Raw genomic sequence first — 72,089 nt, 5'->3', positions numbered from 1 at the left:
GGTTAAGGTAGAATATCAAAAGCCCTCGGGACTACTTCAACTGCCAGAGATACCCGAGTGGAAGTGGGAGCGGGTTATGATGGATTTCATTACCAAGTTACCTAAGACCTCGGGTGGGCTTGACACCATTTGGGTAATCGTTGACAGATTAACCAAATCCGCACACTTCCTACCGATAAAAGAGACAGACAAAATGGAGAAGCTGACAAGGATGTACATTAAAGAAATAGTACGCCTTCACGGAATACCGATATCCATTATCTCCGATCGAGATAGTAGGTTCACGTCACAATTATGACAGTCACTGCAGAAAGCTATGGGAACTAGGCTGGACATGAGTACAACCTACCACCCACAAACAGACAGGCAGAGTGAAAGAACCATTCAAACGTTAAAGGACATGCTAAGAGCTTGTGTGATAGACTTTGGTAAAGCTTGGGATACTCATTTACCTCTTATTGAGTTTTCCTACAATAATAGTTATCACACTAGCATCAAAGTTGCTCCGTTCGAAGCCCTCTATGGCCGTAAGTGCAGATCACCCCTGTGCTGGGCTGAGGTGGGCGATACGCAACTAGCAAGATGGAAAGTCCCTAACAGCGCACTCACTGGCCCGGAGATCATAAGGGAAACAACCGAGAAGATCGTTCAAATTCGAGAGCGAATGAAGGCTTCGCAAGACCGACAAAAGAGCTACGCGGATAAGAGATGAAAACCTTTGGAGTTCCAAGTTGGGGATCGAGTACTTCTGAAAGTATCACCTTGGAAGGGATTAATACGATTTGGGAAATGTGGGAAATTAAATCCAAGGTATATCGGACCATTCGAAATCCTCGTCAGGATTGGCCCGGTGGCATACAAGCTACGATTACCACAGGAACTCAACCACGTTCATCATACCTTTCATGTGTCAAACCTGAAGAAATGTTTGTCTGATGAGACCCTCGTCATTCCATTGGAAGAAATTGAGATCAACGAGAACCTCCACTTTGTAGAGGAACCTGTTGAAATCATGGACCGAGAGGTCAAATTGACGAAACAAAGCCGCATTCCCATCGTAAAGGTCCGGTGGAATGTCAAGCGAGGACCCGAATTTACTTGGGAACGTGAGGACCAAATGAAACAAAAATACCCACATCTATTTCCCAACCCTTGAAGTCCCACTCAAAATGCAAATTTCGGGACGGAATTCCTTCTAACGGGGGGATAATGTGACAACCGTCAAAGTCAAAGTCAACAAGTCAAAGTCAAAGTCAACAAGTCAAACCGGTCAAACTTAACCAATACTTGTATGTGAAAAGTTATTCTATAAAATGTGTATTGGTATGCCAAGAATTCAAGTGTTTCAAATATTCTATGTGTTTAGCAATGTAAAACCCTAAAAAGGGAGTTAAACGCTTCAAAACACGACTAAGGACCCTTTCGGGGACTTAAAACAATCATAAACGAAGCATAACGAGGTTCACGAACCTTGCATTACGAGATTATACAATAATAATGGCTAAAAACAAATCTCTCCCGAATCTCTCCCAAAATCTCTCTCAAAATCTCTCTCAACTTTTTATAGTCATCTGGGTCATCCCGACCCTTAACTTGGCCAAAAACCGCTCAAAACGGGAAGTTATATGGAAAAACAGCTAAATAGGACCGAAACCCCTCTTAGGAACCGAACCTCTGAGGAACCGAACCTCTTAGGAACCGAACCTCTTAGAGCCGAAGCCTCTCGGAACCGAAGCTGTCAGAACCGAACTTGTCAGAAGCGAACTGCCCTCCTCGGACCGAACCTCAGCAGGATCGAACCTTGATACAGCCGAAATAGACCGAGGGCTCGGTCTATTTCGCTTCCCTCACATTTCGGACCGAGACCCCCACCTTCGGTCCCTTCTCCCTTCTCTCGGTTCCTTCACTACCTTCGTTCCTCAGCACTTCCAAGAGCCGAACCTCGCAGGTTCGCTCCTTAATGCCCGGTTTTCGACTACTTTCGCTTCTTAAGCCCGTTTTTGACATTTTTGACGGGGATTTTTCACCAAATTCATATTTTTACCATTTTAAACCCCCAAAAATCATATTTTATTCATTTATCAAGGATTTATTAATTATAAATCAATATTTTATATTAAAAGAAATATCTAAGAATGTTTACACCACAAGTGGGTCAAGTGTGCCCACTTGCCTTCCATGTGTCATCTCCTTATTAGCCAACCTTATCCACATCACACAAACCAAGGTAAACATCACTTCAAACTTACAAGTTGCTCCAACAACCTTCAATATATATAGAAATCCTTGGAGAACTTCTTGGCTTACTTGATCATTCCAAACACTTATACTTCTCAAAACACCAAGAGAGCCTCATTTTCTCTCTACTTCTCACCACTTTGTGAAAGTGTTCTTGAGCTACTACTGAACTTTTTGGTAAACATTCCATCTAAACTCAAGTATTATTCCATAATTTCATAACACTCTTGGATCATCGACTCATATCTTAATACCAAAAATCGTTCTTAGGATCATCCAAGCTTCCGTGTGTTCATCAAGTGCTCTTAACTTGATACTCCTCGACTTCAACTTTCCACTCCTTTAGAAATCACTCAATGTGAGTTCATACCCCTACATTTTCTAGTTTTCTTCAGTTTTCAGGGGGGGGATACAAGTTAAAACACCAAAACATATTCAAAACTTAACTTGACAGCTTACAACAGAAAAGTTGTGACCTGTTCACAAACTGTTTTACCCAACTTAAACTTAATATTTTTCAAAACTGTTTAATATGAAAATAGTTCAGGTTTATACCTTTAAAATGACTACTTGCACATCTCCATACGATTTTTATAAAATTTATGGTGATTTTTACAAAACTGCCTATCACTGCAACAACAAAATCGGACCAGGTTGTGAAGATGAACATTTTCACACTGGTTTGAGACCACCAAAAATTATGGGAAAATTTATGAACACAATACACTCTTTTTCCAAACTCTCCGAGTTTACGGATGCAGTTTTCGACTTACGATGATTTTTCTATAAATACTCTAAAATAGTGACAGTTAAGGATAAAACTGTCAAAACAAACAAAAAAGGGGTTATTCACACCTTGTAACATGTTGAGCAAGGTGTGTAAGATTTATACTTAGTATTTTTAATGTCATTTTATTGAAATACATAGACATGCATAACAAGGTTTCATACTATCATACAACACTTTTGATAAACTATAATAGGTATAGTTTTGAACACTACATTTAACAAAGAAAACAGTAACACTATCGTTACAAACGAGTATTTCACTACACACTATGTGAACTTGTTAATGAATAAATTTGTGAGACATTCTCCTTCGGGGTACTCTAGGTACCACAGAAAAGTCCTTTAATTATAATCAGAATCTCCTGGAGGGAGAACGTGATAGTTATGTATAGATCTATACTGTGTCTGACAAACCCGCACCTAAGCTGCTTGCAACAGCTAGACCGGCAGGTGTGGAGTGACAAGTGTCATAACATTCCGACGCCTGAAGAACGTCGCATACAAGGCCTTCTAGTCTTTAGTATGGTTATAACATCTCACATGGGGTATTAACAAAACATACAATTCACGAAAATTCTAAGGCTTTATACAAAGGAGTTTTATTTAAATATTAAACACACACATAAGTATGACGATTTACTTACATACTAAGCCTTGTTTCAGTTAAGACTACAACAAACCTTTTAGAAAATATTGGATTTTCTGGAAACAAACTTGTAACAAACTTTAAGGAAACAACATCCATTTTTCATAAAATATTTATGAACTCACCAGCTTTATGCTGATACTCTTTCAAAATAACTTGAACTGTTAATAATTTAGACCAGAAAATGTAGTTTGTTTATGTATATATATTGATGAATGTTCCCACATTGGTGTGTGAAGGATTCCAAGATGATTTTATAGATTTATCTTGTAGAGAGTTGGTCACCGGGCCTGGTAACGTTTGCCTGTAACCCAAGTGGGGGTATCAAAGTGGGTTGGATTATGATTTGGTCAAGTTTGGTTGGATCTGGTGGTGCGTAATTTGACTTGCCCGTTCCAAGTCGAGAGTTGGTTCAAGTGGCTTGAGCGAAGGCTTTGGGTCCCTTGGAACCTAGAGAAGGGGGCAATGCGTTAGGCTGGCTTCACAGAGCTGCGACAACTCCTCGCTTCCGACAGTGGTAGGATAACAAGTCTTGGCTCTTCTGGCCTATATTGCCGACTAGTCCGACTCAAATGGACACCCACTTTTTAAATTTTTTACCTCAAAACATTTCTTGTTTGTCCATTTTGTCACAGTGATGAGTCATACATAATAACCGTATCTTGTTCTGTTTCATCTCCTGATGAAAATATATCATTGAAACCAACTGATTTTTGAGTCTCTTGTTTCATCTCCGGATGAAAATATATCATTAAAACCAACTGATTTTTGAGTCTCTTGGAACTTCCCATATTGTTAACATGAATAAAACCCTTCAAAGGTCCTTATAGTATAAAAAGCTAGGTCCATGGTTGGAACTATGGGAGTGGGTTCACATGAAAACATCAGACAGCAAAGACTTTCAAAACTCAAAACAAGCTTCTAAAATAAAAGAGTAACTCAACTGAGTGCTGGGATGTAATTCATGATGTAACTTGACTACTATCAACCTCCTTTGCTTCAAACTCCAAATGTCATCCATTAGTTCAATCTTCTCCTATCATTCTATCTATATCTTGTTCTTTAATAAACAATAAGGCTAATCTTAAGTGCTTACATCATCATAAGAATTCCTCTTACTCATAACTTGTTCCCCTAACATTGCTTTTCATCTCATATTAGTATTACCCAGGTCAGACTTAATTTCACATATGAGGTCTTTAGTTACTTTACCTTTATATCCCTACGGCCACATAGTTATCAATATAAGACATCATAAGAGGAGTTTAAATAGGTACAAGACACATACTTTAAGTTCCACTTATTGGAAAAAATCTATTTAACTTATAATCGTGAAATAAACTTGAGTCTCAGATAACGTCAACGCCCAAATAGGCACAACACTTATCTTCGCCGAAAATCTGAAGTAGCAATATACTTCAAACATCCTCGTTCATTAACTTTTACCTTTGAATGATTTCATCTTAAATCATCAATTAGCCAACCAATTAGCAATGATTTTGTATTTTAACCCACTAAAACTAATTGGTGGATAATGTATTACTATTAAAGAGCTCCTCACATTTGGAATCAGAGTGAAGAACTACTACAGCCATGGGGAATATTAGCCGAAAGAAAGAATTCCGTGACACAATCACAAATATCATTTTTTAGTAAAAACCATGATTTTTTTTACAAACCTAAAGGAAAAACCATCCGGACCCGGAACTCTATCCCTCTACATGAATAAACAACACTGTTAATTTCCTAGATCGTGCACGGAACTTCCAAACAATTGTCTTCATCTGAAGCAAGAGTTGTACACTGTGTGCTACGTTTTTGAACTCTCCCACCTTCGAACCTGCTGAATTTAATTTATTACGAAAAAAAAATATTCTCACCAATTTGCGGATCCTCCTGGTAATCACAAACTGCTTTTATGCCACAAATAACTAGTTGCATGGCCTTTCAATTAAGAATACCATTAACGTACTTTGTGTTTCCGTCCCTTTCAATGCTCTATTAAATCTTAGCTTTTGAATAACATCTAAAGTTTCCAATTTCTCATAATCATGAATTTTTCTCAAAATATTCAAACGGTCCCCGTGACTCTTGGAGTGGCATCTCCTTGATCAATCTCACAAAGTCTTCCTGTAACACATTCTTTTCACCATCCTTTTCCATTCTTTTTGTCTTTTTTCCCCTAAATTTTGATAAATTCATTCATTTTTGGGTTATTGTCATAAAAACCCAACAAGGTTTTGTGTTTGGTTTTAAAAGGTCCTTAAACTAGTTTTTGTGCCTTTTAAAGGTATAAACTCACAATTGACCTGTTATTAAGGGGAATATCACCTTTTGTTCTGCGTTAACATATAAATTCAGCTAAAACGTAGACGACATGGCATATTTTATGCCACTTAGACGTTGACCTTTGACTCTTATAATCAATTCCACTTGTATTACATAATCTCTATTTCTTTTTCAACCCTCCTGCCGCCGCCTCCTCTTCTTCTGCACGCCACCCTTTTCCCTCACGCCACCCTTCTCCTCCATTGCACTGACTCTCTACTCCTCTCTGTTCCTCTAATTCTAAATCTGGCCCTTGTTCTTTGATCTTTAAGCTACATCTGCAAATCAATTCTGACCTGCTCATCATCTTATTTTCTTTTACTCACACATGATGTTTAAAGAGAGGGGGAACTGAAGTTTCCATGTTCTTCAATTTTTACCGGACACGAAAATATGAAGCCTGTTCATCGTCTTTACGCTCCAACCCCCTGTTTTTTTCTTCTATTTCCTTTCATTGAATCCTTGGTAATCAACTGATGGAGGGAAATGTAGAGATAAGCAGAAGGAAATGGCAAACTCCCAGCCCGATCATTTTAACCACTAAATCGATTTGAGAGAACATTCCATCGCAAATCATCCAAGCACATAATCAAATGAAATCGGAAACTTGAATGCATTTTAATGGCGGTGGAAGTGGGAAGAGGTGGACGGTGGTGATTTTCGATTGATGCAAACCTTGGAAGATTGTGAGAGGAAATTAGGGCCCCTTTACCGCAGAAAAGAGAGAAAGGGGAAAATAGAAGGGTGGACACGGTGGTGGAAGGGGAGGCTTTAAGTATCAGAAGTCAATGTATATTCAACAATTATGACCGAGAAACTGGTAATTTTAAGCAAAATAGTGTTTTATACGGGTAAAATTTCGAGTTGGATGGTCTAAGGGGTACAAAATAAAAAAGGGTAAATGGTCATTTAAAACCAAAACTGAAATTTTAATGTCTTTTTATGTCGGTAACCCTTCATTTTTTTTTCAAACAACACATGTTTGCTTGTGATAACCAAATCTAAGGGATGATTCTAAGTCTTTATAACAACATCGTCAAAATTATCCCATTTCATCCAATAATTATACAACTTGAAAGGAATGGTATGTAATCTGGCACCACATGTTTGAAAAGAACGGGTCTATATAATCTGAAGTTGATCTCTCGATATAAAACCTGAAACATCTACAAGATTCTCGAACACTAAAAATATTTCCAATTTGCTCACTTTCATCATTATCACTAATTTGGGTAAAATTATATCCACTCATAGGAACATTAAGTGACCTGTATTATGAATTATGAATGAACTCATTAAATGAATTATCATAGCTTAAGAAAAAACCAAACCTACCCTCTCGAATGGGTGTAACATCCGGGATTTATCAGGTATTATATTTGTTTTTATTCAAGTCTTAATTATGAAATGTGAGATTTTGGGGTGGAGCGTACGTTGGGCGTACAGGGTGTACGCACGGCGTACGCATATGAATATACTATGTATGAATATATAATATAAACAACAAATATCACATAATATCCACATATGCTTATACATTCATATATGAATATATCATGTGATAAAATGCTATTATGATAAACTAACAATATATTTTTATTAACATTTTTTATGTGTATTCACATGTTTGTCAGGATTGGTTATAACTCAATAGATGAATTACATTTCAATCAATGGTTGGTTCATATCCCAATGGTTGACGATTGGTTAATGTAAATGAGAAGATATCATTGACGAAGACAATATATTTTTATATTAATGTGTAAATGTTATACAATGTAATATATTCTTCATTTTGATCGTGTTAAATTCAAATGTAAATAATATTATTAACCAATACAATGTTGTTTGTCTAAGTATAATGTAAAATTTACATATAAAATAATATTGTTACAATATACAAAAAAACTTATTCACAAACCAATTCTTATAGTGTATTATTTATTTTTATATATAAAGGTTATATTCACAAATGAATAAATCAACATGTATAGTTTATTCACATAAATAAAAATAATAGATTATAATGATGTTTTTAGTAGTAGGATTGAAGTTAGTGACATTATCAGTAAATATGTCGTAATGATTTCTAAATTTTATTAATATATGAATAGAATAACCTGTCATAATGATGTCATCACTAGTAGGAATGAAAATTTAGTGACATCATCAAAAAAATTGCCGCAATGAATTTTAGTCTCGGAATTGGACGAAATTCACATATTTGATGTAAAATGGTGTGATTTACAAAACTCACAGCTTTGCCGTGACGTACGCTGTTTTTCGGTTATTCAGGACTGTTTAGGGCCTCAAAATGACGTTTTTCTGTTTTTATAATTTTCTGAAAAAAAAAAGTTATCATTTATTCACAAATGAATATAACAGTAATAAAAAAATATGCTTATATGATTATTTTATTAACCATAAAAAGCTTAATTATATGTGAATAAATATATATTCTGATCGAATACTTTTTTTATCTTTAATTTTATATATTTTGTACTTCTTGGTTTTATTAACAGTTTTATTCATTTGTGAATAATACATATATATTCACATTTGATTATTACATATATTCATTTGTGAATATTACATATATTCACATGTGGATATAGTTTATATATGTTATTCACATATGAATTACAAACTTGCTTTATACCTCAAAACGAAGTATTTTCATTTTTTTAATTTTACAAAAAAAATGCGTTATCATTTATAAATATTACATGTATTCATTTGTGAATATTACATATATTCACATGTGAATATAATTTTTGTATGTTATTCACACATGAATTACATACTTAGTTTGTGTTTTTAAAAGACATACATTGGTTCTCGTGTAAAGACATATTCACTTGTGAATATTACGTGATATATCTAGTTTAAGCATTTCATCGAACAGTTTGTGTGCAAATAAATTATCTTATATAATTATGGTAAAAAAATCAATAATTGAAGCCAATAATTACAACACAAATCAAATTCTATCAAAATCGATCAATAATCAATACGTTGAGATCAAAAATTGTGAAAAAATGTATGAAAATCGAATTTTTTCAAACCTGGAAAATGATTTTTTTTAAAATTCTTCAAATATATGGTTATGTTGATGAAGTTTCGATTGCTATCTGTTGTTTGATATTGGTGATGTTCGATTGATGAAATTTCGATGACTGGTGTTCGCTAAATGACGTGACATTAATAAATATGGATTATGTTTAACGATTTTGCTTGACATCAACGAAACTGGACAAGATTAAATCACGACTTACATTTAATAGTATGAATAAATGTTTTTGATGATGAATCACAACGTTTTGATGAATAAACGAAGAATTTTGATGAAGAATTAATGTTTTTATGAAGTGTCGATGTTTTTCTATGAAGAACATGTGACGTTGATGACAAACAAGTAGTAGAACATATGATGTTGATGAAGACGTTGATGACAAACAAGTAGTAGAACATATGATGTTGATGAAGAACAAATGATATTGATGAAGAACACAGGAACGATCCAGATGAATGAAAAACAGATGATGTTGATGAAGAACATATGAACGATCCATAAGAACATCATACGTTAATGACTTAATCTAAATGTATTTTACATATATAAAAATGATTGGCTGAGATTTGATTCCTCCATTCTCAACTTTTTATTTTTTCTCAATTGAACTTACCTAGAAAAACATCGACACTTCATAAAGTAATTAATATTTATGTTTAGACCTTATACTTATATTGTATTTTATATAGTTAATATAAAGTAATTAATATTGGTGTCTTTTTTTTTTAAACAGTAAAAAAATACCTGGAGATCATAAAACTTTTTTTTGAAAAAATCGCAGCTTTCTATACAAATTCGCTGAAAAAAATTTTGAATTTTTTTTTTATAAAAAAAATTTTGATTTTTTATTTTTTTTTCAGCGAATTTTAAGAAAAAGCAGCGATTATTTATAAAAAAATTCAAAAAAAAATTTTGTGATCTCTAAGTATTTTTTTTATGCATTTTTATGATGTTTAGGGTTTTTTGTTTTCCATAGAACCTAAACATATATATATATATATATATATATATATATATATATATATATATATATATATATATATATATATATATATACTCTATTATAAAACATATTAATCATATTTTCAATTTTAAGAGGTATAAATTAGAAAGTTTTTTGTATAAATCAATTATGCATATTTGAAGACTTGAATTAAGGAAAGTTATTAAGAAATTTAATTTCGAACAAACTGATAATATTAAAATATTAAATTCATTTATATAAATTAATTTAAATTTTTTAAAATACACACCAGTATTAATTTTTTACTGTTGAAAAAAAGACACCAATATTAGTTACTTTACATTAACTATATAAAATACAATATAAGTATAAGGTCTAAACATAAATATTTTATTTAAAACTGGTAACTTTTTTACATAATAACTAATAATAAAATTTAGACAAAACTGCAAATTTAGTCCCTGTGGTTTTCAAAAACCTTTGGATGGGGTCCAAAAAGTTTCCAACTTGCATCGAAGATCCAAAATCAAAGTTTTTCTGGGGTTTTGGTCTCCGATACACTTGAAAAGACGTATTTACCCTTTTCATTTTACTTTTCTATTTTCTTTATTTATTTTGGTATGTAAATAATTAAAAAAAACTAAAATCTCTCTCTCTCTCTCTCTCTCTCTCTCTCTCTCTCTCTCTCTCTGATACCATCTCTTCCCCCTCTGGTTTGCATCTTACCATAAAAATACTACCCCTCCTCCTTCTTCTTCATTCACGGCCAAGAAAATCCACCGAAGGTGGAGCCGTTTTCCGACCACCAAGACAACAACAATCCAAACACCCCCTCCTTTGTATCTCCTGCCCTACTCCGACCCCCTGTCACCTTCCCATATACGCCTCTTGTCATTCTCGTCAAGCAGAAACCCGGACACAACAGCAGGAGGCTGTCAGAGCAACCTCTGCCACCCACGGCCGCCACTGCTTGCGGTCGTCATTACCCTCCTACCACCATAATTTTTGACCACCACCAAACTCTCCCCTCCTCCCTCGTCTTCCCCGTCGTGTGCTGCCAGACGCAAAGGGAACGAGGCAGCGGAGCTGCTATCGCTAGCCACCCGTCACCGACCACCACCTCGTTGCTGCCACTGCTGTGAACCATCGCCACCTCCTAATGTTGCTTCCGTCGACCCTCTCTGTCCATCCACCACTCTAATTTGAAGGTGATTGCCTTCCCCCTTTTATTTGCTTCGTCTGATCGAGACAAGAGACTCACTGTGATGAGATTGTTTCCAATCGATGTGGGTGCTTTGCGTTAGAATGTGTGTGTCTGTGTGTTTGGGTTTCAATTTCTTTCTATTGCTTGATTTTGGCTTTTGTTCATCAATTTGGGGATATCAAAGATGAAGTCCATGAGATTTTTGAGAAGATGAAGAGAGAGAGAGAGAGAGAGAGAGAGAGAGAGAGAGAACAGTAGGTGGGGGATACTTTTTTTCTTTTTTCTTTATTTTTTAATTAAAACAGTGTTAGAATAATTATAAAAAATACAAAAAAGAAAATAAAAGGGCATAATCGTCTTTTTAAGTTTTTTTGGACCAAAAACCCAGAAAAACCTTGATTTTGGACCTTTTATGCAAGCTGGAAACTTTTTGGACCCCATCCAAAAGTTTTTGAAAACCACAAGGACCAAATTTGCAGTTTTGTCTAAAATTTAATAATTATTTCCCCGTAAGAAATCTATTCGCCAAAAAATATATTTTTCGCTGCCGCTTTGCGCGGGAACACATCTAGTATATATATATATATATATATATATATATATATATATATATATATATATATATATATATATATATATATATATATTTGTTTTGGAAAAGATAAATTTAAAAAATGGAGCATTTGGTGACGTATTTTTTTTTCAACATGAAAAAAATAATTTGGCTTGTTAAGTAAAATATGGCATCGTCATACAAGACGCATAAGATTGTTTTGTTTTGTTTTGTTGTTTTTCTAATTGCCATGAATTACTTTTTTTTTGCTATTATTTGTGTACAATATGGTGTTATCATAAACTAATATCTTATTTGTTTAAGTCTCACTTACCATATGTAAGGGTTTAAAATTGTATGGTTTTTAATGTTACTTCTCAGGAACTAGATAATTTAGTTGGCATATGATATTATAATTATGATTTTATAAGTGTTTATCAAACTAGCTCACTATCTATAAAATTGGATAAACCTTTAATTTTAAAATTATAAATGATGAGTGGTAAGTTTGATGTAATGTTTAAGTGGTTGTACTAAAGAAAGGTTGCTTAGCCTTTACATTGTAGTTAAGCAATTGTTTGAGTTGTTATTCAAGGAACCCAAGGGCTAATTGGATAACGATTCATATAATGAATTTTAAGCATAACATGCAAAAATATTGTATTTATGCCCAAAGGTTATTGCAATATTTATGTAGCATAGTATAATTTTTGGACCCCATAATATTTAATTGTGGGTATAGCCAAAGTGAAACTAACAGTTGAATAAGAGCCTTTAGCCCTATTATTTTGGTGTTAATTAGGTTATACCGATGTGCTTTAATTATTTTTAAGAACAAATTACTGAAATCGTCCCTGTGGTTTGGGTAAAATTGCGTGTTGGGTCCCTAACTTTTTTTTTTGCACTCGGACCATCCCTATTGATTATATTTGTTGCACGTTCAGTCCCTATCACACCTGAAATGACTAAGATACCCTTTCTTTTATTTTTTATTTGTTTTTCTATTTTTCTATAATTGATTTTAAATTCTTATTAATATTATCTTATTAACAAAAAAGTTTAACAAAAAATATTTATGGGCCCACATCTCAAACCCACGGACACTATCAATTATCTTGCTTCTTGTTGCCCCAAATCAGCCACCGTTGGGTCATCTTCTCCGACTGCCACATTCTTCGGGGGCCTTCCTTCTCTTATACCGTCGGCAACCATTGAACCCCTCACCATCAAAATTCTTCCTCTCCCTAGATCCACTCTCTACCCCATTATTTCTTTCTACATCATTCTCCACCTACCGAAATCAAATCAAAATCAACTAAAATCAAATCAAAACCAAATCAAGAAACAAAACCAGCAAAAAAAAAAACAACTGAAATCCAAATCACCACCGAAAAGCAACAATGGAATGCAGATTAAAGAAGAAATTATTGAACACATATGGGTGGAGACAGATGACAACCCCGATATCCTTTTTCACGGAAACCCAAAAATCGAACCAGAAGAAGAATGTGAAAGCATGTTTCCCCTGGTTCATCAACAGACAGTCGAGAAAGAAGACAATCGAAAGATAGAGCGTAAGTGTTCTGTTCTTTTACCGATTTGGGAGGGGAATGAGATAATCGAGCAGAAGAAAACCATCATTTCCAATTTGATTGGTTGTTGAATCGATGAAAACCTACAATCATTGAAATTGGTTGCGGTAGAAGGAAATGTTTCTTGAATTCAGTGGGTGAAGAAGACGTGGTAGATGGAAGAAGATGAGTTACAAAGGTTTAGGGCTGAAGACGGAAGGATATCTGGTTAATTAGTCTGTTTTCTTATCGTCTCCCCCATCTGATCCATCGAGAGGTCTGACCATCGATTATATCTGCTCCCTCCTCGCTCCTCCCTCTTCACCATTGTTTCTCTCGTTTCCCTACGCCGGTGACCTCACCTGTCTACGTCGCCATCCACCGGAGCTAACACTACCGCAACTAACCCCCCTACACACACACCCTTTTCCATTTTTTTTCTTTCCTTACAGTTTCACGTCTCTATATACACTTTATGAAATCGATTTCTTCTATCAGTATATGGATTCTCTTTCTTGATAAATGGATTCCAAAAGAGTTGTAGGTTTTGGTTATGATCGGAAAGAAGAGGTGGTTAGAGATTGTGTCCGGCGATTGGAGTTGTTCATCTTCATGTATGGTGGGTGAGGGTGGGAATGATGGTGATGATCGGAAAGAAGAGGTAGTCGGAGATGGTGTCCGGCAATTGGAGGTCGTCGGCAATGGTTGCCGGTGATGAAAGAAGTGGGTGGGGGCAAAAATATGGTGGGGTTAACTGGTTATGGTGGGGGGGGAGTTGTAAAGTGGGCCTAATTATTGTTTTTATTATTAATAAACATACAATCAATAATAATAATAAGGGAAAATATATTAGAAAGGGCAAAAGAGTCTTTTCACCTTGGTCAGGGACGAAGAACGCAACAAACTAAAATGGTAGGGATCGTCAGAGTGCAAAAAAAAAAGTTAGGACCAAACACGTAATTTTCGTAAAACCACAGGGACGATTTCAGTAATTTGTTCTATTTTTAATCCCATTAGATCATATTATTCTCTTCTTTGCATATATTTAATTAAGATACTTGAATAACTTTAGCTCAAGTGGTTAAGTCGATGGGCAATATAGAAGGGTGGGGGTCACGAGTTCGAGCCTCGGGGAGGAAACAATTATATTATCCTTTTGTACGATGATAATTAAATGAGCAATGAATATGCAAAAACATATTTAAAAAGGAATGAAAATGCTCATGTAATTGAGAAATAAATTTGAGTAAAGGTCCTAAATTCAAATGAACATACCAGTAAGCCTAACAATACATTATTGTGAATTATGTCATAAGAAACGACATATTCAACAGAAACCGTCTTATATTAATGAAATTGCTTGCGATGAAATGTAACATGCATATTTTATGATTTATAAGTCCTTTAATTTTAATGCCCCTACAAATACATGATGGATTGATTGTGACTCCTTGGTGCATGTGTCTTTTCATTACACACATTCCATACAATCCCAAACCTGGATTGAAACAATAACATACAAGGAAGCCCTCCTCACAACCCTCAACCTGGGCTTCTATCCTCCAAGAATCCCTAACACTACAAGGTCATGTTCCTGTATGTTTGTTATATTTGGTGGGGTTAACACAAATAAGTCATCTTACATGGATGTCCATATAATGTAGCCTTTCAAAAATCCATTTCGAATAAGCTATTTGTAATCCGATAATGGTCATAGGATGTTACGTAGGGTTTCTTTTGATATGTTGATACATGCCCATAATTATCGAAGAAAAATCTAAAAAAAGGCATCGTTTAGAAAGAGATTTCTACACAAGTCATCATGTCAATGGTGTGTTTTCATTCCCTTGTACCTTAGACCTAGTGCGCTTACCAAGGACCATAAGGTAGACATTAGGGTTTGGTGTTAAACATGCTCATTGCTTATACATTTTCGGCCGATCGGTCCATAAATGTTCCATTGGGTATGTTGCAGTCTATGAGATTTTAGGCTTGATGTTTACTGAGTGTTGTGTTTTGTTCTACATAAATTGAATACTCAGTTAGTTGTATCATATTATGTATTATTATGATGTGTGAAGTATGATCATTTTCAATTACGGAAACACCAAGTTCTATTACATAAAAAGTAAATCACATGACGGGTGTGTGACACTATGAAATCTAAATAACGATTCAATTCTACATAGACAAATGCTACGATTTTCCTGGGTGAGGGTCTATTAGTGGTGGTTTAATGACCTTCATCGTTTCCCATTTAGCGGGAGTTGAAGCGGATGCACTAGCTCTGCACATGTAAGTATGTAACGCTGACATGAAATGGAATAAACGAAACGGTGATGGTGTGTACCTCTATGCGTCGAAGTCATATCAATCGTATAAAAATATCTAGTGACGTAGTGGCCCCATTTATGAGAATTATCGGATACCCTACATTGGATCTCTACGTGTCAAAGTTTGATCGATTTGCAAAATTGAACAAGGTGGTATTGGCATTGCGAGATGAAGCTTCTATTTGGCGTTGGTGTTATGTTTTGGTGGGACAACATAGACAACATATCCTGAAGCTTTCAGAAGTAAGACGGACCTTGTCGTCGTATCTTCACATTAATTGTCTTTCCGACCCACTGGAATCCAAAGCTTGTGGGGTACCAGGATAGTCATACAAGTTCTTGATAAGTTGGACTAGAAAAAAAAAACCATGTGATGGTTTCGAAGAACGAAAATCCCTCAATGTCGTTAACGTCGTAGATAGTTTTGTTTTACATGACGAGAAGTCCAATTGCAATATGTTGGTTGAACTGTTAATTTAGATAAGAAAATGCAGTTTGTTTATGTATATATATTGATGAGTGTTCCCACATTGGTGTGTGAAGGATTCCAAGACGATTTTATAGATTTATCTTGTAGAGAGTTGGTCACCGGGCCTGGTAACGTTTGCCTGTAACCCAAGTGGGGGTATCAAAGTGGGTTGGATTATGATTTGGTCCAGTTTGGTTGGGTCTGGTGGTGTGTAATTTGACTTGCCCGTTCCAAGTCGAGAGCTGGTTCAAGTGGCTTGAGCGAAGGCTTTGGGTCTCTTGGAACCTAGAGAAGGGGGCAATGCGTTAGGCTGGCTTCACAGAGCTGCGACAACTCCTCGCTTCCGACAGTGGTAGGATTACAAGTCTTGGCTCTTCAGGCCCATATTGCCGACTAGTCCGATTCAAATGGACACCCACTTTTTAAAATTTTTACCTCAAAACATTTATTGTTTGTCCATTTTGTCACAGTGATGAGTCATACATAATAACCGTACCTTGTCCTGTTTCATCTCCTGATGAAAATATGCATTAAAACCACCTGATTTTTGAGTCTCTTGGAACTTCCCATATTGTTAACATGAATGAAACCCTTCAAAGGTCCTTATAGTACAAAACGCCAGGTCCATGGTTGGAACTATGGGAGTGCGTTCACATGAAAACATCAGACAGCAAAGACTTTCAAATCTCTAAGCCTATTTTAAGCTAAATTTAAACATTGAACTGAGTATTGGAGGGGTGCGCCTGGCCTTGGCTGTAGTGTAAGACCAAGGCGACGCATGAAGAACCCCAGCAGCAAGCTACTGTAACGGGCCTTCCCCCATAAAAAATAAGATTAATATCGAGTGGGCCGATGGCCCACATATCAGATATTAAACTGATAAGAACAGATACTACACTTGATCTTAGCCAAAAGGCCGAGAAAGGTATGCTTCTTACAGCTGTGGGCTTCCCCTTTTGTACTCGCCTCCCTCTTGCCTGCTTCCTTCATTCACCCAATGTGGGAATTGGGATGCAGACTCTTTCACTTTCACTGCCAGCTCCCTTCCTGGTTCCTTCCTTCACAACAAAAACAACTTAAATATTATTCTTTTGCTTCTTTACTTTCTGTATATATTCAGATCAAACTTAGACTACTACTGCATATGCATATGTGTTTATGATTGCATTGCCTTTTCTTTTCTTATTTTTCTGTAGTTTAAATTCACTCAACACCAACAAACAAAACAAATTCATTTCATGTTGATAATTACTCAATTACGAATGACTCCTTCCACTCATGTACCTACTATGCTTTTCTTTTGTCCATTTAGTTTTATATCACATATCTATTAAGTAAATTAATAACTAAACACAATAACTAATGGGCAGACTCAAACTAATCAGATAAGTCCAACTTGTTAAAATCCATCCTATCAAAATACGTGTTTTTAATCTACATAATCCTTTTCACTTGTTTTGCTCATAAAAATCATATTATATCTTGAAACCATATAATTTTATAATCATATCCAACACATTTCTTACTCGTTTAAATACCTGACAAAAATTATTTTCCGGGCAACCGTTTCTTCGTTATGTCGTCCCGTTACCAGGTAACATTCAACCTTACATTATGCTTCCCGTAAGTGTTCACTATTCCTTTCCAAGATACTATCCGCTTTTTCAACCAACATGTCCTTCTCTTCTCATCGGCTTGCTATTTGGTCATTGCTGGTATCACACTATCTTCACCTCCTAACATCTTACAATCACTTCCAATTTGATTCTAACATTTATGGGGATGACTTTTACTGAACAAATATATTTAGAATAAAAAAAATGCTCAATAATAACATTATATTCGAATTTAGTTAATGGATGCAAAGGAAAAATCCATATTCAACAATCGAAACTCAATGCTCGCTCTTGTTTTACCATCTGTGATGTTTATTTCTCAATTGAATGTACATAGGGTGCTATAATCCATGTTCTAACAGCCTCACAGCATCATTTAAGCCGTCCATTTCAACTTTCAGGTAGTGGATATCAAGAGTCGGGTCTCCATTAATGGAACTCGAAACTCAAAACAAGCTTCTAAAATAAAAGAGTAACTCAACCGATTGCTGGGATGTAGTAATTCATGAAATAACTTGACTACTATCAACCCCCTTTGCTTCAAACTCCAAATGTCATCCATTAGTTCAATCTTCTCCTCTCATTCTATCTATATCTTGTTCTTTAATAAACAATAGGGCAGATCTTAAGTGCTTACGTCATCATAAGAATTCCTCTTACTCATAACTTGTTCCCCTAACATTGCTTTTATCTCATATTAGTATTACCCAGGTCAGACTTAATTTCACATATGAGGTTGTTAATTACTTTACCTTTATATCCCTACGGCCACATAGTTATAAATATAAGACATCATAAGAGGAGTTTAAATAGGTACAAGACGCATACTTTAAGTTCCACTTATTGGAAAATCTATTTAACTTATAATCGTGAAATAAACTTGAGTCTCAGATAACGTCAACGCCCAAATAGGCACAACACTTATCTTCGCCGAAAATCTGAAGTAGCAATGTACTTCAAACATCCTCGTTCATCAACTTTTACCTTTGAATGATTTCATCTTAAATCATCAATTAGCCAACCACTTAGCAATGATTTTTTATTTTAACCCACTAAAACTAATTGGTGGATAATGTATTACTATTAATGAGCTCCTCACCTTTGAAATTAGAGTGAAGAAAGAACTACTACAACAATGGGGAATATTAGCCGAAAGAAGGAATTCTGTGACACCATCAAAAATATCATTTTTCAGTAAATCCCATGATTTTTTTTACAAACCTAAAGGAAAAACCATCCAGGCCCGGAACTCTATCCCCTCTACATGAATAAACAACACTTTTAATTTCCTTAATCGTGCACGGAACTTCCAAACAATTGTCTTGATTTGAAGCAAGAGTGTACACTGTGTGCTACGTTTTTGAACTCTCCCACCTTCGGACCTGCTGAATTTAATTTATTACGAAAAAAAAACTTCTCACCAATTTGCGGATCCTCCTGGTAATCACAAACTGTTTTTATGCCACAAATAACAAGTTGCATGGTCTTTCAATTAAGAATACGATTAACGTACTTTGTGTTTCCCTCCCTTTCAATGCTCTATTAAATCTTAGCTTTTTGAATAACATCTAAAGTTTTCATTTTCTCATAATCATGAATTTTTCTCAAAATATTCAAACGGTCCCCGTGACTCTTGGAGTGGCATCTCCTTCAGGGGCGGAGTTCGTGGGGGGGCTGCCGGATGCAGCGCCCCCTCCAACCATTTTAATTGAATGTACCCATGGAATTATAAATTATATAACAAGTCCATATAGGTTGTGAGAAAAGCCCATTGACCCCCTTATGTTTTAATAAGCTTAAAATAATATGACGTGAATACTTATATCCAATATGATTAATACCGATTCACAGTTAAAAGAAAATGATGATAAAAGCTTTGAGTTACAATGCTTCTTTCAAATTTTTATTAATAAGATAAGATATATTTTAAATTTAATTGTATTCTTAACAACTTTTGTAATATTTAATTATTATATTATTATGATTGGTAAATTGGATTTTTTAATCATAAGGCAATCATAATAAAAAAGCCATAAATTTAATGGAAGATTTTCGAGAAATAACCAAAAATGAGGGGTGGTTTAAAGAAAATAACCAAGAAAAAACAGATTTCGGAAATTGACCAAAGGATCTGCAGAGCACCCTCTGCGGATCGATTAAAGCTTCTATGGATCCCTCTACAGCTCTGCGGAAATTGGGTTTTTTAATTTTTTAAATTTTTTTGTCATTTTTTGCGTTTTTTTTTGCGTTCATTTTCGTTTATTAATATTAATTTTTTTTAAATACACCAATACCTTATGTGATTATTATGTAAAAAAATTTACAAAAAAAGGTTAAAAATAATGAAATGTTTTATATAATACGTTTGTTACTGATGTATGTTTTCCATGTATTTGTACTGTTTTGTATTTTATGTTCAATGAAATAAAGTAGAAGTTAACTCAACTGGTTTCGTTAATAACCTAATACAAACCAAATACATATAAATAACGTAATACAAACCGGTGCATATAAATAACATAATTAAAATTATACAAATATTCCATGTTTTTTTATAAAATTACACACACCGGTATTCTGAATAATAAACATACTTTAAGTAGGTTACAAAACATACTTTAGAAAACATAAACATACAACCTTCATAATAAACATACGTTGAAATAAACTTCATTCATTCAAATCGAACCACGGAAACTTTGATCTGTTCTCGTATTCCGTCCATGGGTTTTCTGTTGCTTGTGTCCCTAAGTTGACTGTCACTTGCGTCCATTGGTTATCTGACTCTTGCTGCCATTGGTACTCGGTGCAACCCTGCCATTGGTTCTGTGGCTCTTCCTGCGGTTGGTATTCGGTCCCTTACGTCCATTGGTTATGTGGCTGTTGCTGCCATTGATGTTCGGTCTGTTGTGTCCATTGGTTGTCTGGTTGTTGCTGCCATTATTGTTCGGTATGTTGCGTCCATTGGTTCTCTGGCTCATGCTGCCATTGGTTTTCGGTCGCTTGCGTCGGTTCCTCTTTTGTCGCTTTTGTCCCACTCCATGACGCCCCAGTACATTTTTTACTTTTACTTTGGTTCTTTGGAACGATTTACTTACACGTCCTTGCATTATGAGTTGTGCTATGGCATCTACTACACCTTCTTATTTATGGTTCCTCACCTTGAGAGGGAATACAATTGGTGTTTTTTGGTCTACCGGCTTGACGTATTTCCATCATAGGAGGGTTAAAAACCATAAGGTCATCCAGAACCTCCCAATCACTAAGTTCTGAAAGAGGGTATACGGCATGCTCGTACGTTCTTCGATATGTTTCAATTTTATTAGCATCTATAGCCATATGCCCACAATGATCACTTTTCAAGTGCATTAAAACCATTATCACATGACCACATGGCAAACCAGTTAGTTGCCAATATCTACAAGAACAAGTATTTTCCCTCAAATTCACTGTGACGCCACTTTTGAAGTCATGCACTTGATATGTTGTATTGTCAACACCGGATACCGACCATCCTTGAATCTCCTCTTTATTTTTTTAACCATATCTTCAGCCCACTTTGTAAGTATTGTTGTACTTTTTCTGTTAAAACAAACATATATTAATATATATGACACTTATCATATAATTTAAAATTAAACATAATCATTCCTGCAGCTATCCGCCGTTTGTAAAACAATTTCTGCATAAGTGCGCGAAAGAACTCAAGAAGTGGTAATATAGGCAACTTCCTTGCTTTATTTGATACAACATCCATGGACTGCACACTATTTGAGGTCATATAATCATACCTTGTGGTAGGGCAATACGCTCTGGTCCATTTCTCAAGTGGAATTTGACTAAGATATGTCGCTACATCATCTCTTATATTACAAAGTCTCCCCCAATAAAATTCAAACTCAGTGGTTTTGTAAGCTCTTACCAGCTTCCAAAACAAAATTGTTGTTTTTTTGTTTTTTCCAAAGGTGTGGACTATGTTTCCTATTAGATGAAAACCACACAATCCATGTTGAGCATTTGGAAAAACATTTTGAATACTTACAACAATTGTGGGTGCTCTATCTGTGACCATTTTCAGACCTTCCACATCACCAATGCATTCATGTAGTTTTTCAAGAAACCATGTCCAAGAATCCGTAGTCTCTTTTGGGCAAATTCCATACCCAATAGGCAAGATCTGATTGTTTCCATCCATGGCTACTGCATGCAATATGGTGCCTTTGTACTTTCCCTTCAAATGAGCACCATCCATAATAATAACTTTTCTACAACACTCTCTGAAAGCACGTATTTGCAACAACAATATAAAAACCATTAATATATCAACAATATAATTTGTTTATAAACATTTAAGAAAATAACAAACATATTTAAAAATATATTACCGCGCATCCAATAGCGAAAAAGCAATACTCAAAACGATCCTCCGAATCAGTTTTTATGTACGCCACAGTACCAGGATTATGTTTCTTCAGATTGTGAAAATAAACTGGAAGTTTGGAGAAACATTCTTCGGGGGTCCCCATCATCAATCCCAGAGCAAATTCTCTAGCATGCCACGCTTGTGAATAACTCATATTTATTTGTAGCAAAGCATTCATATCTCTAATTATAGCATTAGGCTTCCAAACTCTCAAACTTCCTTGACCCATAATGTTATGTATTATGGTTCCCACAACTTCGCTATTTGCTTGCCTATGAGTTGGGTGTATAAGCAATGAAGAACATGTATGCTCATCATTAAACGTCTTAATTTCAAACATTTCTGTTCCTTTAATAAGAGATGCGTATAAACGCCAATGACAGTTTTCTTGCATACAAACAACCTGGTACCGAGATTTTGAAGAATTTTCAACCTTTATCTAAAACTTTTCTCTAACGGCTTTGAATTTAACAGCAAATGTTATCTCTTTTTTGGTGTTATAGGTTTGATTGACAATTAATTTATCATTCTGACCTAAACTATGAAATGGTCCAGGTTCAAGAATAGGTTCTGGACAATCAGGAATAGAAGGAATACAATACCATGGATTAAAGCAGTTTTTTCTTTACGTGTACTCATCATCCGACCACCCTTCATTTGATTTTTCTTCACATCTTCGATCATGAATTTCAGGAACTTCTCCAAGCTCGAACAAATTTTGACGTTGTAATTCAGTCATGCCCACTTTTGCTTCTTTATCATTATCTGATACAAAAGTAACATTATCAGATACAAATTTATCAGTAACCGAAACTTTTTTTTTCATCACCCACTGACACTTCATTTCCTCTTCCCCTTGAACGGTTTCCATCACATTGGCTTTCTCAACGACCTCTATTAGTTTTTGTTGGATTAAACTGGTTGATAACCACCGCTTGCTCTTCAGCTTCTTCACCTACCACCGTTAAATACAAATGCACCGCCTTCTTTGATTTAGACATTACATGTCTCAATTGAAATACATCAGTTTCATCTCCAAGCTCCATGACATACCCTAACTCCGGGTGTTTAAAAGACAAACATATGTGACTATTTAACACACATGCCTTACTTCTCACCATTTGTAATAACATTTTGTGGTCAATGTTAGGAGGAAGTTTTAAAACATAGTTTTTCACATTATTTATAACATAAACCTCTTCTTCATTAACTAACTGCCACAACCTCCCGTACACAAGATAATAAAACTCATTTTACAAATCACTCTCCACAAACACAATGAAAAAACAACTTCTACTGGTAATTGAAACTCACAAACTCACAAAAAACCACTTAAATACGTCTATAACTTGTATAACTGATCTGTAGAGGTGTACACTGATCCGCATAGGTGTACACAGATTCGCAGAGGTGTATACTGATCTGCAGAAAACAATTTTGCGTATTCCGTAACAGTTATGCAGAGCTGTACACTGATCCACAGAAAACAGTTCTATAACTGATCTGCAGAGGTGTACACTACCGATTTCCTTCTTACGTGGCTAAGTGATGTGTCAAAAACCCCTTACTTGGACTTCCAACGTGGCACCTGACGTGTTATCTTCCCAATTATGCTATTAACTAAAATCCCGATTTGTACCTCATTCATTTCTTTCTAACCCCTTCGTGAAAAGTCGAAGCAAACACCCTCCTTTATATAATCAGCTTGTTCGATTCTTCAACACAATGTCTGCGAGCTCGCCTAGTGCAAGAAATCGCCTCCAAGTTGCTCGTGTGTTTGTTAAAGACGATGTTAACAACTATGATTGCGATGTTCCAGCTAAGGATCGGACATGCTGGAAGCTCACTAACCCCGACAGACGTTTTTGGAACTCCAACAACAACTTGGTAAGCTTCGATCTAGTTTGATTTGTTAATGCAAGATTTTTTAGGGCTTCTTAAATTGCATTTGGTGATTAGTGATTATGTTTTGATGTTTTATTCATGTGGGTTCCATACAGACAAGACTGAGGAAATGTGATTACTTTGAATGGAAAGATGTTGCACTGGAAGATAGTTACTATAAAAACCTCATCTATTCCATGAAGCAGCAGTTGGATTCCAAAGAGGATCTTGGTGTCATAAAAAACTTGAGGACTAAGAATGTTGAGTTGGAGTTTCTCCTGAGTAAGGAGAAGAGTCTAGTAGCAAGCATGGAGAAGGGGATGTGTGATTCCAATAAGAGCATACCTATGTACAAGATGTTCGTAGTTGTTCTGGTTGTTGGGTATGTTTGTTTTGTTTTAAGTTAGCTAATTAGTGTTGGATGTGAAGCTTTTGGTGTAGCTGTTAGTGTAAGGTGTATGTATTGGGATGTGAAGTTTTTTTGTATCTTTTGTAAAGTCAGCCTAAAGTGGTAATGTGCTGCATTTTGTATCTTTTGTAGAATCCCAATGACAATTGGTAATTAGCCTTAATGTAGCTGTTGTTGTACGTTTGTTTTGTTATATGTATTATCTTGTATTTTAACTTAATCAAACCTCTACTATACTAGTCTACTATTCCAAATAACATAATCAAAACATAAGAAAATATTCTTAAATCAATAATCATAATACAATCAAAGTCTACTATTCCAAATAATTTCTGCCATCCTATTACGGTAACTAAATTCCGTATCTCTAGGGGACTGATGTGTCTCTACTGGCACACCCGATGTAAGCATTTCCATGAACATGCACACATAAACTCCACAATCTCGTTTTTCTCATTCTTTTACTTTTTCCTGCTGCGTCACATGTTTAGCTTTAACGAATTCCATCTTAGTAGGTTTATGTCTATTGGGAAAATGGGCCCAATATGATATGTGGTCTAGTTCACTTAATATACTATCTCCCAACAATTTGAAACTATCGTCACCTGCATATGTTTTAAAAAAAACCACACCATTCGGCTGAATCATATATGCTCATTTTCCATGTAAGGAGATCCAAATCAGCCAAATACCAATGCAGGTGCGGTATGTTGATGGGAATTAAAACCTTCAAAAAAATGATAAGTTATTAGATATATACAAATTTAATATTATATGATATATATATAAATAAATATACTAACCCGATCAATATCCTTCCAATGTGGTCCATCAACCATCCTGGCTGCTACACGCCTCAAATAATGTTGTTTCCCAGGTTCCAAAGTCGTGCCTTCAGGATTAATCATCGTCCACCTACCAGCCGACGACTTTATTTCCTTGAGTAGGGACGTCCAGATAACCAAATGATGCGTGTTAGAAAAAAAACATTTCATTTCGTACAATTAATTATCCAACACTTTTGTAATATAAAATAAGGGATGTGTGGTGCCTCAGGGAGCAAGTATCGAGAGCCAATACCAAGTAAACTTGACCAAAATTCCCAATTCATATAAATACCTTTTAAAAGTTTATGCTCCAAAAATATCACTCCCATCTTCTTTCCCCACAATTTCCAAAATTCATTATCACTATCGAGATAACCGTCCAATAGTAATGGTCTTTTTTCTACATTATTGGACTTCTGCGGTTTTTTCCCTTTTCTGTTCTTCAATGGTTCCGTCGACGGAACCTACAAAATGAATATGTTAATTAATTTGGAACGATTATATACTATATAAATAGAAATTACTTAATTTTATACCTGTGTGTAAGGCTCCCTACAAAATTTTGATTTCATTTTTAACTGCCCTTTTAACGGTGTAACCGTGTTATCTTCAACTTCAACAAAAGGCGGTGGCGTCTGCACCTACGTATGGCCCGACTCGGGATCCAAACCATGATAAAATGCTTCCCCCGCATCCACATTTTCCATATCGTTCACACCAAATTATTTATCTTTTTCCCATTTATCCATTCTCTTCCCAAAGTGCTCGATTGTGGTTTTCAATTGAGTAACAACGCCAAATAACTTGTCTATTTTACTGTCTTCCGGAGGTTTGTGGTATGTTTCCTGAAAATGAGAGGCTGAGGTGTAATCTCCTCCCCAAAAATGAGAGCCTGAGGTGTAGTCTGCTCCCTGAAACTGAGACAAGTGAGGTGATGGAGACCGCTGCTTAGGAAGACATTGTTGTTGCGGTGATGGAGACCGCTCCTTAGGAGGACTATGTTGTTGCGGTGGCGACTGCACTTTGTCTAGAGTCCAACTTACATAACGCATTAAGAATTGCAAATTGATCTCAACAGGCGTTGGTTCAAAAACACGTGGGATGTTATTTTCCTGCAAAATTAAAAAATTAAAATTGAGTATATGAAATTGTTGTAATTTTTAAACATGTATAATTAATATAAGGAATGTATAACTATACCACTGAAACGTCTAATATACGTAAACATTGCTCGAGAGATAATTGTGTTTTTATTCTCCATGCCCTCATTCTTGGAATTTCATTTTCTGTGTGATGCGCAAACCTCAAAGATTCTGGAAATGTCTTCAAAATCCATACCTAGTATTACGAGAAAAAATTATGCTTTGTCCAAACTTATAAGCACTTAAAAAATATAAGTAATTACACCTAAAACTAACCTTAAACGGAAGCTGAAAACCGGTCACCGTATACTTCATCCTCTTCGCGTAACCCACACTCTCATTATCTCGTAAATATCTATAGATTTTACCAAACCATAATTGTAATTGTGTTTCACTATACCTCCACAAATACGTACCCCATGCAAACCTGTCGTACTCATTATAATTAATATAAATCATCAAGTATTTATAAATAAATAATAAATAATAAATTTAATACATGTTCCAATTATATTGACTATCAGCTAGCTCATACACTGCCGGCGGAATGCACGTATTGTTGTCTCGTCCTATGAGACCTCTCAACAAAAACATCATTTGCATAACCATTACCACATCCTTATCGCTACACGTCGAGAATGCAAGCCCTTTTATGTAGTCTTCTAAATCTTTCGGTCGTAAATCTTCATCTCTCGCATTGGGGAACAACGATTCCTTAATGTTGAACTTGTGCTGACTTTTGTATTTATTATATAAACATACGGTCCAAATCTCAAACCGCCAATCAAACAAAATTCCGTTTCACCATATTCAACCACCCTGTCTTGTAACTCGAACTGAAACCTCCCAGCCGTGGCTACCTCTACATCACGAACCTCATGCAACATCATCAAGTAAGAGAGCATCGGGTCACCATTCGGGATTGGCATACCAATGAAGATCCCAAAAGCTGTCTCTCGAAATAATTCAACCCGCCTACTATTTAGTTTTGTGATGTACTTTTTCAACACAGTCCCCAACGCCCCTTTAAAAGTACATTATGCAGCCCATCCACTCAAACTATGTTGCAAAAGATTAAACATATATGCAAAAATTTCAAAAATTATACTGAAAAGTAACTTTAAATAGCATTGTACTTTTATTTTTATAACATTGTACTTATATATTGTTTTTTAGCAATTTTATGCAACAAAAATAATGTTTTTATTCTATAACTTTTTATACAATGGTCTACGTGAATAATTATCTTTCAAAATAAACTGTCCCTTTTTTATAACAAATTTACATAATTTTTATAGAAATGGTCTCATATATATTATAAATTTTACATAAATGGTCCATTTTAATAATAATTATAGAAATTTTCAATGTTTTTTTTAAATTATAGAAATAATTGGAAATCGATTTTAATATTAATTTACATATAATCAAAATAAAATGATCTCAATATTCAATGGTCCATTTTAAGAGATAATAATCCATTTTAAGAGATAATAATTATAGAAAATCGAAAAAAAAAAGATTCTGCAGTGGGGTTTATCGTTCCGCAGAGGGCTCCTCTGCGGATCTGTTCTTGAGCAGAGGGTCTCTGTGGATCTGTTCTTGACGAAAACCAGTGGAAAAATTGATTTCTTATTTCTTCGATTCCAGTCCTAACACCCTAACAAACATACATGTTTATATGTAACATTTAACCTATCAATTTCAAATTCATATAATCAATTTCTACTTCCGAGTTTATACAAAGATTAGGAAAAAAAATTGAAATATTACTTGAGTTCCATATCCATCGGATAACACATCGGAGTGCAGCTGCTCCAGGAATCGAGATCGCCCCGACATTTTCAGTACGACGTCCAGGAATCGAAGACCGCACTAGTTCCTTCGCGAATCGACTGCCCTAGCCTGCTTCTGCGGAGCTGTGTAACGTAAAGGGGTATTTTTTGTGAATTTACAAATTTATCCCTGTAATTCCGCATAAAACTCGATTCCACGCAATTCCGCAGAGCTGCGAGGGATCCGTAGAAGCTTTAATCGATCCACAGAGGGTGCTGTGCGGATCATTTGGTCAATTTCCGAAATATATTTTTTCTTGGTTATTTTCTTTAAACCACCCCTCATTTTTTGTTATTTCTCGAAATTCTTCAATTTAATGTCTCTTATAAAATTTTAGACTATATTTTCATTGGGATATAACACTATATTTTAATATATTATTAGGACGTTAGACCATCAGCCCTGTTATTCTTAGATCCTGGCTTCACCCCTAATATCCTTGATCAATCTCACAAAGTCTTCCTGTAACAAATTCTTTTCACCATCCTTTTCCATTGTTTTTGTCTTTTTTCCCTAAATTTTGATAAAAACCTAACAAGGTTTTGTGTTTGGTTTTAAAAGGTCCTTAAACTAGTTTTTGTTCCTTTTAAAGATATAAACTCACAATTGACCTGTTATTAAGGGGAAGATCACCTTTTGTTCCGCGTTAACATATAAATTCAGCTAAAACGTAGATCACATGGCATATTTTATGCTACGTAGACGTTGACCTTTGACTCTCTTATAATCATTTCCACTTGTATTACATAATCTCTATTTCTTTTTTCAACCCTCCTGTCGCCGCCTCCTCTTCTTCTTCTACACGCCACCCTTTTTCCTCATGCCGCCCTTCTCCTCCATTGCAATGACTCTTTACTCCTCTCTGCTCCTCTAATTCTAAATCTGGCCCTTGTTCTTTGATCTTTAAGCTACATCTGCAAATCGATTCTGACCTGCTCATCATCTATTTCTTATAATCAATTCCACTTGTATTACATAATCTCTATTTCTTTTTCAACCCTCCTGCCGCCGCCTCCTCTTCTTCTGCATGCCACCCTTTTTCCTCACGCCGCCCTTCTCCTCCATTGCACTGACTCTTTACTCCTCTCTGCTCCTCTAATTCTAAATCTGGCCCTTGTTCTTTGATCTTTAAGCTACATCTGCAAATCGATTTTGACATGCGTATCATCTTATTTTCTTTGATCCACACATGATGTTTAGAGAAAGGGGGAACTGAAGTTGCCATGTTTTTCAATTTTTACCGAACACGAAAATATGAAGCCTGTTCATCGTCTTTACACTCCAACCCCCTGTTTTTTTTTCTTCCATTTCCTTTCATTGAAGACTTGGTAATCAACTGATGGAGGGAAATGTAGAGATAAGCAGAAGGAAATGGCAAACACACCCCCTCCCCACGCACATCGTCACGGTTCTTGAAATTTGAAGAGTCACATTCGTAATTCATTCACATTATGGCCGGCGGGTATTTTACCTCTTTTAATGGAGATGTGCTCCTTAAATATCTCAACTTTTCTTAAGGACAGGGTGAGAGTAAATGAGAGGATGAAAACGGAAATACACACATACAATGTGTGTGTTGGGTTTCATCGATTTTGAGTTTGTGTGGTAATGGAGAAGTAAATTCTTAAATTATTGTAACATAATTTCTTGAATTGATAAACTGAGAGGATGAAAAAACGGACACACACACATACACATACACTGTGTGTGTGGTTTTCATCGACTTTACAACACCAATCAGTTTAACCCACTAAATCGATTTGAGAGAACATTCCATCACAAATCATCCAAGCATATAATCAAATGAAATCGGAAACTTGAATGCTTTTTAATGGCGGTGGAAGTGGGAAGAGGTGAATGGTGATGATTTTCAATTGATGCAAACCATGGAAGATTGTGAGAGGAAATTAGGGCCCCTTTACCGCAGAAAAGGGAGAAAGGGGAAAATAGAAGGGTGGACACGGTGGTGGAAGGGGAGGATTTAAGTATAAGAAGTCAATGTATATTCAACAATCATGACCGATAAATTGGTAATTTTAAGCAAAATAGTGTTTTAGACGGGTAAAATTTCAAGTTTATGGTCTAAGGGGTACAAAAAAAAGGTAAATGATCATTTAAAACCAAAACTGAAACTTTAATGTGTTTTTATATCGGTAACCCTTCATTTTTTTTTCAAACAACACCTGTTTGCTTGTGTTAACCGAATATAAGGGATGATTCTAAGAATTTATAACAACATCGTCAAAATCATCCCATTTCATCCAAGAATTATACAACTTGAAAGGAATGGTATGTAATCTGCCACCACATGTTTGAAAAGAACGGGTCTATAATCTGAAATTGATCTCTCCAATGCCATTGATATAAAACCCGAAACATCTACATGATTCTCAAACACTAAAAATCTTTTCAATTTGCTAACTTTTCATCATTATCACTAATTTGGGTAAAATTATACCCACTCATAGAAACATTAAGTGACCCGTATTATGAATGAAATCATTAAATGAATTATCATAGCTTAAGAAAAAACCAAACCTACCCTGTCGAATGGGTCTCTAACTTCATTAAAGTCTCCAATAATATTAAAATATACACCAAGATTCTAGAAAGACCAGATGAGCTCCCACAGTGCCTTCTTTCCCTTTTCATCACGAGGATTGTACACATTGATCATCAAGAATTATAACTTAGGAAACACTCACTCCACCTCGATAATGATAATGTATTCCTTACAAGTAACTATGTCCTTTACAACCACCGAAGGATCCCAAATGCATAGTAATACCCCTTTCCTTAAATAATCTTTAATTTTACAAGATCTAAGGGACCATACATGTTTATGAATCCCCAAAAATATAACAATATGCTCTTTACACAACTTCATGTATTTATTCCATTTAAAAGTGCTCCTAATCCACAAACATTTAAAGAGAAATAATATTCATGTATCCATCATGTTTTCTCTCAAGAATATAAGAATGTATGATTTACACCATTTCAAATAAATCTGGACGTGGCTGAGTAGAAGGATGAATTAACCGGCTTATCCAATGAATTATCAACACAAAATCATGCTCCTCGATTGTGGATTGCTTTTGGAACCCCTCGACAACAACATAATGAAATAGACCCCCATCAAATCCTTGTGGTTTCGACATGGATTGAGATAAGCTTCCATCTTCATTGATATTATTTGACTTTATTTATCCTTCCTTATTGTTAGTTACGTGTTTCAGAATGACCATCTCTTTCTAAGATATTTGCTAGTCTGAATTAGTATTATCATCCTCAAAACACATGGCATCCCTCTTATGTATACCTTTTTTTCCTACTTGTTTTGATCCACCTCTATAAATTTTATCCAAACTGTTAGTGTTTGCTTATATGTAGGTTAAACAACCTCGACAAAAACATCCTCCTCATTTTCACTCGCATCCTCACCATCAAATGGGTCATTGTATTCTTCTTGTAGACTTATATCATCCACATTCTTCTAAATGTTTGGAACACACCATCTAATCAATTTCACGCACACTGTATACTTCACCACTTCAATTACCACCGTAACACACTTTGCTATTTTTGTGATTTTATGTTGGTTTTTACACACAATCGTCCATTAAATGTGTCTTTCTTTTTTATCCCCATCAATAAACATAGCTTCACCCTAAGAACTTGCAATTTTCTTGAACACAACAGATGTATAAGCACACAAAGGAAGGTCCTCAATTTCAAGTCACGCCATCCTTTAATCAACCAAAAAGTTATTTGATAACAAACTCATCTCCTTAAAGTACCAATATACTCTTCATATTTTTTGAACTTAATGCAAGGATTTTGAGACTTAAATTCAATTCACACCAACATGCCACCAATATAGTTAACTTTAATCATATTAAATCATTCTTCACTCCACACCTTATATAAGTTTTCAATGAGTTTCACATTTCGAACACAACCAATAACCATACATGACAAGTCAAGAACAATTAAGAGATAATTTTGATCCAAAAATCATTATATGTTCATGTTGACTACATGTCTCCCCTTCTCCCCACCGACATTGAGGCAAAAGATTTTGAATTCCTTTCCTCGACTTGAGTTTTCTTACCATATAAATGTACTAGTAGTCTTGGTTGACCTGTATGGGTTGACTTCGTTTTCTATTTCCTTATAAACATTGCGGACCAAGGAAATAAAAAAAATATCCCAATTGATTTGGTGCAAAAGTTTTGAATCATACATTATTTATTAGGTGAATATCCGCGCGTTGTACAAAATAAAATTACATAGTTAAAAGTTTGGAAAATACATGTTAAAGATAATTATGTTATTGATAGTAACAATGAAACAAAATTTTCTTACACTTGATTTTTATAACATATTTGTGACAATTTTAAATCATATTATAACATCTAATAAAATCATATTTATTAATTGCCGCTACTCGCGACTGATTTTTGAACAAAATAAAATATGAAGTTAGATTTAGTGTTGCTTTTGAGCAGTATCATTATTTAATTTAGATATTAGTTTTTGACCTTTGTAATGTAATGTCATAAATAACTTTATGTTATTTATAACTAGTATTATTGTAAATTAATCAAAAGTCATTATTTAATTTAGATATTAGTTTTTGACCTTTGTAATGTAATGTCATAAATAACTTTATGTTATTTATAACTAGTATTATTGTAAATTAATCAAAAGTCACTTATTAGGGAAAAAATATTATCTTAAATAATAATTTTAAATACTTTTAGTTAAATTGACATGTCAATTTAGGTTTTACATTTGGAAAATTTAAAATAAATTAAAAAAGTAGTAATTTAATATTTTTAAGTTTATTCAAATTTTTTATTTATATTTTGGATTTGATATGATATTTAAATGTTATTTTATTTATATTTTGGATTTAACATTTTAAGTATATTATATTGATAATTCAAAAAATCTACCATTAATATGATCATATTTCACATTTAATAATATATTTAAGCTAATATATTAGATATATTAGGTTGAAATTGGAAGAGTTTTGGGTGGTTCAAATGCATGTTGTGCTTGAAAATATGCATATATTATTATAGATATATAGATAGATTATCAATGTGCAAGAATATGACAAAAGTAAGTTACTCCCTGACAACTTCTTAGCCATAGAAGCATCAACCACTACACCGTATTTTTCACATATCTTCCACATACCCTTCATTTCCAAATCCCCATGAAAATTTTTAATAGAATTCATGAAAGGCAAATTTCCAAACTTCTTTAAATTAGCCTTCTCATTTGATTCTGTTTTCTTTCCAAACATCCATTGACAATCTACATATCTTACCTAATGGGGTATGGGCGTCAACCCAAGTAATATCAAGCCAACTCAAGCAATATCAGGCTGCCAAAAAAAACATCCCGGTAAAAAACCACAAAAACGGTATTCAACCTATTCAACCTATAAAGTAACATCCTAGGAAACACGGAAAAGGGGTCAAGCATATTTTACTTAAAAGGGTGTCACCGTTGCAACCTAAGGACCAAGGCAAGACTCGGGATGAGAGGCATTGGACTGGTTTTAGTCATGACTATAAAACGAGGCTCCATCTGTTCATAAAGGGTAAGTAATCTCAAGCAAATTGACTCCACCCAAAATTTATCATCGAACATGACTTCTAACTTTGGCATCAGAGAGTAATACCGGGGTCCCTCCCCGGTATAGCTTTCTAACCTATCTTTGTCAACCCTGCGTGTTACCAGGAATGGTCGTTGCAGGAAGCATGCATTAGGATTATCCGACACGATTCTCGTTGACCTTCGCACTGAATCCACCTCGAATGCAGCTAACAATCCCCCCTCCCCCACCACATCAAAACGCTATAGGTTAGGTCAACGCTATTTTTTTCAAAACGTTGCACAATTAACATTGTATGTGCTTTACCATTTTGAACCGCAATCATCTTTCATTTCCATCTAACACTTGAAAATACTATATCTCGACGAGTGCCTCCGAGATGTTTACATATAAAAATGTTCTATATAAGTTGAAGTGCAAAGTTTCTCATAATTAATTGTGTTCTATTTTGTATTATTTAAATAAAAGGTATGGTGTGTGAAGTATAATTATTTTCAATAACATAAACAATAAATCAGATTACATATAAAGTAAATCGACATTGCGAGGTGAAGCTTGTATTTGGCGTTGGTGTTATGTTTTGGTGGGGCAACATAGACGACTTCTCCCGAAGCTTTTAGAAGTAAGAGGGACCTTGTCGTCATCTCTTCACATTAATAGTCATACAAGTTCTTGATAAGTTGGACTAGAAAAAAAAAACCATGTGATGGTTTCGAAGAACGAAAATCCCTCAATGTCGTTAACGTCGTAGATAGTTTTGTTTTACATGACGAGAAGTCCAATTGCAATATGTTGGTTGAACTGTTAATTTAGATAAGAAAATGCAGTTTGTTTATGTATATATATTGATGAGTGTTCCCACATTGGTGTGTGAAGGATTCCAAGACGATTTTATAGATTTATCTTGTAGAGAGTTGGTCACCGGGCCTGGTAACGTTTGCCTGTAACCCAAGTGGGGGTATCAAAGTGGGTTGGATTATGATTTGGTCCAGTTTGGTTGGGTCTGGTGGTGTGTAATTTGACTTGCCCGTTCCAAGTCGAGAGCTGGTTCAAGTGGCTTGAGCGAAGGCTTTGGGTCTCTTGGAACCTAGAGAAGGGGGCAATGCGTTAGGCTGGCTTCACAGAGCTGCGACAACTCCTCGCTTCCGACAGTGGTAGGATTACAAGTCTTGGCTCTTCAGGCCCATATTGCCGACTATTCCGATTCAAATGGACACCCCACTTTTTAAAATTTTTACCTCAAAACATTTATTGTTTGTCCATTTTGTCACAGTGATGAGTCATACATAATAACCGTACCTTGTCCTGTTTCATCTCCTGATGAAAATATGTCATTAAAACCACCTGATTTTTGAGTCTCTTGGAACTTCCCATATTGTTAACATGAATGAAACCCTTCAAAGGTCCTTATAGTATACAAAAAGCCAGGTCCATGGTTGGAACTATGGGAGTGCGTTCACATGAAAACATCAGACAGCAAAGACTTTCAAATCTCTAAGCCTATTTTAAGCTAATTTTAAACATTGAACTGAGTATTGGAGGGGTGCGCCTGGCCTTGGCTGTAGTGTAAGACCAAGGCGACGCATGAAGAACCCCAGCAGCAAGCTACTGTAACGGGCCTTCCCCCATAAAAAATAAGATTAATATCGAGTGGGCCGATGGCCCACATATCAGATATTAAACTGATAAGAACAGATACTACACTTGATCTTAGCCAAAAGGCCGAGAAAGGTATGCTTCTTACAGCTGTGGGCTTCCCCTTTTGTACTCGCCTCCCTCTTGCCTGCTTCCTTCATTCACCCAATGTGGGAATTGGGATGCAGACTCTTTCACTTTCACTGCCAGCTCCCTTCCTGGTTCCTTCCTTCACAACAAAAACAACTTAAATATTATTCTTTTGCTTCTTTACTTTCTGTATATATTCAGATCAAACTTAGACTACTACTGCATATGCATATGTGTTTATGATTGCATTGCCTTTTCTTTTCTTATTTTTCTGTAGTTTAAATTCACTCAACACCAACAAACAAAACAAATTCATTTCATGTTGATAATTACTCAATTACGAATGACTCCTTCCACTCATGTACCTACTATGCTTTTCTTTTGTCCATTTAGTTTTATATCACATATCTATTAAGTAAATTAATAACTAAACACAATAACTAATGGGCAGACTCAAACTAATCAGATAAGTCCAACTTGTTAAAATCCATCCTATCAAAATACGTGTTTTTAATCTACATAATCCTTTTCACTTGTTTTGCTCATAAAAATCATATTATATCTTGAAACCATATAATTTTATAATCATATCCAACACATTTCTTACTCGTTTAAATACCTGACAAAAATTATTTTCCGGGCAACCGTTTCTTCGTTATGTCGTCCCGTTACCAGGTAACATTCAACCTTACATTATGCTTCCCGTAAGTGTTCACTATTCCTTTCCAAGATACTATCCGCTTTTTCAACCAACATGTCCTTCTCTTCTCATCGGCTTGCTATTTGGTCATTGCTGGTATCACACTATCTTCACCTCCTAACATCTTACAATCACTTCCAATTTGATTCTAACATTTATGGGGATGACTTTTACTGAACAAATATATTTAGAATAAAAAAAATGCTCAATAATAACATTATATTCGAATTTAGTTAATGGATGCAAAGGAAAAATCCATATTCAACAATCGAAACTCAATGCTCGCTCTTGTTTTACCATCTGTGATGTTTATTTCTCAATTGAATGTACATAAGGTGCTATAATCCATGTTCTAACAGCCTCACAGCATCATTTAAGCCGTCCATTTCAACTTTCAGGTAGTGGATATCAAGAGTCGGGTCTCCATTAATGGAACTCGAAACTCAAAACAAGCTTCTAAAATAAAAGAGTAACTCAACCGATTGCTGGGATGTAGTAATTCATGAAATAACTTGACTACTATCAACCCCCTTTGCTTCAAACTCCAAATGTCATCCATTAGTTCAATCTTCTCCTCTCATTCTATCTATATCTTGTTCTTTAATAAACAATAGGGCAGATATTAAGTGCTTACGTCATCATAAGAATTCCTCTTACTCATAACTTGTTCCCCTAACATTGCTTTTATCTCATATTAGTATTACCAAGGTCAGACTTAATTTCACATATGAGGTTGTTAATTACTTTACCTTTATATCCCTACGGCCACATAGTTATAAATATAAGACATCATAAGAGGAGTTTAAATAGGTACAAGACGCATACTTTAAGTTCCACTTATTGGAAAAAATCTATTTAACTTATAATCGTGAAATAAACTTGAGTCCCAGATAACGTCAACGCCCAAATAGGCACAACACTTATCATCGCCGAAAATCTGAAGTAGCAATGTACTTCAAACATCCTCGTTCATCAACTTTTACCTTTGAATGATTTCATCTTAAATCATCAATTAGCCAACCACTTAGCAATGATTTTTTATTTTAACCCACTAAAACTAATTGGTGGATAATGTATTACTATTAATGAGCTCCTCACCTTTGGAATGAGAGTGAAGAACTACTACAGTCATGGGGAATATTTGCCGAAAGAAAGAATTTCGTAACACCATCACAAATATCATTTTTCAGTAAAAACCATGATTTTTTTTACAAACCTAAAGGAAAAACCATCCGAACCCGGAACTCTATCCCCTCTACATGAATAAACAACACTGTTGATTTCCTTGATCGTGCATGGAACTTCCAAACAATTGTCTTCATCTGAAGCAAGAGTTGTACACTGTGTGCTACGTTTTTGAACTCTCCCACCTTCGAACCTGCTGAATTTAATTTATTACGAAAAAAAAATCTTCTCACCAATTTGCGGATCCTCCTGGTAATCACAAATTGCTTTTATGCCACAAATAACAAGTTGCATGTTCTTTCAATTAAGAATACCATTAACGTACTTTGTGTTTCCGTCCCTTTCAATGCTCTAATAAATCTTAGCTTTTGAATAACATCTAAAGTTTCCAATTTCTCATAATCATGAATTTTTCTCAAAATATTCAAACGGTCCCCGTGACTCTTTGAGTGACATCTCCTTGATCAATCTCATAAAGTCTTCCTGTAACACATTCTTTTCACCATCCTTTTCCATTCTTTTTGTCTTTTTTCCCTAATTTTTGATAAATTCATTCATTTTTGGGTTATTGTCATAAAAACCCAACAAGCTTTTGTGTTTGGTTATTTTTGAAGAGTCGCTTTCGTAATTCATTCTCATTATGGCCGACGGGTATTTTACCTCTTTTAATGGAGATGTGCTCCTTAAATACCTCAAGTTTTCTTAACGACAGGGTGAGAGTAAATGAGGGGATGAAAACGGCAACACACAAATACAATGTTTGTGTTGGGTTTCATCGTTTTACAGTTTGTGTGGCAATGGAGAAGTAAATTCTTAAATTATTGTAACTTAATTTCTTGAATTGATAAACTGAGAGGATGAAAAAATTGAAACACACACATACACTCTCTGTGTGTGTGGTTTTCATCGCCTTTACAACACCGATCATTTTAACCACTAAATCGATTTGAGAGAACATTCCATCGCAAATCATCCAAGCACATAATCAAATGAAATCGGAAACTTGAATGCTTTTTAATGGCGGTGGAAGTGGGAAGAGGTGGACGGTGGTGATTTTCGATTGATGCAAACCTTGGAAGATTGTGAGAGGAAATTAGGGCCCCTTTACCGCAGAAAAGAGAGAAAGGGGAAAATAGAAGGGTGGACACGGTGGTGGTGGAAGGGGAGGCTTTAAGTATCAGAAGTCAATGTATATTCAACAATTATGACCGAGAAACTAGTAATTTTAAGCAAAATAGTGTTTTAGACGGGTAAAATTTCGAGTTTGATGGTCTAAGGGGTACAAAAAAAAAGGTAAATGATCATTTAAAACCAAAACTGAAACTTTAATGTGTTTTTATGTCGGTAACCCTTCATTTTTTTTTCAAACAACACCTGTTTGCTTGTGTTAACCGAATATAAGGGATGATTCTAAGAATTTATAACAACATCGTCAAAATCATCCCATTTCATCCAAGAATTATACAACTTGAAAGGAATGGTATGTAATCTGCCTCCACATGTTTGAAAAGAACGGGTCTATAATCTGAAATTGATCTCTCCAATGCCATTGATATAAAACCCGAAACATCTATAGGATTCTCAAACATTAAAAATCTTTCCAATTTGCTCACTTTTCATCATTATCACTAATTTGGGTAAAATTATAGCCACTCATAGGAACATTAAGTGACCCGTATTATGAATGAAATCATTAAATGAATTATCATAGCTTATGAAAAAATCAAACCTACCCTCTCGAATGGGTCTCTAACTTCTTTCCAATAATAAAGTCTCTAAATGAATTAAAGTCTCCAATAATAATGAAATATACACCAAGATTCTAGAAAGACCAGATGAGCTCCCAAAGTGCCTTCTTTCCCTTTTCATCACGAGGATTGTACATATTGATCATCAAGAATTATAACTTAGGAAACACTCACTCCACCTCGATAATGATAATGTATTCCTTACAAGAAACTATGTCCTTTACAACCACCGAAGGATCCCAAATGCATAGTAATACCCCTTTCCTTAAATAATCTTTAATTTTACAAGATATAAGGGACCATACATGTTTATGAATCCCCAAAAATATAACAATATGCTTTTTACACAACTTCATGTATTTATTCCATTTAAAAGTGCTCTTAATCCCACAAACATTTAAAGAGAAAGAATATTCATGTATACATCATGTTCTCTCTCAATAATATAAGAATGTATGATTTACACCATTTCGAGTGCATCTGGACGTGGCTAAGTAGAAGGATGAATTAACCGGCTTATCCAATGAATTATCAACAAAAAATCATGCTCCTCGACAATGGTTTTCTTTTGGAATCCCTCGACAACAACATAATGAAATAGACCCCCATCAAATCCTTATGGTTTCGACATGGATTGAGACGAGCTTCCATCTTCATTGATATTATTTGACTTTATTTATCCTTCCTTATTGTTAGTTATGTGTTTCACAATGACCATCTCTTTCTAAGATATTTGTTAGTCTGAATTAGTATTATCATCCTCAAAACACATGGCATCCCTCTTATGTATACCTTTTTTTCCTACTTGTTTTGATCCACCTCTATAAATTTTATCCAAACTGTTAGTGTTTGCTTATATGTAGGTTAAACAACCTCGACAAAAACATCCTCCTCCTCATTTTCACTCGCATCCTCACCATCAAATGGGTCATTGTATTCTTCTTGTAGACTTATATCATCCACATTCTTCTAAATGTTTGGAACACACCATCTAATCAATTTCACGCACACTGTATACTTCACCTCTTCAATTACCACCGTAACACACTCTGCTATTTTTGTGATTTTATGTTGGTTTTTACACACAATCGTCCATTAAATATGTCTTTCTTTTTTATCCCCATCAATAAACATAGCTTCACCCTAAGAACTTGCAATTTTCTTGAACGCAACAGATGTATAAGCACACAAAGGAAGGTCCTCAATTTCAAGTCACGCCATCCTTTAATCAACCAAAAAGTTATTTGTTAACAAACTCATCTCCTTAAAGTACCAATATACTCTTCATATTTTTTGAACTTAATGCAAGGATTTTGAGACTTAAATTCAATTCACACCAACATGCCACCAATATAGTTAACTTTAATCATATTAAATCATTCTTCACTGCACACCTTATATAAGTTTTCAATGAGTTTCACATTATGAACACAACCAATAACCATACATGAAAAGTCCAGCACAATCAAGAGATAATTTTGATCCAAAAATCATTATATGTTCATGTTGACTACATTTCTCCCCTTCTCCCCACCGACATTGAGGCAAAAGATTTTGAATTCCCTTCCTCGACTTGAGTTTTCTTACCATATAAATGTACTAGTGGTCTTGGTTGATCCGTATGGGTTGACTTCGTTTTCTCGTTCCTTATAAACATTGCGTACCAAGGAAATAAAAAAATATCCCAATTGATTTGGTGCAAAAGTTTTGAATCATACATTATTTACTAGGTCAATATTCACGCTTTGCACAAAATAAAATTACATAGTTAAAAGTTTGGAAAATACATGTTAAAGATAATTATGTTATTGATATTAACAATGAAACAATATTTTCTTCCACTTATTTTTTATAAAAAATTTGTGACGATTTTAAATCGTATTATAACATCTAATAATGTAACACCCATAAAATTCAGGCCAATTTAAAACTTTTAAAAACATTTCAAATCATTAAAAATCATTACAACTTTGTTTTCAAAATGTATAATATCAGAGTTTCCCAAAAACATAAACAATTCATGAGGAGCTGTATGACCATGCCTTCGCCTTGCCGCGATCCCCTGATGTACCGGAAACAATAAACTGAAGTTGTAAGCTCGAAAGCTTAGCGAGTTCCCCCAAAATACCCATACCCACAATAATACACATATAATCATAAACAACATACTATGGGTCCAGTCAACCATCGGGTTGGAATACCCCAGGCCTACAAGCAACAGGTTGGAATGCCAACATACTATGGGTCCAATCATCCTCGGGATGGAATACCCCAGCCCCACAACCAACAGGTTGGAATGCCCACATACTATGAGTCCAATCATCCTCGGGATGGAATACTCACGGCCCACAACCAACAGGTTGGAATGCCCAGGTCTATTGGCTTTCGCACAAAGCAGATAAGCCTCAACCGCCAAACAATTATGTACGCATTTATATAACAGATAATCACATAACAGTCCATAGACGACAACTGATCTAACGGATCAGACCACATAGCACATAATACCATCCTATCTACCAGGATACCGATTTAACAGATCATACCACATACTACATAATATTATCCTACCCTCTAGGATACTGATCTAACATATCATACCACATACCACATAATATTATCCTACCCTCTAGGATACTGATCTAACAGATCATACCAGCATAACATAACCAGATAACAATCCAAAGGGTCGGCCTTGGTGCCTTAGACCCTTGATTATAGTGAGGATAACTCACCTCGCACTGTCAACTCAAAGATAAACCCAAGCTCTTGGATTGCCGGTACAACTCCACCACCTGAATGCACCATAGAACCATGCTTGTAAATTTCCAATTTCCCAAAATGCCCCAGAAGTCCAATAGTCAACCCTGGTCAAAGTCAAAGTCAACTGTCAAGGTCAACAGTCCATGTTGACCTCAACTCGTCGAGTACAACCAACCACTCGCTGAGTTCCTTGCATAACTTGCTAACTCGCCGAGTCACTTGAGCGACTCGTCGAGTTCCTAATGTCAGTGGCCGCAAACTCTCTTGGCCAACTCGTCGAGTTTCCCCTTTACAACTCGTCGGGTTCATACGTGTCCAAAGGTCGGGAAAACCCTAACCGACTCGCCGAGCCCAAGGCAATCTTCATCGGACTCGCCGAGTTGTTCATGCAACTCGCCGAGTTCCTTCAGTCCTTCATCCATACAGAGGCTTTTTAAGCCATGCTAAGGCTCCAAATTGCAGGTCCAACTTCCCAAGTCATGTTTATCATGTAAAGTTGCAAACTTTATATGCATGCAAAGCTCTAAAGCCTTAAAATGACAAAAACCAAGCTTGCAAAGAAGTCTCACACTAGAGGGAAGGTTCATGCTTGCCAAAGCTGAAACTTTATGGACTTAGAGTCCAAAGAAAGTCCAAATCTGAAGTTACAACTTTAGATCTTAGCTTATACCCATGAATGGCTTCTTATTATACTAGAAAAGCCCTAAAATCCATCCAAAAGAGATCTAGAATGAAATGGGGGTTAAGATAATTGCTTAATACCTTCCCAAAATATACCAACTGAAGTAGATCTTGATTCCCACGAGTTCCTTGCTTCAATCCACTTGTTTTCCCCAAGCTCTTCTCCCCAATAATCCTCTTTCAAAGCTTAAAACACACAATGGAGCACACACACACGCATTAGGGTTTTGCTGAGCTCTCAAGGGACTGTAAAGAGGCTGAAGGTAGGGGTGTAAACGAGCCGAGTCGAGCCGAATACTACCAAGCTTGAAGCTCGGCTCGACTAAAATACTCGAGCTCGAAACTCGGCTCGAACTCGACTCGAACCTTGATTTTAAGCTCGAGCTCGGGCTCGTGAAATACTCGACAGTCTCGAGCTCGACTCGGCGCGGCTCGACTAATATTTAAAAAAAATCAAAATCACTAAATTGAGTAAGAAATATTAAGCATTCCACATGCAAATGTCCAAACTACAAAAAAAAAAACCACTATTAATCACCTAATATCAATATAACATCAACCATATATGTCATAAATGAATAATTATAAAGAAATGACATGTATGCTATAAATGAACAATTATATGTAAATTACACTAAGCTCGACTAAGCTCGCGAGCCTTACGAGCTGAGTATTTTAGTACTCGAGCTCGGCTCGATAAGGTACTCGAGTAGCTCGAGCTCGAGCTCGGCTCGATTAAGGCCGAGTCGAGTTCGAGTATTTTCCGAGTCGGTCTCGAGTTTCTCACGAGTTGGCTTGTCTCACTTACACCCCTAGCTGAAGGAGGCTTATGATTCTTTAAATAGGGTGCAAAACCCCGGAAATTAGGGTTTCACCCTCCAGCTCCAACTCGTCGAGTCACTCTTCCGACTCGGCGAGTTGGTCACTTAAACACGTGTCCCAAACCTGCTACTACTCGACGAGTCAGGGCATCCAACTCGTCGAGTAGACCTTGAAACTTGAAAATTAAAGCCACAATATTAATACCTGAGAATCGGGGCGTTACAATTCTCCCCCACTTGAACTAGACTTCGTCCTCGAAGTCCGCTGCGATGAACAATTCCGGATAGTGCTCCCGTATCTCAGCCTCCGGCTCCCAAGTCCACTCGGAACCCCTCCGATGTTCCTACTATACCTTTACCAAAGGTATCTCCTTGTTCCGCATAACTTTCATCTTCCTCTCCAGTATGGCCACATGCCTCTCAACATAATTCAACCGTTCATCAACCTGAATGTCATCCAATGATACTACTGCCTCCTCATCCGGCATGCACTTCCGCAATTGCAAAACGTGAAAGGCGATGTGAAATCCAACTGACTCTTTTTCCAAAGGTCTATTCTACTTGCCACTTTGCCAACCTGGCAAAATCCTGATGATCCAAAGTATCGGAAACCCAACTTTCCCTCTTCCTGAAGCGAACCCTTTGTGCTGACAGGATAAAGCGTCCTTCAGCTCCCTAAATATCATACATAATAAACCAGCTAACAAGTACAAACACTCATACCTGGCCCAATCAGCCTCGGTCTGGAATACCAGGCATACCTACGACGGGTCCAGACATCCCTAGGATGGAATACCCTCGTATCCCCACACATGTTTGGCCCAATCAACCCCCGGGTTGGAATACCAAACATATCAGGTCCAATCAATCATAGGGTCCGGTCATCCTCATGATGGAATACCCTAGATTGGAATACCTCTATGACATGACTCGGGTCTACTCATAACTTGAGATCCAAGGATCTATCCTTACGTCTCATCCACCATCCTCTGATTCGTCACAACCGAGTGCAAGTCCCCCGAATCTCAACAATACATCCAATCCGAACGCGCTCCTACCAGCGACATAACCAACACAATCTTTATGCCCACAGCCTATGACTGGAATGTCATTACATGGTCCTCAGCATAGGTCTGGATTACCTCTGAGCCCACAACATGAGCCTGGTACGCCCTCTCCGGCCCTCAGCTTATGACTGGAATGCTTCCGATAACCTATCGACACCGCTGTCGTCGCTTCAGATGCCCAGCACTCCATCCTGGGGGCACTCACCTCCTCCATTGCCCAAAAGGGCCTAAACAATGTCCTTCACAACACCAACAAACGTCACAGTGCCGAAACCTCACCCTACACTGTACACTTGCAGAACAAGTTGCTACTCCATAACACATATATTCTCAGAACCTGATCACATAACTAACAAAACCCATACAGAGTCTTCAGCATACTCCATCAGCATGTTCAATACTTGGGGACAAACCTACTGATTGCTATAACATAGCAGCATACTCAATACCCGTACATAGATCTACAAACGCTTACATATACTTTTCGCACACCTGCAAACCCAAGTAGTTAATGTCCCCTGATCACAGAAACTGACCGAAACAGTAGGCTGTCTTCTGGTTGCTTCCGAAGTCCACTGAGACCTCCCCGGTCCCAACTTATCTGGAATACCGAAGTCCTGACCGGTTCCTGAGCCAATGGTAATCTCACAGTCGCCGCACGTGACTCCCGAAGGAACTTCGTCTAGCAATAACCGCCCTAACTACGCCGCACGTGACTCCCGAAGGAACTTCGTCTAGCAATAACCGCCCTAACTATATCGCCACGCATGGCTCCATCAATCCTTCTGATCCATTGATCATAGAAACCTAACAACCTGACGCCATCAAATCATATACGAAAAGTGAACGCTACCACAATACTGTAGTCTTACATCATGTCTGGTCTCCAACGACCTACCGTTTTCCTGATTCCGATTATGCTATGGTCTACCCACAATCTTGCGAACAGGCTCACCCTGACCTGATCGTCTGTAAGAATCCGTGAATACTACAAATCATCTCACAACCTCACAACACTTCCCACACCATCTGACCGCTAGTGAATGCTACGTCTACCCCCGTAGTCTTACAACACTTTCGTTATAACACTAACGCAGTATGATACCTTATCCTCAATCTATCAATCCACTTAGCCTCAGAGTCTATCACACACCCGACTGAACATCCGAAATGAACTCAATTCATGACTGGAACGCCAAACTGATTCCCCAAATTCTGCTATCAAGCACCGAGAAGACGCGATACACATGCTGGGAAGTTTACCGAACTCCCAACTCCCACAACCCTCAAACCAAATAGCCACTTGGGCCGCCTTTCTTCCTGACCACGATACGGAACTTAACCTAATTTTCGACACCGCTCGTGCTTCTGTATCCCGGGGTGATTCTCCCCCACTTAGATTCGACTAAGTCTTCACAATACATTAAAACTGGAGAATTGCCAATCCTTCTCACTATCCAACGATCGATCTGATAACAACCAACCCTTCTAACTAGTGCTCCATTACTAGCCAATCCCAATTGGCCACACACTTCAAGAACCAAATGAACACTTCCAGAATCCCAGTGAAACCAACTGTCACAAATGTTTGAATGAGCCCACACTCAAGTCCTGAAGACCAAAAGATAGATACTCCAACTAATACCTCGACAACGAGCTACTTCCCTTGGTGCTTTCGTCCGTCAATCACGAACGGTTGCCAAAACCACTGATCCCTGACAATGCTGAATAACCCTTCTGTGGGACCCTAACCGCAGACCTCCCACACGCTACCCCTTTTTCCAAAGGTGTTCCAAACAAGTTTCCCGCTTAAACGTTCACAGCTGAACTGCAGTAGCTGAAGCAACCTCTTCCCTAAATCGGCTACAAAATATTCCCAAGACATAGTCTATAATCCCAAAATTGCAATAGTTCGCACAATCAATCCTTACCACCTGATACAAGAGATCCAAGGCAAACCGGACCTCACAAAATACTTATGCCACATCGACCCACCTGCGCTGAAATAATATCGCCAATCCCTGCAACCAACTGACCCCGAGCTGGAATACAACCCGATCTTGGGGTGACAAGCCTGCTCACTCCTTCGAGCTAGAAAAACTGAAAGGGCACAACCCTTGCCATAGGTGATAAAATTCTAATCAACCACTCTACTTCCCATCCTCTAATGAATTCATGAACTCTAATCACCTACAATCCTTTGATAATAAATTTCTCCTGACACCTCCAATGTCCTAACAAGTCATGAAACTTCACAACACATAGATCAGAACAGGCAACTAACCCGAAATTACTGCTTATCCATACTCAACAATATTCCAAGACAAAATAAATACCGATCATAGACGACTTGACCACAATATTATTATAGAATGGTGTTTTCCAATTACATACCAGAGACTTCTTGCGGCTTGACCTTGACCTCCTGAGGAACGAAGATCGCTGGAATCTGAATTCCTTCCGTCCTCAACGCAGGACAGCTGGACCTGAAATGACCTGGCTGGTGACAGTGAAAGCATATCTGATTCTTTTTGGAATCCCGTTGCACATGCCCTCTCTCCACACATGTGACAACCGTCAAATTCAAGTCAAAGTCAAAGTCAACAAGTCAAAGTCAAAGTCAACAAGTCAAAGTCAAAGTCAACAAGTCAAACCGGTCAAACTTAACCAATACTTGTATGTGAAAAGTTATTCTATAAAATGTGTATTGGTATGCCAAGAATTCAAGTGTTTCAAATATTCTATGTGTTTAGCAATGTAAAACCCTAAAAAGGGAGTTAAACGCTTCAAAACACGACTAAGGACCCTTTCGGGGACTTAAAACAATCATAAACGAAGCATAACGAGGTTCACGAACCTTGCATTACGAGATTATACAATAATAATATCTAAAAACAAATCTCTCCCAAATCTCTCCCAAAATCTCTCTCAAAATCTCTCTCAACTTTTTATAGTCATCCGGGTCATCCCGACCCTTAACTTGGCCAAAAACCGCTCAAAACGGTAAGTTATATTGAAAAACAGCTAAATAGGACCGAAACCCCTCTTAGGAACCGAACCTCTGAGGAACCGAACCTCTTAGGAACCGAACCTCTTAGAGCCGAAGCCTCTCGGAACCGAAGCTGTCAGAACCGAACTTGTCAGAAGCGAACTGCCCTCCTCGGACCGAACCTCAGCAGGATCGAACCTTGATACAGCCGAAATAGACCGAGGGCTCGGTCTATTTCGCTTCCCTCACATTTCGGACCGAGACCCCCACCTTCGGTCCCTTCTCCCTTCTCTCGGTTCCTTCACTACCTTCGTTCCTCAGCACTTCCAAGAGCCGAAACTCGCTGGTTCGCTCCTTAATGCCCGGTTTTCGACTACTTTCGCTTCTTAAGCCCGTTTTTGACATTTTTGACGGGGATTTTTCACCAAATTCATATTTTTACCATTTTAAACCCCCAAAACTCATATTTTATTCATTTATCAAGGATTTATTAATTATAAATCAATATTTTATATTAAAAGAAATATCTAAGAATGTTTACACCACAAGTGGGTCAAGTGTGCCCACTTGCCTTCCATGTGTCATCTCCTTATTAGTCAACCTTATCCACATCACACAAACCAAGGTAAACATCACTTCAAACTTACAAGTTGCTCCAACAACCTTCAATATATATATAGAAATCCTTGGAGAACTTCTTGGCTTACTTGATCATTCCAAACACTTATACTTCTCAAAACACCAAGAGAGCCTCATTTTCTCTCTACTTCTCACCACTTTGTGAAAGTGTTCTTGAGCTACTACTGAACTTTTTGGTAAACATTCCATCTAAACTCAAGTATTATTCCATAATTTCATAACACTCTTGGATCATCGACTCATATCTTAATACCAAAAATCGTTCTTAGGATCATCCAAGCTTCCGTGTGTTCATCAAGTGTTCTTGACTTGATACTCCTCGACTTCAACTTTCCACTCCTATAGAAATCACTCAATGTGAGTTCATACCCCTACATTTTCTAGTTTTCTTCAGTTTTCAGGGGGGGGGGGGGATACAAGTTAAAACACCAAAACATATTCAAAACTTAACTTGACAGCTTACAACAGAAAAGTTGTGACCTGTTCACGAACTGTTTTACCCAAGTTAAACTTAATATTTTTCAAAACTTTTTAATATGAAAATAGTTCACGTTTATACCTTTAAAATGACTACTTGCACATCTCCATACGATTTTTATAAAATTTATGGTGATTTTTACAAAACTGCCTATCACTGCAGCAACAAAATCGGACCAGGTTGTGAAGATGAACATTTTCACACTGGTTTGAGACCACCAAAAATTATGGGAAAATTTATGAACACAATAGACTCTTTTTACAAACTCTCCGAGTTTACAGATGTAGTTTTTGACTTACGATTATTTTTCTATAAATACTCTAAAATAGTGACAGTTAAGGATAAAACTGTCAAAACAAACAAAAAAGGGGTTATTCACACCTTGTAACATGTTGAGCAAGGTGTGTAAGATTTATACTTAGTATTTTTAATGTCATTTTATTGAAATACATAGACATGCATAACAAGGTTTCATACTATCATACAACACTTTTGATAAACTATAATAGGTATAGTTTTGAACACTACATTTAACAAAGAAAACAGTAACACTATCGTTACAAACGAGTATTTCACTACACACTATGTGAACTTGTTAATGAATAAATTTGTGAGACATTCTCCTTCGGGGTACTCTAGGTACCACAGAAAAGTCCTTTAGTTATAATCAGAATCTCCTGGAGGGAGAACATGATAGTTGTGTATAGATCTATACTGGGTCTGACAAACCCGCACCTAAGCTGCTTGCAACAGCTAGACCGACAGGTGTGGGGTGACAAGTGTCATAACATTCCGATGCCTGAAGAACGTCGCATATAAGGCCTTCTAGTCTTTAGTATGGTTATAACATCTCACATGGGGTATTAACAAAACATACAATTCACGAAAATTCTAAGGCTTTATACAAACGAGTTTTATTTAAATATAAAACACACACATAAGTATGACGATTTACTTACATACTAAGCCTTGTTTCAGTTAAGACTACAACAAACCTTTTAGAAAATATTGGATTTTCTGGAAACAAACTTGTAACAAACTTTAAGGAAACAACATCCATTTTTCATAAAATACTTATGAACTCACCACTTTTATGCTGATACTCTTTCAAAATAACTTGAACTGTTAATAATTTAGACAAGAAAATGTAGTTTGTTTATGTATATATATTGATGAATGTTCCCACATTGGTGTGTGAAGGATTCCAAGACGATTTTATAGATTTATCTTGTAGAGAGTTGGTCACCGGGCCTGGTAACGTTTGCCTGTAACCCAAGTGGGGGTATCAAAGTGGGTTGGATTATGATTTGGTCAAGTTTGGTTGGATCCGGTGGTGTGTAATTTGACTTGCCCGTTCCAAGTCGAAAGTTGGTTCAAGTGGCTTGAGCGAAGGCTTTGGGTCTCTTGGAACCTAGAGAAGGGGGCAATGCGTTAGGCTGGCTTCACAGAGCTGCGACAACTCCTTGCTTCCGACAGTGGTAGGATAACAAGTCTTGGCTCTTCTGGCCTATATTGCCGACTAGTCCGACTCAAATGGACACCCACTTTTTAAATTTTTTACCTCAAAAATTTCTTGTTTGTCCATTTTGTCACAATGATGAGTCATACATAATAACCGTATCTTGTTCTGTTTCATCTCCTGATGAAAATATATCATTGAAACCAACTGATTTTTGAGTCTCTTGTTTCATCTCCGGATGAAAATATATCATTAAAACCAACTGATTTTTGAGTCTCTTGGAACTTCCCATATTGTTAACATGAATAAAACCCTTCAAAGGTCCTTATAGTATAAAAAGCCAGGTCCATGGTTGGAACTATGGGAGTGGGTTCACATGAAAACATCAGACAGCAAAGACTTTCAAAACTCAAAACAAGCTTCTAAAATAAAAGAGTAACTCAACTGATTGCTGGGATGTAATTCATGATGTAACTTGACTACTATCAACCTCCTTTGCTTCAAACTCCAAATGTCATCCATTAGTTCAATCTTCTCCTCTCATTCTATCTATATCTTGTTCTTTAATAAACAATAAGGCTAATCTTAAGTGCTTACGTCATCATAAGAATTCCTCTTACTCATAACTTGTTCCCCTAACATTGCTTTTCATCTCATATTAGTATTACCCAGGTCAGACTTAATTTCACATACGAGGTCTTTAGTTACTTTACCTTTATATCCCTACGGCCACATAGTTATCAATATAAGACATCATAAGAGGAGTTTAAATAGGTACAAGACACATACTTTAAGTTCCACTTATTGGAAAAAATCTATTTAACTTATAATCGTGAAATAAACTTGAGTCTCAGATAACTTCAACGCCCAAATAGGCACAACACTTATCTTCGCCGAAAATCTGAAGTAGCAATGTACTTCAAACATCCTCGTTCATTAACTTTTACCTTTGAATGATTTCATCTTAAATCATCAATTAGCCAACCACTTAGCAATGATTTTGTATTTTAACCCACTAAAACTAATTGGTGGATAATGTATTACTATTAAAGAGCTCCTCACATTTGGAATCAGAGTGAAGAACTACTACAGCCATGGGGAATATTAGCCGAAAGAAAGAATTCCGTGACACCATCACAAATATCATTTTTTAGTAAAAACCATGATTTTTTTTACAAACCTAAAGGAAAAACCATCCGGACCCGGAACTCTATCCCCTCTACATGAATAAACAACACTGTTAATTTCCTAGATCGTGCACAGAACTTCCAAACAATTGTCTTCATCTGAAGCAAGAGTTGTACACTGTGTGCTACGTTTTTGAACTCTCCCACCTTCGAACCTGCTGAATTTAATTTATTACGAAAAAAAAATATTCTCACCAATTTGCGGATCCTCCTGGTAATCACAAACTGCTTTTATGCCACAAATAACTAGTTGCATGGCCTTTCAATTAAGAATACCATTAACGTACTTTGTGTTTCCGTCCCTTTCAATGCTCTATTAAATCTTAGCTTTTGAATAACATCTAAAGTTTCCAATTTCTCATAATCATGAATTTTTCTCAAAATATTCAAACGGTCCCCGTGACTCTTGGAGTGGCATCTCCTTGATCAATCTCACAAAGTCTTCCTGTAACACATTCTTTTCACCATCCTTTTCCATTCTTTTTGTCTTTTTTCCCCTAAATTTTGATAAATTCATTCATTTTTGGGTTATTGTCATAAAAACCCAACAAGGTTTTGTGTTTGGTTTTAAAAGGTCCTTAAACTAGTTTTTGTTCCTTTTAAAGGTATAAACTCACAATTGACCTGTTATTAAGGGGAATATCACCTTTTGTTCTGCGTTAACATATAAATTCAGCTAAAACGTAGACGACATGGCATATTTTATGCCACTTAGACGTTGACCTTTGACTCTTATAATCAATTCCACTTGTATTACATAATCTCTATTTCTTTTTCAACCCTCCTGCCGCCGCCTCCTCTTCTTCTGCACGCCACCCTTTTCCCTCACGCCACCCTTCTCCTCCATTGCACTGACTCTCTACTCCTCTCTGTTCCTCTAATTCTAAATCTGGCCCTTGTTCTTTGATCTTTAAGCTACATCTGCAAATCAATTCTGACCTGCTCATCATCTTATTTTCTTTTACTCACACATGATGTTTAAAGAGAGGGGGAACTGAAGTTTCCATGTTCTTCAATTTTTACCGGACACGAAAATATGAAGCCTGTTCATCGTCTTTACGCTCCAACCCCCTGTTTTTTTCTTCTATTTCCTTTCATTGAATCCTTGGTAATCAACTGATGGAGGGAAATGTAGAGATAAGCAGAAGGAAATGGCAAACTCCCAGCCCGATCATTTTAACCACTAAATCGATTTGAGAGAACATTCCATCGCAAATCATCCAAGCACATAATCAAATGAAATCGGAAACTTGAATGCATTTTAATGGCGGTGGAAGTGGGAAGAGGTGGACGGTGGTGATTTTCGATTGATGCAAACCTTGGAAGATTGTGAGAGGAAATTAGGGCCCCTTTACCGCAGAAAAGAGAGAAAGGGGAAAATAGAAGGGTGGACACGGTGGTGGAAGGGGAGGCTTTAAGTATCAGAAGTCAATGTATATTCAACAATTATGACCGAGAAACTGGTAATTTTAAGCAAAATAGTGTTTTATACGGGTAAAATTTCGAGTTGGATGGTCTAAGGGGTACAAAATAAAAAAGGGTAAATGGTCATTTAAAACCAAAACTGAAATTTTAATGTCTTTTTATGTCGGTAACCCTTCATTTTTTTTTCAAACAACACATGTTTGCTTGTGATAACCAAATCTAAGGGATGATTCTAAGTCTTTATAACAACATCGTCAAAATTATCCCATTTCATCCAATAATTATACAACTTGAAAGGAATGGTATGTAATCTGGCACCACATGTTTGAAAAGAACGGGTCTATATAATCTGAAGTTGATCTCTCGATATAAAACCTGAAACATCTACAAGATTCTCGAACACTAAAAATATTTCCAATTTGCTCACTTTCATCATTATCACTAATTTGGGTAAAATTATATCCACTCATAGGAACATTAAGTGACCTGTATTATGAATTATGAATGAACTCATTAAATGAATTATCATAGCTTAAGAAAAAACCAAACCTACCCTCTCGAATGGGTGTAACATCCGGGATTTATCAGGTATTATATTTGTTTTTATTCAAGTCTTAATTATGAAATGTGAGATTTTGGGGTGGAGCGTACGTTGGGCGTACAGGGTGTACGCACGGCGTACGCATATGAATATACTATGTATGAATATATAATATAAACAACAAATATCACATAATATCCACATATGCTTATACATTCATATATGAATATATCATGTGATAAAATGCTATTATGATAAACTAACAATATATTTTTATTAACATTTTTTATGTGTATTCACATGTTTGTCAGGATTGGTTATAACTCAATAGATGAATTACATTTCAATCAATGGTTGGTTCATATCCCAATGGTTGACGATTGGTTAATGTAAATGAGAAGATATCATTGACGAAGACAATATATTTTTATATTAATGTGTAAATGTTATACAATGTAATATATTCTTCATTTTGATCGTGTTAAATTCAAATGTAAATAATATTATTAACCAATACAATGTTGTTTGTCTAAGTATAATGTAAAATTTACATGTAAAATAATATTGTTACAATATACAAAAAAAACTTATTCACAAACCAATTCTTATAGTGTATTATTTATTTTTATATATAAAGGTTATATTCACAAATGAATAAATCAACATGTATAGTTTATTCACATAAATAAAAATAATAGATTATAATGATGTTTTTAGTAGTAGGATTGAAGTTAGTGACATTATTAGTAAATATGTCGTAATGATTTCTAAATTTTATTAATATATGAATAGAATAACCTGTCATAATGATGTCATCACTAGTAGGAATGAAAATTTAGTGACATCATCAAAAAAATTGCCGCAATGAATTTTAGTCTCGGAATTGGACGAAATTCACATATTTGATGTAAAATGGTGTGATTTACAAAACTCACAGCTTTGCCGTGATGTACGCTGTTTTTCGGTTATTCAGGACTGTTTAGGGCCTCAAAATGACGTTTTTCTGTTTTTATAATTTTCTGAAAAAAAAAAGTTATCATTTATTCACAAATGAATATAACAGTAATAAAAAAAATATGCTTATATGATTATTTTATTAACCATAAAAAGCTTAATTATATGTGAATAAATATATATTCTGATCGGATACTTTTTTTATCTTTAATTTTATATATTTTGTACTTCTTGGTTTTATTAACAGTTTTATTCATTTGTGAATAATACATATATATTCACATTTGATTATTACATATATTCATTTGTGAATATTACATATATTCACATGTGGATATAGTTTATATATGTTATTCACATATGAATTACAAACTTGCTTTATACCTCAAAACGAAGTATTTTCATTTTTTTAATTTTACAAAAAAAATGCGTTATCATTTATAAATATTACATGTATTCATTTGTGAATATTACATATATTCACATGTGAATATAATTTTTGTATGTTATTCACACATGAATTACATACTTAGTTTGTGTTTTTAAAAGACATATATTGGTTCTCGTGTAAAGACATATTCACTTGTGAATATTACGTGATATATCTAGTTTAAGCATTTCATCGAACAGTTTGCGTGCAAATAAATTATCTTATATAATTATGGTAAAAAAATCAATAATTGAAGCCAATAATTACAACACAAATCAAATTCTATCAAAATCGATCAATAATCAATACGTTGAGATCAAAAATTGTGAAAAAATGTATGAAAATCGAATTTTTTCAAACCTGGAAAATGATTTTTTTAAAAATTCTTCAAATATATGGTTATGTTGATGAAGTTTCGATTGCTATCTGTTGTTTGATATTGGTGATGTTCGATTGATGAAATTTCGATGACTGGTGTTCGCTAAATGACGTGACATCAATAAATATGGATTATGTTTAACGATTTTGCTTGACATCAACGAAACTGGACAAGATTAAATCACGACTTACATTTAATAGTATGAATAAATGTTTTTGATGATGAATCACAACGTTTTGATGAATAAACGAAGAATTTTGATGAAGAATTAATGTTTTTATGAAGTGTCGATGTTTTTCTATGAAGAACATGTGACGTTGATGACAAACAAGTAGTAGAACATATGATGTTGATGAAGACGTTGATGACAAACAAGTAGTAGAACATATGATGTTGATGAAGAACAAATGATATTGATGAAGAACACAGGAACGATCCAGATGAATGAAAAACAGATGATGTTGATGAAGAACATATGAACGATCCATAAGAACATCGTACGTTAATGACTTAATCTAAATGTATTTTACATATATAAAAATGATTGGCTGAGATTGATTCCTCCATTCTCAACTTTTTATTTTTTCTCAATTGAACTTACCTAGAAAAACATCCACACTTCATAAAGTAATTAATATTTATGTTTAGACCTTATACTTATATTGTATTTTATATAGTTAATGTAAAGTAATTAATATTGGTGTCTTTTTTTTTCAACAGTAAAAAAATACCTGGAGATCACAAAACTTTTTTTTGAATTTTTTTTTGAAAAAATCGCAACATTCTATACAAATTCGCTAAAAAAAATTTTGAATTTTTTTATTTTTATAAAAAAAATTTTGATTTTTTATTTTTTTTTTCAGCGAATTTTAATTAAAAGCTACGATTATTTATAAAAAAAATTCAAAAAAAAAAACCTGTGATCTCTAAGTATTTTTTTTATGCATTTTTATGATGTTTAGGGTTTTTTATTTTCCATAGAACCTAAACCTATATATATATATATATATATATATATATATATATATATATATATATATATATATATATATATATATATATATATATATATATATAAAACATATTAATCATATTTTCAATTTTAAGAGGTATAAATTAGAAAGTTTTTTGTATAAATCAATTATGAATATTTGAAGACTTGAATTAAGGAAAGTTATTAAGAAATTTAATTTCGAACAAAATGATAATATTAAAATATTAAATTCATTTATATAAATTAATTTAAATTTTTTAAAATACACACCGGTATTAATTTTTTACTGTTAAAAAAAAGACACCAATATTAGTTACTTTACATTAACTATATAAAATACAATATAAGTATAAGGTCTAAACATAAATATTTTATTTAAAACTGGTAACTTTTTTACATAATAACTAATAATAAAATTTAGACAAAACTGCAAATTTAGTCCCTGTGGTTTTCAAAAACCTTTGGATGGGGTCCAAAAAGTTTCCAACTTGCATCGAAGATCCAAAATCAAAGTTTTTCTGGGGTTTTGGTCCCCGATACACTTGAAAAGACGTATTTACCCTTTTCATTTTACTTTTCTATTTTCTTTATTTATTTTGGTATGTAAATAATTAAAAAAAACTAAAATCTCTCTCTCTCTCTCTCTCTCTCTCTCTCTCTCTCTCTCTCTCTCTCTCTGATACCATCTCTTCCCCCTCTGGTTTGCATCTTACCATAAAAATACTACCCCTCCTCCTTCTTCTTCATTCATGGCCAAGAAAATCCACCGAAGGTGGAGCCGTTTTCCGACCACCAAGACAACAACAATCCAAACACCCTCTCCTTTGTATCTCCTGCCCTACTCCGACCCCCTGTCACCTCCCCATATACGCCTCTTGTCATTCTCGTCAAGCAGAAACCCGGACACAACAGCAGGAGGCTGTCAGAGCAACCTCTGCCACCCACGGCCGCCACTGCTTGCGGTCGTCATTACCCTCCTACCACCATAATTTTTGACCACCACCAAATTCTCCCCTCCTCCCTCGTCTTCCCGTCGTGTGCTGCCAGACGCAAAGGGAACGAGGCAGCGGAGCTGCTATCGCTAGCCACCCGTCACCGACCACCACCTCGTTGCTGCCACTGCTGTGAACCATCGCCACCTCCTAATGTTGCTTCCGTCGACCCTCTCTGTCCATCCACCACTCTAATTTGAAGGTGATTGCCTTCCCCCTTTTATTTGCTTCGTCTGATCGAGACAAGAGACTCACTGTGATGAGATTGTTTCCAATCGATGTGGGTGCTTTGCGTTAGAATGTGTGTGTCTGTGTGTTTGGGTTTCAATTTCTTTCTATTGCTTATTTTGGCTTTTGTTCATCAATTTGGGGATATCAAAGATGAAGTCCATGAGATTTTTGAGAAGACGAAGAGAGAGAGAGAGAGAGAGAGAGAGAGAGAGAGAGAGAGAGAGAGAGCAGTAGGTGGGGGATACTTTTTTTCTTTTTTCTTTATTTTTTAATTAAAACAGTGTTAGAATAATTATAAAAAATACAAAAAAGAAAATAAAAGGGCATAATCGTCGTTTTAAGTTTTTTTGGACCAAAAACCCAGAAAAACGTTGATTTTGGACCTTTTATGCAAGTTGGAAACTTTTTGGACCCCATCCAAAAGTTTTTGAAAACCACAAGGACCAAATTTGCAGTTTTGTCTAAAATTTAATAATTATTTCCCCGTAAGAAATCTATTCGCCAAAAAAGATATTTTTCGCCGCCGCTTTGCGCGGGAACACATCTAGTATATATATATATATATATATATATATATATATATATATATATATATATATATATATATATTTATTTATTTATATATATATATATATATATATATATATATATATATATATATATATATTTGTTTCAGAAAAGATAAATTTAAAAAATGGAGCATTTGGTGACATATTTTTTCTTTCAACATGAAAAAAATAATTTGGCTTGTTAAGTAAAATTTGGCATCGTCATACAAGACGCATAAGATTGTTTTGTTTTGTTTTGTTGTTTTTCTAATGGCCATTAATTACTTTTTTTTTGCTATTATTTGTGGACAATATGGTGTTATCATAAACTAATATCTTATTTGTTTAAGTCTCACTTACCATATGTAAGGGTTTAAAATTGTATGGTTTTTAATGTTACTTCTCAGGAACTAGATAATTTAGTTGGCATATGATATTATAATTATGATTTTATAAGTGTTTATCAAACTAGCTCACTATCTATAAAATTGGATAAACCTTTAATTTTAAAATTATAAATGATGAGTGGTAAGTTTGATGTAATGTTTAAGTGGTTGTACTAAAGAAAGGTTGCTTAGCCTTTACATTGTAGTTAAGCAATTGTTTGAGTTGTTATTCAAGGAACCCAAAGGCTAATTGGAAAACGATTCATAGAATGAATTTTAAGCATAACATGCAAAAATATTGTATTTATGCCCAAAGGTTATTGCAATATTTATGTAGCATAGTATAATTTTTGGACCCCATAATATTTAATTGTGGGTATAGCCAAATTGAAACTAACAGTTGAATAAGAGCCTTTAGCCCTATTATTTTGGTGTTAATTAGGTTGTACCGATGTGCTTTAATTATTTTTAAGAACAAATTACTGAAATCGTCCCTTGGTTTGGGTAAAATTGCGCGTTGGGTCCCTAACTTTTTTTTTGCACTCGAACCATCCCTATTGATTATATTTGTTGCACGTTCAGTCCCTATCACACCTGAAATGACTAAGATACCCTTTCTTTTATTTTTTATTTGTTTTTCTATTTTTCTATAATTGATTTTAAATTCTTATTAATATTATCTTATTAACAAAAAAGTTTAACAAAAAATATTTATGGGCCCACATCTCAAACCCACGGACACTATCAATTATCTTGCTTCTTGTTGCCCCAAATCAGCCACCGTTGGGTCATCTTCTCCGACTACCACATTCTTCGGGGGCCTTCCTTCTCTTATACCGTCGGCAACCATTGAACTCCTCACCATCAAAATTCTTCCTCTCCTTAGATCCACTCTCTACCCCATTATTTTTTTCTACATCCTTCTCCACCTACAGAAATCAAATCAAAATCAACTAAAATCAAATCAAAACCAAATCAAGAAACAAAACCTGCAAAAAAAAAAACAACTGAAATCCAAATCACCACCGAAAAGCAACAATGGAATGCAGATTAAAGAAGAAATTATTGAACACATATGGGTGGAGACAGATGACAACCCCGATATCCTTTTTCACGGAAACCCAAAAATCGAACCAGAAGAAGAATGTGAAAGCATGTTTCCCCTGGTTCATCAACAGACAGTCGAGAAAGAAGACAATCGAGAGATAGAGCGTAAGTGTTCTGTTCTTTTACCGATTTGGGAGGGGAATGAGATAATCGAGCAGAAGAAAACCATCATTTCCAATTTGATTGGTTGTTGAATCGATGAAAACCTGCAATCATTGAAATTGGTTGCGGTAGAAGGAAATGTTTCTTGAATTCAGTGGGTGAAGAAGACGTGGTAGATGGAAGAAGATGAGTTACAAAGGTTTAGGGCTGAAGACGGAAGGATATCTGGTTAATTAGTCTGTTTTCTTATCGTCTCCCCCATCTGATCCATCGAGAGGTCTGACCATCGATTATATCTGCTCCCTCCTCGCTCCTCCCTCTTCACCATCGTTCCTCTCGTTTCCCTACGCCGGTGACCTCACCCGTCTACGTCGCCATCCACCGGAGCTAACACTACCGCAACCAACCCCCCTACACACACACCCTTTTCCATTTTTTTCTTTCCTTACAGTTTCACATCTCTATATACACTTTATGAAATTGATTTCTTCTATCAGTATATGGATTCTCTTTCTTGATAAATGGATTCCAAAAGAGTTGTAGGTTTTGGTTATGATCGGAAAGAAGAGGTGGTCAGAGATTGTGTCCGGCGATTGGAGTTGTTCATCTTCATGTATGGTGGGTGAGGGTGGGAATGATGGTGATGATCGGAAAGAAGAGGTAGTCCGAGATGGTGTCCGGCAATTGGAGGTCGTCGGCAATGGTTGCCGGTGATGAAAGAAGTGGGTGAGGGCAAAAATATGGTGGGGTTAACTGGTTATAGGGGGGGTTGTAAAGTGGGCCTAATTATTGTTTTTATTATTAATAAACATACAATCAATAATAATAATAAGGGAAAATATATTAGAAAGGGCAAAAGAGTCTTTTCACCTTGGTCAGGGACGAAGAACGCAACAAACTAAAATGGTAGGGATCGTCAGAGTGCAAAAAAAAAAGTTAGGACCAAACACGTAATTTTCGTAAAACCACAGGGACGATTTCAGTAATTTGTTTTATTTTTAATCCCATTAGATCATATTATTCTCTTCTTTGCATATATTTAATTAAGATACTTGAATAACTTTAGCTCAAGTGGTTAAGTCGACGGGCAATATAGAAGGGTGGGGGTCACGAGTTCGAGCCTCGGGGAGGAAACAATTATATTATCCTTTTGTACGATGATAATTAAATGAGCAATGAATATGCAAAAACATATTTAAAAAGGAATGAAAATGCTCATGTAATTGAGAAATAAAATTGAGTAAAGGTCCTAAATTCAAATGAACATACCAGTAAGCCTAACAATACATTATTGTGAATTATGTCATAAGAAACGACATATTCAACAGAAACCGTCTTATTTCATGAAATTGCTTGCGATGAAATGTAACATGCATATTTTATGATTTATAAGTCCTTTAATTTTAATGCCCCTACAAATACATGATGGATTGATTGTGACTCCTTGGTACATGTGTCTTTTCATTACACACATTCCATACAATCCCAAACCTGGATTGAAACAATAACATAAAAGGAAGCCCTCCTCACAACCCTCAACCTGAGCTTCTATCCTCCAAGAATCCCTAACACTACAAGGTCATGTTCCTGTATGTTTGTTATATTTGGTGGGGTTAACACAAATAAGTCATCTTAGATGGATGTCCATATAATGTAGCCTTTCAAAAATCCATTTCGAATAAGCTATTTGTAATCCGATAATGGTCATAGGATGTTATGTAGGGTTTCTTTTGATATGTTGATACATGCCCATAATTATCGAAGAAAAATCTAAAAAAAGGCATCGCTTAGAAAGAAATTTCTACACAAGTCATCATGTCAATGGTGTGTTTTTATTCCCTTGTACCTTAGACCTAGTGCGCCTACCAAGGACCATAAGGTAGACATTAGGGTTTGGTGTTAAACATGCACATTGCTTATACATTTTCGGCCGATCGGTCCATAAATGTTCCATTGGGTATGTTGCAGTCTATGAGATTTTAGGCTTGATGTTTACTGAGTGTTGTGTTTTGTTCTACATAAATTGAATACTCAGTTAGTTGTATCATATTATGTATTATTATGATGTGTGAAGTATGATCATTTTCAATTACGGAAACACCAAGTTCTATTACATAAAAAGTAAATCACATGACGGGTGTGTGACACTATGAAATCTAAATAACGATTCAATTCTACAAAGATAAATGCTACGATTTTCCTGGGTGAGGGTCTATTAGTGGTGGTTTAATGACCTTCATCGTTTCCCATTTAGAGGGAGTTGAAGCGGATGCACTAGCTCTGCACATGTAAGTATGTAACGCTGACATGAAATGGAATAAACGAAACGGTGATGGTGTGTACCTCTATGCGTCGAAGTCATATCAATCGTATAAAAATATCTAGTGATGTAGTGGCCCCATTTATGAGAATTATCGGATACCCCACATTGGATCTCTACGTGTCAAAGTTTTATCGATTTGCAAAATTGAACAAGGTGGTATTGGCATTGCGAGATGAAGCTTCTATTTGGCGTTGGTGTTATGTTTTGGTGGGACAACATAGACAACATATCCTGAAGCTTTCAGAAGTAAGACGGACCTTGTCGTCGTATCTTCACATTAATTGTCTTTCCGACCCACTGGAATCCAAAGCTTGTGGGGTACCAGGATAGTCATACAAGTTCTTGATAAGTTGGACTAGAAAAAAAAAACCATGTGATGATTTCGAAGAACGAAAATCCCTCAATGTCGTTAACGTCGTAGATAGTTTTGTTTTACATGACGAGAAGTCCAATTGCAATATGTTGGTTGAACTGTTAATTTAGATAAGAAAATGCAGTTTGTTTATGTATATATATTGATGAGTGTTCCCACATTGGTGTGTGAAGGATTCCAAGACGATTTTATAGATTTATCTTGTAGAGAGTTGGTCACCGGGCCTGGTAACGTTTGCCTGTAACCCAAGTGGGGGTATCAAAGTGGGTTGGATTATGATTTGGTCCAGTTTGGTTGGGTCTGGTGGTGTGTAATTTGACTTGCCCGTTCCAGTGGAAGTCGAGAGCTGGTTCAAGTGGCTTGAGCGAAGGCTTTGGGTCTCTTGGAACCTATATAAGGGGGCAATGCGTTAGGCTGGCTTCACAGAGCTGCGACAACTCCTCGCTTCCGACAGTGGTAGGATTACAAGTCTTGGCTCTTCAGGCCCATATTGCCGACTATTCCGATTCAAATGGACACCCACTTTTTAAAATTTTTACCTCAAAACATTTATTGTTTGTCCATTTTGTCACAGTGATGAGTCATACATAATAACCGTACCTTGTCCTGTTTCATCTCCTGATGAAAATATGTCATTAAAACCACCTGATTTTTGAGTCTCTTGGAACTTCCCATATTGTTAACATGAATGAAACCCTTCAAAGGTCCTTATAGTACAAAAAGCCAGGTCAATGGTTGGAACTATGGGAGTGCGTTCACATGAAAACATCAGACAGCAAAGACTTTCAAATCTCTAAGCCTATTTTAAGCTAATTTTAAACATTGAACTGAGTATTGGAGGGGTGCGCCTGGCCTTGGCTGTAGTGTAAGACCAAGGCGACGCATGAAGAACCCCAGCAGCAAGCTACTGTAACGGGCCTTCCCCCATAAAAAATAAGATTAATATCGAGTGGGCCGATGGCCCACATATCAGATATTAAACTGATAAGAACAGATACTACACTTGATCTTAGCCAAAAGGCCGAGAAAGGTATGCTTCTTACAGCTGTGGGCTTCCCCTTTTGTACTCGCCTCCCTCTTGCCTGCTTCCTTCATTCACCCAATGTGGGAATTGGGATGCAGACTCTTTCACTTTCACTGCCAGCTCCCTTCCTGGTTCCTTCCTTCACAACAAAAACAACTTAAATATTATTCTTTTGCTTCTTTACTTTCTGTATATATTCAGATCAAACTTAGACTACTACTGCATATGCATATGTGTTTATGATTGCATTGCCTTTTCTTTTCTTATTTTTCTGTAGTTTAAATTCACTCAACACCAACAAACAAAACAAATTCATTTCATGTTGATAATTACTCAATTACGAATGACTCCTTCCACTCATGTACCTACTATGCTTTTCTTTTGTCCATTTAGTTTTATATCACATATCTATTAAGTAAATTAATAACTAAACACAATAACTAATGGGCAGACTCAAACTAATCAGATAAGTCCAACTTGTTAAAATCCATCCTATCAAAATACGTGTTTTTAATCTACATAATCCTTTTCACTTGTTTTGCTCATAAAAATCATATTATATCTTGAAACCATATAATTTTATAATCATATCCAACACATTTCTTACTCGTTTAAATACCTGACAAAAATTATTTTCCGGGCAACCGTTTCTTCGTTATGTCGTCCCGTTACCAGGTAACATTCAACCTTACATTATGCTTCCCGTAAGTGTTCACTATTCCTTTCCAAGATACTATCCGCTTTTTCAACCAACATGTCCTTCTCTTCTCATCGGCTTGCTATTTGGTCATTGCTGGTATCACACTATCTTCACCTCCTAACGTCTTACAATCACTTCCAATTTGATTCTAACATTTATGGGGATGACTTTTACTGAACAAATATATTTAGAATAAAAAAAATGCTCAATAATAACATTATATTCGAATTTAGTTAATGGATGCAAAGGAAAAATCCATATTCAACAATCGAAACTCAATGCTCGCTCTTGTTTTACCATCTGTGATGTTTATTTCTCAATTGAATGTACATAAGGTGCTATAATCCATGTTCTAACAGCCTCACAGCATCATTTAAGCCGTCCATTTCAACTTTCAGGTAGTGGATATCAAGAGTCGGGTCTCCATTAATGGAACTCGAAACTCAAAACAAGCTTCTAAAATAAAAGAGTAACTCAACCGATTGCTGGGAGTAATTCATGAAATAACTTGACTACTATCAACCCCCTTTGCTTCAAACTCCAAATGTCATCCATTAGTTCAATCTTCTCCTCTCATTCTATCTATATCTTGTTCTTTAATAAACAATAGGGCAGATCTTAAGTGCTTACGTCATCATAAGAATTCCTCTTACTCATAACTTGTTCCCCTAACATTGCTTTTATCTCATATTAGTATTACCCAGGTCAGACTTAATTTCACATATGAGGTTGTTAATTACTTTACCTTTATATCCCTACGGCCACATAGTTATAAATATAAGACATCATAAGAGTTTAAATAGGTACAAGACGCATACTTTAAGTTCCACTTATTGGAAAAAATCTATTTAACTTATAATCGTGAAATAAACTTGAGTCCCAGATAACGTCAACGCCCAAATAGGCACAACACTTATCTTCGCCGAAAATCTGAAGTAGCAATGTACTTCAAACATCCTCGTTCATCAACTTTTACCTTTGAATGATTTCATCTTAAATCATCAATTAGCCAACCACTTAGCAATGATTTTTTATTTTAACCCACTAAAACTAATTGGTGGATAATGTATTACTATTAATGAGCTCCTCACCTTTGGAATTAGAGTGAAGAAAGAACTACTACAACAATGGGGAATATTAGCCGAAAGAAGGAATTCTGTGACACCATCAAAAATATCATTTTTCAGTAAATCCCATGATTTTTTTTACAAACCTAAAGGAAAAACCATCCAGGCCCGGAACTCTATCCCCTCTACATGAATAAACAACACTTTTAATTTCCTTAATCGTGCACGGAACTTCCAAACAATTGTCTTGATTTGAAGCAAGAGTGTACACTGTGTGCTACGTTTTTGAACTCTCCCACCTTCGGACCTGCTGAATTTAATTTATTACGAAAAAAAAAACTTCTCACCAATTTGCGGATCCTCCTGGTAATCACAAACTGTTTTTATGCCACAAATAACAAGTTGCATGGTCTTTCAATTAAGAATACGATTAACGTACTTTGTGTTTCCCTCCCTTTCAATGCTCTATTAAATCTTAGCTTTTTGAATAACATCTAAAGTTTTCATTTTCTCATAATCATGAATTTTTCTCAAAATATTCAAACGGTCCCCGTGACTCTTGGAGTGACATCTCCTTCAGGGGCGGAGTTCGTGGGGGGGCTGCCGGATGCAGCGCCCCCTCCAACCATTTTAATTGAATGTACCCGTGGAATTATAAATTATATAACAAGTCCATATAGGTTGTGAGAAAAGCCCATTGACCCCCTTATGTTTTAATAAGCTTAAAATAATATGATGTGAATACTTATATCCAATACGATTAATACCGATTCACAGTTAAAAGAAAATGATGATAAAAGCTTTGAGTTACAATGCTTCTTTCAAATTTTTATTAATAAGATAAGATATATTTTAAATTTAATTGTATTCTTAACAACTTTTGTAATATTTAATTATTATATTATTATGATTGGTAAATTGGATTTTTTTAATCATAAGGCAATCATAATAAAAAAGCCATAAATTTAATGGAAGATTTTCGAGAAATAACCAAAAATGAGGGGTGGTTTAAAGAAAATAACCAAGAAAAAACAGATTTCGGAAATTGACCAAAGGATCTGCAGAGCACCCTCTGCGGATCGATTAAAGCTTCTGTGGATCCCTCTACAGCTCTGCGGAACTTGGGTTTTTTAATTTTTTTAATTTTTTTGTCGTTTTTTCCTTTTTTTTTTGCGTTCATTTTCGTTTATTAATATTAATTTTTTTTAAATACACCAATACCTTATGTGATTATTATGTAAAAAAATTTACAAAAAAAGGTTAAAAATAATGAAATGTTTTATATAATACGTTTGTTACTGATGTATGTTTTCCATGTATTTGTACTGTTTTGTATTTTATGTTCTATGAAATAAAGTAGAAGTTAACTCAACTGGTTTCGTTAATAACCTAATACAAACCAAATACATATAAATAACGTAATACAAACCGGTGCATATAAATAACATAATTAAAATTATACAAATATTCCATGTTTTTTTATAAAATTACACACACCGGTATTCTGAATAATAAACATACTTTAAGTAGGTTACAAAACATACTTTAGAAAACATAAACATACAACCTTCATAATAAACATACGTTGAAATAAACTTCATTCATTCAAATCGAACCATGGAAACTTTGATCTGTTCTCGTATTCCGTCCATGGGTTTTTTGTTGCTTGTGTCCCTAAGTTGACTGTCACTTGCGTCCATTGGTTATCTGACTCTTGCTGCCATTGGTACTCGGTGCAACCCTGCCATTGGTTCTGTGGCTCTTCCTGCGGTTGGTATTCGGTCCCTTACGTCCATTGGTTATGTGGCTGTTGTTGCCATTGATGTTCGGTCTGTTGTGTCTATTGGTTGTCTGGTTGTTGCTGCCATTATTGTTCGGTATGTTGCGTCCATTGGTTCTCTGGCTCATGCTGCCATTGGTTTTCGGTCGCTTGCGTCGGTTCCTCTTTTGTCGCTTTTGTCCCACTCCATGATGCCCCAGTACATTTTTTACTTTTACTTTGGTTCTTTGGAACGATTTACTTACACGTCCTTGCATTATGAGTTGTGCTATGGCATCTACTACACCTTCTTATTTATGGTTCCTCACCTTGAGAGGGAATACAATTGGTGTTTTTTGGTCTACCGGCTTGACGTATTTCCATCATAGGAGGGTTAAAAACCATAAGGTCATCCAGAACCTCCCAATCACTAAGTTCTGAAAGAGGGTATACGGCATGCTCGTACGTTCTTCGATATGTTTCAATTTTATAAGCATCTATAACCATATGCCCACAATGATCACTTTTCAAGTGCATTAAAACCATTATCACATGACCACATGGCAAACCAGTTAGTTGCCAATATCTGCAAGAACAAGTCTTTTCCCTCAAATTCACTGTGACGCCACTTTTGAAGTCATGCACTTGATATGTTGTATTGTCAACACCGGATACCGACCATCCTTGAATCTCCTCTTTATTTTTTTAACCATATCTTCAGCCCACTTTGTAAGTATTATTGTATTTTTTCTGTTAAAACAAACATATATTAATATATATGACACTTATCATATAATTTAAAATTAAACATAATCATACCTGCAGCTATCCGCCGTTTGTAAAACAATTTCTGCATAAGTGCGCGAAAGAACTCAAGAAGTGGTAATATAGGCAACTTCCTTGCTTTATTTGATACAACATCCATGGACTGCACACTATTTGAGGTCATATAATCATACCTTGTGGTAGGGCAATACGCTCTGGTCCATTTCTCAAGTGGAATTTGACTGAGATATGTCGCTACATCATCTCTTATATTACAAAGTCTCCCCCAATAAAATTCAAACTCAGTGGTTTTGTAAGCTCTTACCAGCTTCCAAAACAAAATTGTTGTTTTTTTGTTTTTTCCAAAGGTGTGGACTATGTTTCCTATTAGATGAAAACCACACAATCCATGTTGAGCATTTGGAAAAACATTTTGAATACTTACAGCAATTGTGGGTGCTCTATCTATGACCATTGTCAGACCTTCCACATCACCAATGCATTCATGTAGTTTTTCAAGAAACCATGTCCAAGAATCCGTAGTCTCTTTTGGGCAAATTCCATACCCAATAGGCAAGATCTGATTGTTTCCATCCATGGCTACTGCATGCAATATGGTGCCTTTGTACTTTCCCTTCAAATGAGCACCATCCATAATAATAACTTTTCTACAACACTCTCTGAAAGCACGTATCTGCAACAACAATATAAAAACCATTAATATATCAACAATATAATTTGTTTATAAACATTTAAGAAAATAACAAACATATTTAAAAATATATTACCGCGCATCCAATAGCGAAAAAGCAATACTCAAAACGATCCTCCGAATCAGTTTTTATGTACGCCACAGTACCAGGATTATGTTTCTTCAGATTGTGAAAATAAACTGGAAGTTTGGAGAAACATTCTTCGGGGGTCCCCATCATCAATCCCAGAGCAAATTCTCTAGCATGCCACGCTTGTGAATAACTCATATTTATTTGTAGCAAAGCATTCATATCTCTAATTATAGCATTAGGCTTCCAAACTCTCAAACTTCCTTGACCCATAATGTTATGTATTATGGTTCCCACAACTTCGCTATTTGCTTGCCTATGAGTTGGGTGTATAAGCAATGAAGAACATGTATGCTCATCATTAAACGTCTTAATTTCAAACATTTCTGTTCTTTTAATAAGAGATGCGTATAAACGCCAATGACAGTTTTCTTGCATACAAACAACCTGGTACCGAGATTTTGAAGAATTTTCAACCTTTATCTGAAACTTTTCTCTAACGGCTTTGAATTTAACAGCAAATGTTATCTCTTTTTTGGTGTTATAGGTTTGATTGACAATTAATTTATCATTCTGACCTAAACTATGAAATGGTCCAGGTTCAAGAATAGGTTCTGGACAATCAGGAATAGAAGGAATACAATACCATGGATTAAAGCAGTTTTTTTTTGTTACGTGTACTCATCATCCGACCACCCTTCATTTGATTTTTCTTCACATCTTCGATCATGAATTTCAGGAACTTCTCCAAGCTCGAACAAATTTTGACGTTGTAATTCAGTCATGCCCACTTTTGCTTCTTTATCATTATCTGATACAAAAGTAACATTATTAGATACAAATTTATCAGTGACCGAATCTTTTTTATTCATCACCCACTGACACTTCATTTCCTCTTCCCCTTGAATGGTTTCCATCACATTGGCTTTCTCTACGACCTCTATTAGTTTTTGTTGGATTAAACTGGTTGATAACCACTGCTTGCTCTTCAGCTTCTTCACCTACCACCGTTAAATATAAATGCACCGCCTTCTTTGATTTAGACATTACATGTCTCAATTGAAATACATCAGTTTCATCTCCAAGCTCCATGACATACCCTAACTCCGGGTGTTTAAAAGACAAACATATGTGACTATTTAACACACCTGCCTTACTTCTCACCATTTGTAATAACATTTCGTGGTCAATGTTAGGAGGAAGTTTTAAACCATAGTTTTTCACATTATTTATAACATAAACCTCATCTCCATTAACTAACTGCCACAACCTCCCGTACACAAGATAATAAAACTCATTTTACAAATCACTATCCACAAACACAATGAAAAAACAACTTCTACTGGTAATTGAAACTCACAAACTCACAAAAAACCACTTAAATACGTCTATAACTTCTATAACTGATCTGTAGAGGTGTACACTGAACCGCATAGGTGTACACAGATTCGCAGAGGTGTATACTGATCTGCAGAAAACAATTTTGCGTATTCCGTAACAGTTATGCAGAGTTGTACACTGATCCACAGAAAACAGTTCTATAACTGATCTACAGAGGTGTACACTACCGGTTTCCTTCTTACGTGGCTAAGTGATGTGTCAAAAACCCCTTACTTGGACTTCCAATGTGGCACCTGACGTGTTATCTTCCCAATTATGCTATTAATTAAAATCCCGATTTGTACCTCATTCATTTCTTTCTAACCCGTTCGTGAAAAGTCAAAGCAAACACCCTCCTTTATATAATCAGCTTGTTCGATTCTTCAACACAATGTCTGCGAACTCGCCTAATGCAAGAAATCGCCTCCAAGTTGCTCGTATGTTTGTTAAAGACGATGTTAACAACTATGATTGCGATGTTCCAGCTAAGGATCGGACATGCTGGAAGCTCACTAACCCCGGCAGACGTTTTTGGAACTCCAACAACAACTTGGTAAGCTTCGATCTAGTTTGATTTGTTAATGCAAGATTTTTTAGGGCTTCTTAAATTGCATTTGGTGATTAGTGATTATGTTTTGATGTTTTATTCATGTGGGTTCCATACAGACAAGACTGAGGAAATGTGATTACTTTGAATGGAAAGATGTTGCACTGGAAGATAGTTACTATAAAAACCTCATCTATTCCATGAAGCAGCAGTTGGATTCCAAAGAGGATCTTGGTGTCATAAAAAACTTGAGGACTAAGAATGTTGAGTTGGAGTTTCTCCTGAGTAAGGAGAAGAGTCTAGTAGCAAGCATGGAGAAGGGGATGTGTGATTCCAATAAGAGCATACGTATGTACAAGATGTTTGTAGTTGTTCTAGTTGTTGGGTATGTTTGTTTTGTTTTAAGTTAGCTAATTAGTGTTGGATGTGAAGCTTTTGGTGTAGCTGTTAGTGTAAGGTGTATGTATTGGGATGTGAAGTTTTTTTTGTATCTTTTGTAAAGTCAGCCTAAAGTGGTAATGTGCTGCATTTTGTATCTTTTGTAAAATCCCAATGACAATTGGTAATTAGCCTTAATGTAGCTGTTGTTGTACGTTTGTTTTGTTATATGTATTATCTTGTATTTTAACTTAATCAAACCTCTACTATACTAGTCTACTATTCCAAATAACATAATCAAAACATAAGAAAATATTCTTAAATCAATAATCATAATACAATCAAAGTCTACTATTCCAAATAATTTCTGCCATCCTATTACGGTAACTAAATTCCGTATCTCTAGGGGACTGATGTGTCTCCACTGGTACACCCGATGTAAGCATTTCCATGAACATGCACACATAAACTCCACAATCTCGTTTTTCTCATTCTTTTACTTTTTCCTGCTGCGTCACATGTTTAGCTTTAACGAATTCCATCTTAGTAGGTTTATGTCTATTGGGAAAATGGGCCCAATATGATATGTGGTCTAGTTCACTTAATATACTATCTCCCAACAATTTGAAACTACCGTCACCCGCATATGTTTTAAAAAAACCACACCATTCGGCTGAATCATATATGCTCATTTTCCATGTAAGGAGATCCAAATCAGCCAAATACCAATGCAGGTGCGGTATGTTGATGGGAATTAAAACCTTCAAAAAAATGATAAGTTATTAGATATATACAAATTTAATATTATATGATATATATAAATAAATATACTAACCCGATCAATATCCTTCCAATGTGGTCCATTAACCATCCTGGCTGCTACAGGCCTCAAATAATGTTGTTTCCCAGGTTCCAAAGTCGTGCCTTCAGGATTAATAATCGTCCACCTACCAGCCGACGACTTTATTTCCTTGAGTAGGGACGTCCAGATAACCAAATGATGCGTGTTAGAAAAAAAAACATTTCATTTCGTACAATTAATTATCCAACACTTTTGTAATATAAAATAAGGGATGTGTGGTGCCTCAGAGAGCAAGTATCGAGAGCCAATACCAAGTAAACTTGACCAAAATTCCCAATTCATATCAATACCTTTTAAAAGTTTATGCTCCAAAAATATCACTCCCATCTTCTTTCCCCACAATTTCCAAAATTCATTATCACTATCGAGATAACCGTCCAATAGTAATGGTCTTTTTTCTACATTATTGGACTTCTGCGGTTTTTTCCCTTTTCTGTTCTTCAATGGTTCCGTCGACGGAACCTACAAAATGAATATGTTAATTAATTTGGAACGATTATATACTATATAAATAGAAATTACTTAATTTTATACCTGTGTGTAAGGCTCCCTACAAAATTTTGATTTCATTTTTAACTGCCCTTTTAACGGTGTAACCGTGTTATCTTCAACTTCAACAAAAGGCGGTGGCGTCTGCACATACGTATGGCCCGACTCG

General features: G+C 35.6%; 3 non-coding genes across 3 annotated transcripts; all 3 read right to left on the bottom strand.

Annotated features, from left to right (window-relative positions):
* Nucleotides 1–16,900: 16,900 nt before the first annotated feature.
* LOC145118217 (U2 spliceosomal RNA) lies at nucleotides 16,901–17,097 on the bottom strand. Its single transcript, XR_013713182.1, has one exon. It is a non-coding gene; the product is annotated as a U2 spliceosomal RNA (small nuclear RNA).
* An 18,381-nt stretch (nucleotides 17,098–35,478) lies between these two features.
* On the bottom strand, nucleotides 35,479–35,675 carry LOC145118216 (U2 spliceosomal RNA). Its single transcript, XR_013713181.1, has one exon. It is a non-coding gene; the product is annotated as a U2 spliceosomal RNA (small nuclear RNA).
* Nucleotides 35,676–63,004: 27,329 nt separating this feature from the next.
* LOC145118215 (U2 spliceosomal RNA) lies at nucleotides 63,005–63,201 on the bottom strand. Its single transcript, XR_013713180.1, has one exon. It is a non-coding gene; the product is annotated as a U2 spliceosomal RNA (small nuclear RNA).
* Between the last annotated feature and the right edge of the window lie 8,888 nt (nucleotides 63,202–72,089).

The sequence above is a fragment of the Lactuca virosa genome, chromosome 5, assembly GCF_052849685.1.
Source record: "Lactuca virosa cultivar CGN04683 chromosome 5, Lactuca_virosa_CGN04683_v6, whole genome shotgun sequence".
Taxonomy (NCBI): Eukaryota; Viridiplantae; Streptophyta; class Magnoliopsida; order Asterales; family Asteraceae; genus Lactuca; species Lactuca virosa.
Note: the sequence above shows the minus strand (reverse complement) of the source record. Positions and strands in the feature narration are given on the sequence as shown.